The following is a 72,089-nucleotide window of genomic DNA, read 5'->3' as shown; positions in this document are numbered from 1 at the left end:
TGTTGTGGTTTGTGAGTGACCTTCTCTCTGTGCTGTAGGTCTCTGTCAGGTTCCAGGAAGAACAGGAGGAACAGTTGAGCATCTAACCTGGGCCCAGGGGAAACTGGAATCTGTGTTAGAATGTATGCAAAGAGGAAAGTTCCAAATTTCAGACCTGAATGAATGATGTGCTCTCCAGTTAATTATTCACTTCCATTTGAATAGCTCCTCCCACTCAGTGAAGGGTTATGTTAGCTGTGGTCCTGCAGTACCCTAACACAGAAGGGTTATGACCTTAGCTGTGGTCCTGCAGTACCCTAACACAGAAGGGTTATGTTAGCTGTGGTCCTGCAGTACCCTGACACAGAAGGGTTATGAGCTTAGCTGTGGTCCTGCAGTACCCTAACACAGAAGGGTTATGAGCTTAGCTGTGGTCCTGCAGTACCCTAACACAGAAGGGTTATGACCTTAGCTGTGGTCCTGCAGTACCCTAACACAGAAGGGTTATGTTAGCTGTGGTCCTGCAGTACCCTAACACAGAAGGGTTATGAGCTTAGCTGTGGTCCTGCAGTACCCTAACACAGAAGGGTTATGAGCTTAGCTGTGGTCCTGCAGTACCCTAACACAGAAGGGTTATGACCTTAGCTGTGGTCCTGCAGTACCCTAACACAGAAGGGTTATGTTAGCTGTGGTCCTGCAGTACCCTAACACAGAAGGGTTATGACCTTAGCTGTGGTCCTGCAGTGCCCTAACACAGAAGGGTTATGTTAGCTGTGGTCCTGCAGTACCCTAACACAGACGGGTTATGACCTTAGCTGTGGTCCTGCAGTACCCTAACACAGAAGGGTTATGAGCTTAGCTGTGGTCCTGCAGTACCCTAACACAGAAGGGTTATGTTAGCTGTGGTCCTGCAGTACCCTAACACAGAAGGGTTATGACCTCACTTTTCTGCTGTTCCCAAGACCAGTTCCCTGTGTTCTTTATCAGGTCTGGGAGCCCAAAAAACACAAACAAGGCCTACTCTAAATGCAGGAAATAGTAATTACATTTTCTGAATCTTCTTCCAAATCTCCAAGTCTTTTTCTTCTCTCTGTTTCTGCCTATATATCCCAAGGCCTTTTTTTAGCTACAGGGAATTGATTGCATGCGTCATCTGTCAAATCTGGAAAATACTCTCTATCTACCCCAGGGCCTGACACACCCCTCATATAATATTCTGAAAGACATCCTAATGATACAAACATTTTTATATGAATCTAATAAACAAATGTTAATGCACCACAGATGACATTTCAGAATGCACTGCAGAGGGAGACAGACTCCATCCTGCAACCTTAGTCAGAGTATCTGAAAGCCCCTCTCCCGCACATGGCTGAAATGGCATTTTCCACACGCTCGAATGCATGCGTTTGTGTGTGATTGTTTGTGTGTTTGTACGCTCCGATCTTTGGTAGTGACTGCCGGGTGATGTGTGTCTGTCTGTCTGTAGGTGTCTCACTATGGAGATGGCTGATGTCTGTCTGTCTGTCTGTCTGTCTGTAGGTGCCTCACTATGGAGATGGCTTAAGTCTGTCTGTCTGTCTGTCTGTAGACGCTTGACTATGGAGATGGCTGATGCCTGTCTGTCTGTCTGTCTGTAGACGCTTGACTATGGAGATGGCTGATGTCTGTCTATCTGTCTGTAGACGCTTGACTATGGAGATGGCTGATGTGATGTGTGTCTGTCTGTCTGTCTGTCTGCCTGTAGACACTTGACTATGGAGATGGCTGATGTCTGTCTGTCTGTCTGTCTGTAGATGCTTGACTATGGAGATGGCTGATGTGTGTCTGTCTGTTTGTCCGTCTGTCTGTAGGTGCCTCACTATGGAGATGGCTGATGTCTGTCTGTCTGTCTGTAGGTGCTTCACTATGGAGATGGCTGATGTGGGTTTGTCTGTCTGTCTGTAGACGCTTGACTATGGTGATGGCTGATGTCTGTCTGTCTGTCTGTCTGTAGGTGCATCACTATGGAGATGGTTGATGTGTGTCTGTCTTTCTGCCTGTAGACGCTTGACTATGGAGATGGCTGATGTGTGTCTGTCTGTCTGTAGGTGCCTCACTATGGAGATGGCTGATGTCTGTCTGTCTGTCTGTCTGTCTGTAGGTGCCTCACTATGGAGATGGCTTAAGTCTGTCTGTCTGTCTGTCTGTAGACGCTTGACTATGGAGATGGCTGATGCCTGTCTGTCTGTCTGTCTGTAGACGCTTGACTATGGAGATGGCTGATGTCTGTCTATCTGTCTGTAGACGCTTGACTATGGAGATGGCTGATGTGATGTGTGTTTGTCTGTCTGTCTGCCTGTAGACACTTGACTATGGAGATGGTTGATGTCTGTCTGTCTGTCTGTCTGTAGATGCTTGACTATGGAGATGGCTGATGTGTGTCTGTCTGTTTGTCCGTCTGTCTGTAGGTGCCATACTATGGAGATGGCTGATGTCTGTCTGTCTGTCTGTAGGTGCTTCACTATGGAGATGGCTGATGTGGGTTTGTCTGTCTGTCTGTAGACGCTTGACTATGGTGATAGCTGATGTCTGTCTGTCTGTCTGTCTGTAGGTGCATCACTATGGAGATGGTTGATGTGTGTCTGTCTTTCTGCCTGTAGACGCTTGACTATGGAGATGGCTGATGTGTGTCTGTCTGTCTGTAGGTGCCTCACTATGGAGATGGCTGATGAGTGTCTGTCTGTCTGTCTGTCTGTAGACGCTTGACTATGGAGATGGCTGATTTGTGTGTGTCTGTCTGTCTGTCTGTAGGTGCCTCACTATGGAGATGGCTGAAGTCTGTCTGTCTGTCTGTAGACGCTTGACTATGGAGATGGCTGATGTGTGTCTCTCTGTCTGTCTGTAGGTGCCTCACTATGGAGATGGCTGAAGTTTGTCTGTCTGTCTGTAGACGCTTGACTATGGAGATGGCTGATGTGTGTCTGTCTGTCTGTAGATGCTTGATTATGGAGATAGCGGATGTCTGTCTGTCTGTCTGTCTGGCGCCTCATAATGCCTTGTGTCTGTAGGTCCCCCATAGTCGTGCCCTGCAGAGGGTCCCCCACAGTCGTGCCCAGCAGGGGGTCCCCCACAGTTTTTCCCTGCAGGGGGTCCCCCACAGTTTTGCCTTGCAGGGGGTCCCATCGCAGATGAAGCTCCTGCAGCTTCCACAGTGCATGTGCTGGCAGACCCTCCCCTCCCTGCAGCTGGTCCTGCACAGCAGCAGTCACTATGCACCTGGTCAGAAAAGCCTGTCTCCATGACAACTGTTTCCATGGAATTATGACTGTTATATTCGTGTTGTCCAGGCAGAGATTTCACTGGTCTTTTCTTAACTGCTTCAGGAAGAGTGCCGTACTACTCAGTACTAGGGCCTTGTGAGGCCTCTTGGTCATAATTCATATGATGGTGGTTATCTACGAGGGGAATTGACTTGTGCAGTCAGTGCAATGTGAATACTGTGTGAACACATCTACATGTCGGTGCACAAAACAGTCCTGGTTTATGTATTTCCAAACAGGATCTGAAAAACCATATGACCTGTTGTTGACTGTAACTGAAACCCTCAGATCTACTCTTAAATCAAATGCGGAAGCTCCAGCTTTCATTGTTCATTGTTTAAGAGAAATGAGCCGTTATTGTTCCGGGATGCTGGGGCTTTTCGGTACACTGGGTCCATTGTGCATGTGTAAGTGTGATGTCATCCTAATCACAGCACTTTTTCCCCTTTATAACAAACCGGTCTCTGAACACAGACTGCATGTTCACCAGCCACCCTTCAGCAGCTCAGACTCTAACTGCAGCCTCAGCACGCCACTGTCCCAGCCCAGCCCAGCCCCAGCTCCTGCTCCTGCCGCTGTCCCAGTCCAGTAACAGCCCCTGTCCCAGCCCAGCCCCAGCCCCAGCCCCAGCCCCAGCCCCAGCCCCAGTCCCAGTCCCAGTCCAGTCCCAGTCCCAGTCCAGCCCCAGCCCCAGCCCCAGCCCCAGTCCCAGTCCCAGTCCAGTCCCAGTCCCAGTCTAGCCACAGCCCCAGCCCCAGCCCCAGCCCCAGTCCCAGTCTCAGTCCCAGTCCCAGTCCAGCCCCAGTCCCAGTCCCAGTCTCAGTCCCAGTCCCAGTCCCAGTCCAGTCCCAGTCCCAGCCACAGCCCCAGCCCCAGCCCCTGTCCCAGCCCCAGCCACAGCCCCAGCCCCTGTCACAGCCCCGGCCCCAGTCCCAGCCGCAGTCCCAGTCCCAGCCCAGTCCCAGTCCCAGCCCCAGTCCCAACTTAACAGCCTTTACACAGCCTTTAGTACTTAACACAGAGCTCCATATAGGCTGTGTACTTAACACAGAGCTCCATAAAGGTGGTGTACCTAACACAGAGCTCCATAAAGGCTGTGTACTTAACACAGAGCTCCATAAAGGTGGTGTACCTAACACAGAGCTCCATAAAGGCTGTGTACCTAACACAGAGCTCCACTAAGGCTGTGTGCCTAACACAGAGCTCCATAAAGGCTGTGTACTTAACACAGAGCTCCATAAAGGCTGTGTACCTAACACAGAGCTCCATAAATGCTGTGTACCTAACACAGAGCTCCATAAAGCACACAGCATTTATGGAGCTGTGTGTTAAGTACACAGCCTTTATGGAGCTCTGTGTTATATTCACAGCCTTTATGGAGCTCTGTCTTAAGTACACAGCCTTTCAGGAGATCCATGTTAAGGGTGTTTCTGATCCATTGCTGCTTTAGGAATGTTTTCTTGCTGTGATACTCCTTTCACTCCTCCTAGCTATGCCTGTGCATTTGGAAGTTGAGGAAGGGTCATAGTTAAATTATTTAGTGGAAGAGTGAGTGGGCTGCTGGGACCAAACATAAGGATGAAGTTTTCCTCCAGTTTGGTCTTCAGAGGAAAGGCAGCCATCATAATGATAATGAAGCAGACCCCTTCTGGAGAACCTGAGTTCTTACATACAGATCGTGGGGACATCACTCAGACTCATTATACCTGCTCCTAATGGCACACAGCACATGCCTATGGGATATTTATATGTAGTTTGAATATATATTTATAAGTATGAAATCTCCTCAAAAAACATTTCTGTATTGTTAGGACAAACATCGAGCCTCGCATGTAACGTCCGGCATTTTAAATACTGTAGAACTGAAGACTGGCTGATCCTATACTGCAAGCATGTAAATGTGTCTTGCGTACTTCAGCTTCTGTGGCAGTTCCTAAATTTAATTTAATCTTTCCTGAACCCCTGGCTCTCAGCTAATTATTTTCGCTCACAGATTTTCCTTCCACAGTCATCTCAATTGACAGCAAGCTTTATTTGAGCTAACAGGCCTTTCATTACTGGGGCAGTGTGGGCCTGCTATTAGCCCATACCCTCACCAGAACAACGCTGACTGCAGGCACGAGGGGACTTTTCTAGGCTGCCTTCAGTGTCAGAGACAAGTTAGAAATTAGGATTTTTTTCACTGATAATTTGGAGGTTATATGTGCCATTTACTTGACATATGATGAATAGGCAGCATTTTGTCTCATTTCTGAACTCACATTAATTTAATAATATTCTTTTTGGATTCTACTTGGTGTGGGCCTGGCATGTCAAAAGAAGTGCTTTCGCTTTGTTTCACAGACAGACAGACTCCTGGGAATGAATTTAAAATCATTTGACAGCTTCCAAGAGAAACTCAGAACATTCAATTTAAATAAATCTGAATCTAATACATTTCTGTGAAATCTCCTGCAAACCGCCCACCCCCCCCCTAAAAAAAATAGTGCACAATTTGAGGGTTGTAATTTTTCTTGCATTCATTGGTTAATTACTATTGATGTGTGATTACTTTTCATTGGAATTGTATTTATCATTAGGTCTCTAACATTTGATTGTACTTTTCAAAAAAGCACCCATCACTGCAGGAAAGAGTACCTTTAAATTTTATTTTAATCACATCTGTAAAGGACAGCATTCTGCTCAATAAGCATCACACATATGCTGGAAGAGCTGACAGCTATAAGGTGCTGGAAAGAGGTGTTTCACGTTCTGAACAATCTGAGCTTGCTAGGCTGGCTCTGCATTATGGGATCGCCTGTCAGAACGCGCACTAATGTTGACATGTCTGTGAAACGATGTCCTTGCGCTGTCTAAGTGAGCAGGCACATATAAGAGGCACCTCATGGAGAGAGATACATGTCCCTCTCATCCACTCCAGCTGTTCTATTTTAGCCGCTGGATGAAGCACTTTACAGCATTCTTCCTGTGTCTGTGTGTGCAGTGTTTTCCAAAGGGGTATGAAACGTGTCCCAGTTCTGTGGTGTCAGCTCAATTTGGGCAGCACAGCACTGCCAAGAAGACAGTATGGACTGCAACTAGTTCAAATGTACTTCCCCACTCCCTCACACACACACACACACACATGCACACACACACGCGCGCACACACACACACACACAAGCAAACACACGCACACACACATACGCACACAGGCACAAGCAAACACATGCACACACACACACACAAGCAAACACACGCACACGCACACAGGCACACACACACACACACACACGCACGTGCACACACACGCACACAGCAGAGGCAGCCTTGCAAATTAGGCTTTATGGTGATTACAAATTGCAGATACTGACATTGATTCTGTTGTCACTAGGATGCAGAAGCAATTTTAAGGGCATTTACATTTAAGAACAGGGTCAACTTCAAATGTAACCAATAAAACAGATAATATTCTATTCATTTTTATGTCACAATCGCCACTAGATTTTATTTAAAAAGCCAGGATGAATGCTTATCTGAGATTGTATATGAGAGGAGGGTACAGTAAGATACTCTGGATAAATCAGATTACAGTAAGATACTCTGCATAAGGCAGATTACAGTAAGATACTCTGCATAAGGCAGATTACAGTAAGATACGTAAGATACTCTGGATAAGATACTCTGGATAAGGCAAGGCAGATTCAGGTTTGAAAGGCATGAGTGAGGTGTCACAATTTTTTTTCCCCTCAATCTTTAGGTGTGTCTCAAAGTGTTCCTTTAAAAGCCATCTTCTTGAAGAAGAGTCTCTCGAGTCCCCTTTAGACAAGATGGCGCCAGTCACGTTTTCCACCCTGACAGTGAGAGCCGTGACTTCTTTATCAGCTTCTCTGTCAGCCTTGCACCCTCTTTGTCAAACCCCCCCATCCAGCCATCCTGTTCTCCCCTGCCAACCCCCGTGCCACCTGTCAAACCTGCATGCCCGTGCTGTATATATGACTGTGCCCTTCAACCATGTGCCCTGCATCCATGTGCCCTCCAACCATGTGCCCTGCATCCATGTGCTCTCCATCCATGTGCCCTCCATCCATGTGCCCTGCACAGTGTTTGTGGTTGTATCGGTGTTTTTCCCTTTCTGTGGTTTGCATTGCTTGCTTGTCATTGGTTGACATGAAAGGTGGGCAAGGCTCTGTTTAAGCATGTGCTCCTTATGCAGGTGAATTTGAGACTTATCCTCACCTGACTTCAGGGTTTTCCTTTTTGTTTTTTAATCATCCTGTGATTTCTTTTTTCAGATTATTATTATTATTATTATTATCAATAGTACTGGAGTTCAAACTGCCACCGTTAGCCCTTTCATTCGGTCCTGTCTCCACTCGTCTGTGTATGATACAGGATATCCATTTAATGGCTTTTCTTCACAGTTCTATCTCCTTGTTTTACCGTAGGCATGCTGGGAAATGTGTTTGGTATCAGCCATCCTTTGGTCGTTGTCATGAATGTCTGTTCTCTTCAGAATAACACATTAAGGTTTTTACTTGTTTTAATTCACCAAGCACAGAGTCGTGTGCTCATATTTAGTACACACACTGTCTGAAAATGCTGTTCAAAAGTCACATATAACTTATAATCATTTGCCTCATTTACCTTATCGTCATTAATAATGCAAACCTGACTCTGTGCTGTCACACAGAGGTATACATTACCACTCTGTAAGGAGCGCTGAGCATTGCCAGCCCCCCCACCTCCACCCCCCCGTCTTACATAATCAACATACAATCCTTCCTATCAGCCAATCACAAGCGTTTTGGACTCTGTGTTTTTAATTCCATCATGAGTTAATTAGATTTAATTTGGATTTGGATTTTAATATTATTACATAAAGCTGGCATCTGGGAGAATATCTGGGTGCTGTGTAGCATGCAGGTATCTGGCTCCCTAAAAGCAGACATTTTAATTATAAATGGGTATTGTTTCCCGTCTGCCTAGTAGCAGTTTATATTAAAAGAAGTTTCACAGCCGATGCTAAAGATCTGTGCTCCAGATATGAGGTGCCATCTGCTGGCTGAAGATATTCCACTGAAACAGGGAGGCGCAACATCAAAACAACAGAAAGCTGTAAAGAGGCACTTGAGAATCAGTCATGCTTCTCTCTCATTCTAAACCACTGAGCTCGGAGGGTTTTCGATATGAACAGACTGTCACAATACTGCAGCGAAGCAGGTTGACTTTAAAAATGCCAAGATTAGATTTCATTGTGTGTAGCCCATCCAAAGGGTTCCATTATTCATTTCACTTAGAGTCATAGGGCATTCTGGAGGTCTAGCTAAAGATCAGGTGAGGAATTAGATTTTTGTTTGTTTCACTAAGAAAACTCTTTGTCCTGATTTTCTCTTTTTCTTCACTGTTATACTGTAGCAAGGTATCCGTGTACACACACACACACCCAATATACTCCTTTAGGCTTTTAAAACAGAGCATTAGAATAGACACTATATGCCTGAATAGACTGAAACAGTCACTCAATCACTATGCCTTAATCCTATAGGTATGCATTTATATCTGTATTGTGTATGTGTAATCACATGTATTTGTGAAACATGGCTTTGCATTTAGAGGATTGAGGTGTATTGTCTGCAGAGATAAGGCACTGCCAGTTCCCTGTAAGGGAATGCATTGTGCTCAGGGTCAGAGAACAAGGGCAGGCCTTTTTTGGTATGCGGTGCCACCACATGTTCACACTAGGACATGCTAAAAACAGATGTGTTGATCATGAAAGAACACATGCGTGTCATTTATTCTGTGGGCTGTCAGTGCTATGCAGGGGGTTGGAACCAGGCGTAAAAGGTTCCCACAATGCATTGTGCTGCAATGATGTCATTGCCTGCAGCAGAGTGGGAAACAGTCGTTTGTATACGCATTTTCCCCTCCCCATATTGTGTTCCTGTTACCACCAGGAAAGGGTTTTGTGTCTTTTTCTCTTGCATTTTGTGACTCTAATGATGCACTTATGTTAGCCCACTTTTCCCTTTTCTTCATACCTAACCTACTAAAGGAGGGAAAGTGTCTTCATTGGTGAGTGCATGCTAAGCAAAAGGGATGGAAAAGGTTCACCAAGAAATGGGTCACTGTCACTTCTCTGCAGTCTGCAGGACAAAAAAAATCCACAAACAGAAATACGATGAATTGTTAGATTTTTTTTCCCACTTGATTTATTTTCATATTTGTGAACCTTTTTGAATTTCTTCCTTTCATGTCCATGATGTTCTCTCATCTTTTTCTCTTTCATTATTTAGTTTTTGCTAGAGTTCTTGTCTTCTTCTCATATTAGTTTTGCTCTTGGTTATAATCTTTGCTTTACTTTCACATTTTCAGTCAAGTCAATTTCATTCATTCTTATTCTAATTTTTACTCTTCTCGTTTAGTATTTTTGAGTTTGCATGCCCAAACATTGCACGTGCTCCACCAAAGGGGACTGTCTGTGAGCCTAAATCTAGGGACTATTTTTCATTTGGATATTTTTTATCTAAGAAAAAGTTATTTTTCACCACACCAACTTTCAGGGGGACTCTTCTGAGGAAATGTTTTGTTTGTTTGTTTCTTGGCCTTTCTCTACAGAATGAACCAACCACAGTGTGTCTGTAGCCACGGGCTTCACTGTCTCTCCACCCGAAAGATGCAGAGGCAGTCGGGGTACCTGTCCCCACAGCTGCAGCGGGAGATGGGGGTGTAAGGTCCCCCTCAGTGTGCCCCGGTAAAGGTAGGGGTCAGCGGGGAACATCGGAAAGGAAGTCCCATTCCCCTGCCCACAGCAGCGACTCACCCCCCTCGAGCCAGAGAGAGATGCAGCCGGTCCTCCTCCCAAAAGCTGCAGCCGGTCCTCCTCCTGAGAGCTGCAGCTGCTCCACCTCCCAAGAACGGCAGAGCCGGACCAAGTCCCCACGTTTCCCCACAGAACAGCCCACGGTGTGTTCCTGTGGCCCTGCCCTTCTGTCTTAATTAACCTCATTAACCCTTTAAGGGGTAAGGTCACCAGTATATGATTTCAATGTTCTTAACTGAATGCTGATGCAACAATCACTTCTGGCAATTGAATGCACTGGAGTTCCAGAACACTGGCTTATGACTAATTTTCGCAGATAGGATTGGCCAGTATAGTAGCAAAACTTTTGCTTACTGTTTCTTAAATGGACCAACCAATTTTGTTATAAATGCCCTGGTAATATGTAAAGTCTTAGTGCCTTCGACTCTGATCAATTGTATTTGTGCTCTGGTAAATTTTAAACCCTTTGGTTGTTCAAAGAATAGGTTGGCTTTGTGACAGCCCTATGTAGCACCTGTACTTACACAATGACCTTGATTCAGTTCACATGTATCCTAACTTTGACTCAACATTAATTTGCGTTTATGTCACACAATGAGAATTTATTTGTCTGGGCCTGTCTGTGGAACAGGATGCTCCTGAACAGGGTGATCTTGAGACCAATCACAGGCCCTGTGCCCTACTCCAGGCTGCCTGCTTCAGCCCTCACATTTCCCCTTTGGTAAGAAGCACAGATCATATTGGACTTTACTAACATGTGGAAAATGTGGCACCTCCTCACAACTGCTGTTAAATGAGTGAGAACCATGTACCAGCTACGCAGGAGCTTCTTAGGTAACTAGTCAAATTACGTAAAGAGTCCTGGGTGAATATGGGCTTGTGGTTTGGTGCTACCAGGGGGGTAGGGCTGTGGGGTTGTGGTTTGGTGCTATCATGGGGGTAGGGCTGGGGTTATTCTGATAACTGGTTTAATCTTCTGAACCATACAATTTTTACACATTGTTGACGTTCTAACAAAACTCCAGTCTTGAAGCACTGATGTGTTGGCTGTTTTTGTGTTTTAAACCTTTATTCTGGACTAATTTTCTGGACAGTACACACTAATACTTGTTGTCTCCAACAGTGAAATAATTTCACAGAGGATGCGTGCGCAGTCTGTGTCTGTAGCTCACTGTTTTCAGGCATGTCAGAGCAGATGAATTACAGGGCTGGTGAAAGCATCAGGAGCACAGGCTGCTATGGAATCATGGGATATATTTGGCCTTGTTGAGCACGCCCATGTGAAGGCTTTGCTCTGCAATGAAATGCACTGACAGCACTACCGTTATTGTAGCATATTTATGACTTTACCTTCACATTCATTTGGCCCTGATGTTGATGAGGGCTGGAGGTTCAGGAGAAGCGCTGATGCTTGTGTGTGTGTGTGTGTGTGTGTGTGTAAGTGTGTGTAAGTGTGTGTGGTCTGCAGAGCAACAGCCACATTCCCCACTCTGACACTGACTGCAGGGCCCACCATCGTTCAAGAAGCTACTCCCCATCCACAAACAGAGGAGTGACTCCCCATCCACAAACAGAGGAGTGATTCTCCCATACACAAATGGGGGAGTGACTCTCCTATCCACAAACAGAGGAGTGACTCCCCCATCCACAAACAGAGGAGTGATTCTCCCATCCACAAACAGAGGAGTGACTCTCCCATCCACAAACAGAGGAGTGATTCTCCCATCCACAAACAGAGGAGTGATTCTCCCATCCACAAACGGAGGAGTGACTCCCCATCCACAAACAGAGGAGTGACTCTCCCATCCACAAATGGGGGAGTGACTCTCCTATCCACAAACAGAGGAGTGACTCCCCATCCACAAACAGAGGAGTGACTCCCCATCCACAAACAGAGGAGTGACTCCCCATCCACAAACAGAGGAGTGATTCTCCCATACACAAATGGGGGAGTGACTCTCCTATCCACAAACAGAGGAGTGACTCCCCCATCCACAAACAGAGGAGTGATTCTCCCATCCACAAACGGAGGAGTGACTCCCCCATCCACAAACAGAGGAGTGATTCTCCCATCCACAAACAGAGGAGTGACTCTCCCATACACAAATGGGGGAGTGACTCTTCTATCCACAAACAGAGGAGTGACTCCCCATCCACAAACGGAGGAGTGACTCCCCATCCACAAACAGAGGAGTGACTCCCCATCCACAAACAGAGGAGTGACTCTCCCATACACAAATGGGGGAGTGACTCTCCTATCCACAAACGGAGGAGTGACTCACCTAGCGTTATGGAGGCGAGGAGGATGACTAGGTGAGCTGCAGATGCCCAATGTGGAGACAGTCAGCTTCCTTGTTCCTTTTTCTGACCGCCAGATGAGGGACTGCAAATGAACTGGGTGGCTATGTTTACACACTCAGGTGGAAATATTACCCTTTAAGCTCTGAAACAGTGAAGTATATATTTTCGAAACAGTGTCATCTACTGAAGAGATCTTGGGATTCTCTTTGCAGTGCTGTAATATTTTTAAAATGTACCCATTATCCCATTGTAATTAAATCTTATTTTGTGAAAACTATTCAGCATACATTTCTTGCTGAATTTACATATCCTGACTGTTGGGCATAGGTGTTGTGATATTCTTGTTTGGCAGTTCATCCTCATATTTTTTCACATGACACATTGTAATTTTTCACTTATTTCCTCCCCACTGTTGTATCAAGGTTCCTCCCCATGAAGAAAGAGGAATGCTCCAGAACTGTTACTATGGTAACAGGTGCCATGCAGCAGGACTTGTTTTCCCACCCCCGATCTGACCGCATCTCCTGTGCACAGACGCCCTCGCGTTAAGTCCTTATTTAAAATTCACTGAAGCTTCTTATTTATCGTGCCAATAACAGTCCCCTAAGGCTAAATATTGTGTTGATTTTTACAAGTGCTATCAAGAGTATATCCCTTCTGCAGAATTCTGCAGTGCGTCCATCTTATGTGGCTGTGCCTTAATTCGTTTCTGTCAGGGAATTTTCCTGGTAGATTTCATATTCATATGCATTTATACTGTACCCATAAGCAAGTGCAGAATAAGTAAAAGCCTTGTCCTCACACTCAGGACAAGGACTGAGAAAGGGAAGCCCTGTCTGTTCATTGTCTCACATTGCTCAACACATGGGAAAAAGGATGCACCCCTATCAGCACAACAGCGTATCCCAGGGATCATGCACTTCTGATCATGATTATTTGCATCAGCGTGTGTGTAGCTGATCACTGTCACTGAAAGGAGAGGTCCCACATCAAACCGTTGATGAACGGTCATAGAAATGGAAAAGTATGTTGGCAGGCAGGCTGGTTCCACACAGGAGTCTTTCCCTTGATCTGTGACCATCAGTACTTGTACGCTGGGATAGCTTGAGTTGAGATGGAAGCTAGAATATGGCAGTTCTCCCCCTTCCCTCTGCTGACCCTCCACCTCCTCCTGTTCCTGAGCCCTGACTTTATTCTCCTCTGCCTCCTCGTCCTCCTCCTGTTCCTGAGCCCTGACTTTATTCTTATCCTCTGCCCTCCTTCTCCTCCTGTTCCTGAGCCCAGACCTTATTCTCCTCTTCTGGCCTCCTCCTCCTCCTCCTCCTGTTCCTGAGTCCAGACTTTATTCTCCTCCCCTCTGTCCTGCTGCCACACCTGAGCTGGAAATGAAGCAGGACTAAGTGCTCATAGAAATCCTACCTTGAAAGGGGAAAGAAACAGCAGCAGATCAGCGTAAGGCTTCCTTAGTCTTTAAGACCAAGAAAATGGTTCTAAAGCAAAAGTATTCATCCTTCTTATTGTATTGTCATAAGGGGGAGATCAACAAAAGAATAAAACACAAAAAAACTGAAATGGCTTCACGTGACATTGACAGCTATTTTTTAAGGAGGGGTGCTGTGTCCGATGTGGTTTATGAAAGGTTTACTCTGACTGTAAGTTATCCACTGTACATACCTTTATTTGTGTTAAAGCTGTCGTGGTCAACACCAGGCCCGGTGGCAGGATGAAGTGACTGAGGGGGCAGTTAAAAATGGCAAAGGGGCAAATCTTTTTGTATAGTAAAACAGTGGGTTATCGTCCTGCTACGAGCTTAAACCGGTTTGATTTTATGCGAACCGACTGAACCGCTATTTGTCATTATGAGACATTCTGGCAAATGAAAAAGTAGCCTACATCAGCAACCTGTGCCGACGGCGCTAAATCCAACTTGTATTGCATTAGTAATATGACAACGTGATTAACATAATATTATGTTTGTTTATAAACGGAGCCACTAGTGTCTGAGTGCAAAAAAAAGAAGCCATTTACTCATACAATCGCATTTCAGCTGGAAAATAACCCATTAAACCAGTTACATTGCTGAGTTGTCTTAGAATCTTTATGGCCAAAGAATGTAGCAAGGCTGGCTGCGTTGGCATAGCAATGTACTGTCCAAATAAGTTATCTGGTTTCACAATGCTGACACAGTATTTTAGGAAAGTTTTTATCCATGTTTGATGTTCAGATTGATATCTTTTCAGATTGAGCTATTTACAGATTAAATTCAATTGCAAACTGATGATGATGAGGATAATAATAATAATAATAATAATAATAATAACAATTGAAGTACCAGGATTCTGTCATAGGATGTGCAGTGCTTTATGGCCTGCGGCTGATGTAGATGCAGAGATGCTTAAAAGTAGGATACTTTCTTGTTCAGTTTAATACTTGCAGTTGTGGGTCACTGGTTCACTCAGCCTGTGTCCTCGTACTGTCTTTGTCTCTTTAGCGGGGTCCCTGCTGACTCTATGGGTCTGTCTACCTGTGCACAGATACTGTATGTCTCTGAGTTTCTAAGTGTACTGATTTGAGCACTGGTGACACAATCAGGGAACCTCAGTCTTCTTTGTCAGTTATTATCTTTGTTTGTAACCTACCAATTGGTACATTAAAATGTAACCTTGTTCTGTAGTATGTTAGTTATACTCAAAAATACGTTTAACATGTTTTTACATTTTGGGCTATAGTTGTAGTAGTGTACTACTTATACAGTACAATAAAATGTAAACCAATGGAATTTTATCTTTTAGTCTCATTAAGTGAGTAGTACTTTACTCACACCTGTGTCTGCCATCAATATGAATTTATACAGTATGGCACTAGAATGTTCTTTCCTAGTGAAAGTACTGTGCTCACAGTATTATTAGAATGAGTCGAGTCGTCCCTGGCTGTAGAGCATGGGGCTTTGCTCATATCATAAAGTCAATTTCCAGACAAATAGCAGTTGGGAAACACCCTATGGGTGTTTTACACACAAATAAAACAGATTGCTTTGCAGCACATGAATGTAAAGGGCTGGGAAGATATTCCTTGCATAGAGTAACGGTTCTCTTCTTCTGTTCAACTCATTTACAGAGTTGCTGACTTGTTACGAGAGAAGCAATAAGGTCTGGCATGTACTGCACAATAAAGGGTTAAATGTAGCCTCACTAAGTTGCTAGGTCATATAACACAGCTGCCGCTCCTTCACAAACTGCCATGATTTCTAGTGCACAGCTGTAAACACCCATGGATTCCTCACACATGGAGGAGATGGTGTGGCTCTTATCAGGCCTGCGGAATGCCACACCATGCCAAGACAGAGTAATAATATGCCCTGGCTCGGTCTGCAGCTCTGCCTGCCTTGTTAAAACATTGCACTAAAAAGACATTCCAGACAGCTGAAACCTGGCACACGCAAGTTCATGTTTCAAGGATTCCTTCGTTGTCCAGTTGCTGCCTAAAATACCTGTTAAATCCTTTGTGCATCACATTAATTTTAGTGCTGTTTCTATGTCGTGTCCATGTTGGACTGCAGGCATTGCCATGACTGGTGTATCTGATTTAACCTTGACTTACTGTCATGCACTCTGTCTTCGCACGTCCCGCTGATGTCCTGGCGGTGTTCTGGTCTTACTGCTTTCCTGGGACGGGCCTGCTCTTTCTGTGCTGGATCGCCTATCATCACATCTTTACATTCAGCTAAGCTAGCAAGGGGTTTCTCCTTTAGGCTGTGCGTGTATTAGTGTCGTATTACTTGAAAACTCTAAAGTTGCGTGAGGTAGTTATACTGTGGAGAGTATTTGTGTGCTGCAATGGACATAAGACAGATAAAACCCATACATTATGGGCTATTCTGAGGAAAAACAACTGGAGGACACTGGTGAGTGTGTGTGTGTATGCGTGTGTAGGTGTGTGTCTGTATGCGTGTGTGTGTATGTGTATGCATGTGTGTGTGCGTGTGCGTGTGTGTGTGTGTGTAGGTGTGTGTGTATGGGTGTGTGTGTGTGTATGTGTGTAGGTGTGTGTGTATGGGTGTGTGTGTGTGTGTGGGTGTGTGTGTCTGTGTGTCTGTGTGTCTGTGTGTGTGTGTGTGTGTGTTTTTCCTGGGATTTAAATTTTGGATCTAATTGGCTCACATCTACAGTAGATTGTGTCAACTCTTCACAACCTGCAACACATTAATTAATTACATTTAAAGAGAAGATCATTTCATTTCTGGAGAGCATACAAGTTTTCCTTATTCTTTTTATATCATAATGCCTTCGCCGAATAAGCACAATGTTTATCATGGAAACTGAGTGGTCGATTACTCAGATGCCAATTGGATGCACAGAGAAAGAGGGATTTGTGCATACCTCTGACTAAGTTAAGTACCAAGGGCTCTGAGTTCATGCAAACATTTCATATCTCCTACTAGTAGTGTACTTTACAACACACCTGTCCTTTAAATAAAGTTACACTGCTGGCCATAAGTCCTGGTCCAGGACAGCCACAGGCTGTTCAGCAGATCTCCTTAAATTCCTGTATGGTCCCAAAAAGAAATTGCGTAATGAACTATTTTAATAAGTAACATTTTTTTTTGTAATTAAAAATTATGCATTTTTGTCCACTTTTTGGACATAAAACTATAATCTTATGTATATTGGAGTTTCATCACACGTTTCATTTAAAATATCTGAAAGCACATTTTATTCACATATATTTCGTTATGGTGATCAACATGATTTCCAATCTGCATTAATCAAAAAATGACATTAAAAAAAAACAATACTATTTTTTTTCGATATGAGACTACAATCTTTTGCTTTTTGATGTTTTTCAAAAAATATTTTATCATAAGTTTTGCCACAAACAATTTTATTCATTTATTTCACCATGGTTGTTAAATTACTGTCCAAATTTTACTGTCCATTTTAATGAATAAATGACTTTTTAAAAATGTATGCATTTTCCCACTTCTTGGAAGTAAGGATTTATGTAAAAAAAAAATTGATGTTTTTCAGTGAAACATTTTGTTCATCATATATTTTGTAAAACACAATTAATTTCACTGTAGTTGTTTACACATTTTCCTATTCATCTGAATAAAAAAAGACATTTAAAAACATTTGTAATTTTTCATTTTTTGTACATAAGACTATAGTCTTATGCATTTGGATGTGTTTCCACAAAAATACAAGTTTCATCAAAAATCATGCTCAATCATAGATTATGAGAAACACATGTCTATTCATTTACTCCACCATGGCTGTTAAGTAAACATTATTTCTTGTGCATCTGAATCAAAATCAATTATTTTTTGCATATTCTCACTTTTTGGATGAAGGGAGGAACATTTTCTTTATTATAAAACTACAAGCATGTACTGCAGCATCTACTTATCTTCCAGCAAGGGCCCCAAGCAGAGGGCATGTAAGAGAGAAGGAAAGAAGAAAAAAAGGAAACAAGGATGGAAAAAAGGAAACAAAGATGGAAATAGCAAACAAAAAAAGGAAACAGGAAAACAAAGAATTAAACATAAAGGTAAACAAGGAAGGAAACAAAAACACAAGAAAGGAAACGGGGAAAAATGAAGGAAACAAAGAAAACAAGAAGAAACCAAGCAAGGAAGGAAACAAGGAAGCAAAGAAAAAAACAAAAAAGGAAACAAAGAAACAAGTAATGAAACAAGAAAATGTTTCAATCATGCTCAATAATAATTAGTAAAAAAACACATCCCAATTAATATGTTGTGCATCTGAATAAAAATTTCATTTATTATTTCAATTTTTTCACTTTTTTTGGATGAAGGGAGGACCATTTTCTATATTATAAATAACCAATAATTTATTTTGTTACATTTTACTATATACTTGTACCATACATTACATACTATGTACCATGTACCAATCAAATGTAGAATTATGTATGTTATTAGTAAAGCCCATTTGCTAATAAAAAGTAGGGACCACTCCAGCTTTCAATTTGGGCTTGTCCATCTGTTGTTTGTACGTGTCAGGATTTATTTCAGCAGAAAGAGTCTATTTATTATATGGATATACCTTGTTGTAACTGATTATTACAAGGGGAGAATTTTCTTTTTTGGTGTCATCAAATTTCTTCAAACACATTTCAAATCATTTATTTTACCATGGATTTTAATGTACGGATAAAGTTACCATGATTTACACTATATATGAATCACAAAATATTTTATTTATTTATTATTATTATTATTATTATTATTATTATTACTATTATCATTATTATTATTTATTTTTATTTTTATTTTTTTACATTTTTTGCAGTTTTTTCACTGTTTGGACACAAAGTTAAAAACATTTTTTACTGCTATCACAAAAAAAAAAAAACCTCAAATGGTTCAAATCTGATTACCTTGGTCATTTTTGGGTCCTGGTTACAGCCTTGAATACAGATTAATGGAAGCTACTGCAACCCTGGTCCTGGACAGCCACATCATTTATGTTGGTTTTTCATTGTTACTGTGCAGTTAATTAATCAAGTAAAGGAGTTAACACACTTCACCTGGAGTTAACACACTTCACCTGGTTCTGTGGGTTTGAAGTGGGTGGTGATTTCAAGATAAAAATAAAAACCATCAGAGCTTGTTGCTCTCCAGGACCAGGACTGCAGACATGTGGCAAAATATAACAAAATGGTGAGGGTGAATAGGGCAGCTTTTCTTAATGCAAACTCCTTGCCGAAAGAAAACAAAATGGCTTCTCATACTCCTTCTGAGCAGAAACAGACCATCTGAACTCTCCAGGCTTGCAGTTCTTCCCCTCATGGATGGTAATTAAATAAGCCTCTCTTCAACAGACCAGAAGGGTCTGAAAGTTTTTTTTTTTTGTTTTTTTTTAAGATACAGAAATTGATTCAAACAGATCTCCATTTTGAATGCATGCACTGAGGGACCCAGAGACAGGGAGAAGAAAGCTACTTAGACCTGGGTCAAATACATACCTGAAATACATTAACTCTTTAGATGATTATAAAATATCTTATATTTCCCCCCAACAACTTCTCCTTTGCAAATGTGTTTTTACCAGGTAAAAACCCAGAATGGCTCCAGGAGGCGAGGTCAAAAGCGGGAGGCAGCGGGGCGGGAGCATGCTCAGTGGCAGCTCCTACTGTAGCTGCGGCTGTGCTGAGTCGGGCAGCCTGCGCTGCACTGAAACAGCAGCGACAGGCCCCCGGATTCCTCACTGAGCCTGTAATGACAAGGAAGAGATTACCATTGTCTGGCAGCTGTGGCAGGGTGGGATTTTCACTCAGATTCCATTTCGGCGGCATACTCTCTGTGAATAGACGCCCCTGGCCCCTCTAAAAATACCTCCCGTGGGGGCGTGAGGGGGGTGTGGTGGTGTTTATAAATCCCAGAGGTCCGAGCAGCAGGCACTACCTTCTCTCTCTCTCTCTCTCCGCTGTGTGAGGCAGAAGCCATGGGCGAGCGACGTGTCCCCTTCTCCTTCCTGCGCCACCCCAGCTGGGACCCCTTCCGCGACTGGCACCACGGCAGCCGGCTCGTCGACCAGTCCTTCGGCATGCCCGCCCTGATGGAAGACTGGTACCCGCATCCGAGCGGGCACTGGCCCGGGTACCTCTCCTCCGGCCCCATGGGCAGCCTTCCGATGCCAGCCTATGCTCGGGCCATGTCCCGGGGCATATCCGAGATCAAGAACTCCCAGAACACGTGGAAGGTCACCCTGGACGTCAACCACTTTTCCCCCGAGGAGCTGGTGGTGAAGACCAGGGATGGAGTCGTGGAGATCTCTGGTGAGTTTGGGTCTGCGGTGTTAGTGTTATTACATTACATTACATTACAGGCATTTGGCAGACGCTCTTATCCAGAGCGACGTACAACAAAGTGTATAACCATAACCAGGAACAAGTATGACGAAAACCCTAGAGAGAAGTACCAGTCCAAGTGCAGGGAACAACCGCATAGTTCAACTTGGACCCTGAAGGTTAAACTGATTAACACTAACACAAACGAGAGCAGCAACAATGGTCTATGGAAAAATACAAGCAGTAGTTAAGACAGGTGCATTAACTAAGTCACCTTAGTTATAATAGGGCTTGCAGACAGAGGAGCTGGTGGTGAAGACCAGGAATGGAGTCGTGGAGATCTCTGGTGAGTTTAGGTCTGCGGTGTTAGTGTTATAATAGGGCTTGCAGACATGTCTCAGTGGCCTTCTTCACCGCATCACTTGGTGCTCCAGTGCTAAAGGACCAGGAGGTGTGCTATGACCTGATCACTGGCTGTCTGATGCTTTAAACCAGGGATGTCCAACTCCAGGCCTTGAAGAGCCGCAGTGTCTGCAGGTCTTTGTGGTTTCCTTATAAATAACTGCCAGTTCAGGCCTTGAGAACAAGGTGTGCCGCTTCTTTATCCAGTCAGTGCCTTAAAGAATCTCTGGTGCTGAAACGCTCTGAAAGTCAGCGAACGCTGTGGCCCCCCAGGACTAGAGTAATTCACCCTTCTGTCAAACCTTTCCTGTTAACTGTCCAATGCATTCAGAGCTGCATGACTTCTAAGCTTGTTCATCAAATAAATATTGTTAATATCCCATATTCCTTTAGAGTATATATTCTTGTTATTGAATTATTATTATACAGGTTTGCATTTTATGCTTTTATACACAGTAATGCACCTGACTGAGTTTGTAGCTTTGTGTAGACTTTTTCTTCCACACATCATGCCAAAACAGGCAGTTCCAAAGCTTGGTTCATACAACCTGACCATAAAAGACTGGTGATTAGTTCAGCAAAACAGAGGAGCTGTCTGGTGTTCTCCTCCAGCAGCCAGAGATCTCATATGAGCCAGCAGGGAGAATGTTCAGACACGGCATTCCATTATCACAGGGTCATTGGAATGCCACCTTTAGTTACAGACACAGAAAAGTAAATAAAGGGTGCCTGACATTGCGTGCATATCCCTGACCTCAGTAGCAGAACTTACCTGTCAATGTCTATTGTATCTGTAGGGACTCATGAGGAAAGGAGAGATGAACATGGTTATGTGTCCAGATGCTTCACCAGGAAATACACGTGAGTATCTTCCTCTCTTACATATTCTCTGTTCTCAGGAACATATCCAAGCTCTCACCACCACCATACTTTTCCTCTGCATGTATTCCTGCAGCATTCCATACACAATTAATGAAGGACAGTCAAGCTGAATACTGTTTCATGCTTTGTGGGATGAAGACTGAATTCGCTGCACGGATTCTGAAACTACACTTTATACTCAGCCTTTAGCACAGAGCAAAGCAACAGCTCGTGTTGGATTTGCGCAGGAATGTTGTTGAAGTCCCGCTGTAAGCGTCTCTGGAGTTAAGGCCAGGATGCGTTTGATTAACGGTGCTGTGTTGATTATGTGGGGCTGGCTCTGGGGAAAGGACTGCAGAGTCAGGCGTGGGTAATGCGTGTGCTGTGATCTCTCCCTGCTGCAGACTGCCCCCTGGTGCTGACAGTGAGAAGGTCGTCTGCTCCCTCTCTCCTGAGGGCCTGCTCATACTGGAGGCCCCCCTGCCCAAGGCAGACAACCCGGGAGGCGATGTCAGCATCCCTGTGTTCAAGTCCAAGAAGTGAAGCTTCCCAGGCGGGGCCCTGTCATTGGAGGAGGGGCCCTGTCATTGGAGGGGGGGCTCTGTCATTGGAGGGGGGTACCAGCTCACAAGTGCAAGCCATCACAAGTCAATGCAGCTGCTCCAGCTATGTTTTATTGTGTGTAGAGATACGTCGATTGTACCATCAAGGCATCTTTCCTTCTTAAAGACCTCAGTATTAAGACCTGTGTGAATACATCTGGAAGTATACTCTTATATACTCATATTCTTGAGAAAAGCAAACTGAAAGCTCTCCAGCATCCTGCCTCTTCTCAGTTTCTCTTATCCGGTTGCTTAGCAGAGGAGCAGTTTGAGGAGTCTCTTTAATGTCAGTTTGTTTGGTGAGGTTTTATTTGATTGACACAGTTAAATCAGCTTTTTGGTAAATCAAAGCAAAGCCATGCTACTGTTTTGTAATCATTTTTGCTACTTTTTCATATTGTGAAATGTATTACTTTTGGTTATGCATTTTAATATCTGGTCTGTGGTTGCATTTGTGGAGCTGTATCTGTTACAGGTGGGAAGTAATAAAATCAGATTTTTGACAAACAATGATACATTTTCTTGAAGTTTTTTTGAAATTTTAAGGTTATTAGGAACTTATATTTCAGCAAAGCATATCAATAAAAAAAACAATAATTGAGGATTGTGTGATAATCTGACTTGAAAACATACAGATTTGGGTGTTCATTTTGGTGACTGCGAAGCTCACCAGACTGTAGGCAAAGTTAAAATAACGTGGAGATACAGTATACATTTTTCTTCTATGAGAAGAAATGTTTTTGATTGGTTACAGAAAGCACATTGTTTCTCCACCCACTACAGTTCCTAAAGCCTCATTCTCCCTTGCCAGTTACAGCATGTCTATAAAGCCAACCAGCAATCCATTACTGACATTAACAGTCTGATATATTCTCAAGTCATTCACTCCCAATCAGGTGGGAACACAAAACTAAGTGGGGAAAGGCAGCCTGAAGAAAAGCCTAACTGAGCTCAATAGCTTATTGTTGAATAAATAATACATGTAAAAAAAAACAGGGGACAGTAAATAATTGATGGCATGCCAGCCATCCATGAAGGCTGGCCGTATGTGTACTCCCTGCTGTACACATATTTCATAGGCATTACCATATTAAGATTAAGAGACCGAAGCTCCAGGTCACATCTGCAGTGTCTTTAGCAGTGTACCCATCTAAAGACACAATTATGTGAATTTATGGTACAGTTACAAATCAATAAAATCATTTCTGTCTCAACTGACCTATGATGAAGAGTTTCATAACATGGTTACCTGCTGAAGTATTTATATCTGGAGAAATACTGGTGCTTTATCTATTTTAACCTTCAGCTATTTTAAAGAGGAAAGCTTTCCAAGTGAGACACCCCTTCTAATCCCTGTTACAAAGCCCGTCAGTGAAATTCATCTCACATGGGCAAAGTTATATTATATGTAGGAAAAGAAAAAAGACATCCAGGTTATTTCGGTTATCATATTTTCATTAATAAAGGGACCCCTGGATTGAATGAGCCCTACTGAGCACTAGTTTGAATCTGGGGCTTAGAAAAACTGCGGGGTCTTGGAAAAACACAGGCAAATATTGGTAAGCATTGGTAAGCATTGGTTAGCATTGCTATGCTTTGGTAAGCATTGGTTAGCATTGGTCAGCATTGTTAGCATTGGTAAGCATTGGTAAACATTGCTTAGCATTGGTATGCATTGGTAAGCATTTGTTAGCATTGGTTAGCATTGGTAAGCATTGGAAAACATTGGTATGCATTGGTATGCATTGGTAAGGATTGCCTCTGAAAGAGAACATGGGATTCTGATTTCAGCTTGGTCAGCAGGAGAGCGGCAGAAGGCACCAGTGTACTGAGCATTTCCCCATATATGTTTCTTTTTAATGGCTCTCCACTTGGCTGACGCACAGTATCTCTGAAACTGTCCCAGGAGCCTCGGCTACTCATTACTTACTGTCACATCCCACCTGTCCCATGATCTTAATTTAGCTGATGCATAAGCATATATATTGCACATGTAAAGAGAAACCAGCAGTACAAGGACCCGAAAGATTTTCCATCAAAGCCTGACTTGTGATCCATCCATATGGCTCAGATAGATGGTGTTCCCATGACACCAGACTACATTTGTGCATGTGGCGTCCCTGAGGTACGAAAGCAGACATGGGGAATGCCTGAGCCTTGGGGTCAGTGCAGTGCAGTGCTGAGGGAAGCTTACCCGTGGTTCCTCCAGTCAGATCAGACCGTGTACAGTGTAGAAATGTGTGAAATACAAGCCCTGCTTAAGGGCTTATATTTAACAATCAGAAATGAGAAATGAGCGGTAGGTAGTCTTAGCATCCCAGGGAGGATGGGTTTCAGTCACTGAGACATCCTGCACCTCACTGCACACTAGCAAGACCCCTGTGGTCTCCCTGTGCCTCACTGTGCACTAGGAAGACCCGTGTAGTCTCCCTGTGCCTCACTGTGCACTAGGAAGACCCCTGTAGTCTTCCTGTGCCTCACTGTGCACTAGCAAGACCCCTGTGGTCTCCCTGTGCCACACTGTGCACTAGCGAGACCCGTGTAGTCTTCCTGTGCCTCACTGTGCACTAGCAAAACCCCTGTGGTCTCCCTGTGCCTCACTGTGCACTAGCAAGACCCCTGTAGTCTTCTTGTGCCTCACTGTGCACTAGCAAGACCCCTGTGGTCTCCCTGTGCCTCACTGTGCACTAGCAAGACCTGTGTAGTCTTCCTGTGCCTCACTGTGCACTAGCAAAACCCCTGTAGTCTTCCTGTGCCTCACTGTGCACTAGCAAGACCCATGTAGTCTCCCTGTGCCTCACTGTGCACTAGCAAGACCCCTGTAGTCTCCCTGTGCCTCACTGTGCACTAGCAAGACCCGTGTAGTCTCCCTGTGCCTCACTGTGCACTAGCAAGACCCGTGTAGTCTCCCTGTGCCTCACTGTGCACTAGTAAGAGCCGTGTAGCCTTCCTGTGCCTCACTGTGCAGTTCTACAGCACAAAGACCATGTGGCTCAGCCACTTTGATAGTGGACTGAAAAACACTGTGAACTGTTCAGTGGCAAATCAAACAGAGTGCTCTGTTAGTGTTCAGTCATTACTGGGCATTTTACTGTGAAATAGGGGATGCTCATGCTTTGGAGGGCACACATGATTGTATTTCTAGAGGGTCCTGTATTATCCAAAGGGGTCAGTTAACAATTGCAAATGGGCATTCCAAATAGAAAGAACATTTTAAAATGGTAATAAAACAATAAAAACACAATTAAATAATGTGTTCCACTACCCTGTTTTAGGCGTGTTGCATATGGAAGCTAGTCCTCATGGCTTTTGTACCCTGAAGAGACGGACAGTAAAGCATGGATTAGGTCCCGGCAGATCAACTGTTCTCCTGTTGCCGTCTATCATGCTTCTCATCAATCTTTGGGGGTTACACCACAAAGACCTCAGTAACAGGACTGCAAAGCCTCACCCTCCCAGAGTTCCCTGTATAGAAAGCCTCCGTTTGCCCCTCACCATCTCTTTCACAAGGTCACGCAGCACTTCGCCCCGGCCTGGGCAGACCCTAAAATGGAAGCGTGGTTAATGCAGCGTTTTTGTTCCTCGCAGGTGAGGTCCTCTCTGAATCACCTCTTTCTGCTGCCGCGCTGTTCTGATCATGCTCCTTAACCTGCGATCGAGGTGAGCACAGGATAGAAGCTGCCTACTGTGCCTGTTGTACCCTGAATACATGTCCCCGTTCATCTTTGAGCTCAGAATACCCCCCTGTTTCAGCATCAGTACACGAGGCTCACCAGAGGGATGGAACATTCTAAAAACAGCTGAGCTAGCAGAGAGGGCAGGGGGCTGGCTGTGTGGCTATGTGCTGAATGTATATCTATATGCATCACTCTATACTCCCACCCCAGCGGACTGGCACACGATACGGCATGTGCAGCAACCGCACTCATTGTCACACCTACATCATCAGCTCTATTTAACAGATGCTAAGGCTGGAACATACCCAGGGCTGTAGGAGAAATCCAGCAGGAGGACTCTAAAAAAGCCATCTCCGCTTCGCCGCCCTGAGAGGTCTAATTCCCTGAGTCCCTTCACATGCTCACGGTGCACATTCCTCGTGCCAGTCTGAGTCCAGGGGCCAAGCAGTCTTCTACATGCCAGCCTGAGTCCAGGGGCCAAACAATCCTGCACATGCCAGCCTGAGTCCAGGGGCCGAACAGACCTCCACATGCCAGTCTGTGTCCAGGGGCCGAACAGTCCTCCACATGCCAGCCTGTGTCCAGGGGCCAAACAGTCCTCCACATGCCTGCTGGTGGCCTTCCTCTCTGCACCCTGGAGGACAAAGCACATGGCAGCTGTTCCAGCACATGTGAACATGGAACAGTATGTTTCCAAAGGCTGTATGTATGAACACCTTAATCACTTAGCCATCATTCAAAATTATAAACATAAATAGTCATTTTAATATTTTGCAAGTAATTCTTTCCTTAAGCATCAGTTTAAAATAAGTGAACATAAAATAAGACTGAAAATAAAATTAAACATAATTTTTTTTAAACAACGCCACTGTACAAGCTGCTCATGAGACTTGCTGTGTTTTTTTTTTTCTTTAGACCACAAGCTCGTGAATGCACCCATGCAGTCCATTTCAAAGCACGCAGACCGTAAGAAACTTCTGTAAGCATCTAAAACATCCTCCATCACAAATAAAAATATTATGGGCCAATCCAAAACATTCACTAAAAGTAATGTCAAGAAGTGAACCATCCTTTTAAAACTCTTGATAGCACTGTTACAGTTAACTTTTCCCTGCAAGTAATGTGAATTTATATTATGTAACTGAAATAAACCGTTTCATCTTTTCTTATGAACTCTTTTTTCTCACAGACACTGCATTTTTCCTGTCTGTGTTTATTCACAAATGGGCTGCAGTTGACCATGGTCCCTCACAACTGAAGTCGAGAAAAAAAACCTTTTAGACCCTGATGAGCAGAGAGGTTGTTCATAAAAAGATTCCAGTAGTGTATAGCCTTGTGCTGCCATCTGAAATTCTCACAAACTGCAAGGCACCGTATCATTGTACATGTAAATATGAATATGTAACAGTCTATATATATATATATATATGTAAAGCTCTTGCAGTGTTGAGGCTTAAAGAGCACACTGTACAAATACCAGTATGTTTGCTTTAAAACTGCATAAGATGATTTATTTATTTATTTATTTATTGATTGGGCTTGACGGTAAAAAAAAAAAAAAAAAAAAAAAAAACACTTTTCATTACAATTTCATAGAATTAAAAAAATGCATATAACTAATGCTACACCTTTCTTGGGCTTAAACCAGATAACCCAAATTCCATATAGTGTCCATGTGAAAAATGATTGATTAATTCACTAAGAAAAATCATTGGTATATCTGTACAAGAGCGGAACGTAAATTCTCTTGAAATAAGACTAAATCTGTTATAATCAAAATTGCAAAGGCAGTTGTACTTCTTTCCATCATTGAGTTATCCAACTGTTTTACACTCCACAGTCTGTGGCCTCTGCTGCCATCTAGCGTCATACAAAACTTCCTGCACCTGAGAGGACAAAGAAGATGTGCCAAACTCCAGTCCTGGAGGGCCGCAGCGTCCGCAGGTTTAACTCCAGTCCTGGAGGGCCGCAGCGTCCGCAGGTTTAACTCCAGTCCTGGAGGGCCGCAGAGTCTGCAGGTTTAACTTCAGTCCTGGAGGGCCGCAGCGTCTGCAGGTTTAACTCCAGTCCTGGAGGGCCGCAGAGTCTGCAGGTTTAACTTCAGTCCTGGAGGGCCGCAGGGTCTGCAGGTTTAACTCCAGTCCTGGAGGGCCGCAGAGTCTGCAGGTTTAACTCCAGTCCTGGAGGGCCGGAGCGTCTGCAGGTTTAACTCCAGTCCTGGAGGGCCGCAGAGTCTGCAGGTTTAACTCCAGTCCTGGAGGGCCACTGTGTCTGCGGGTTTAACTACAGTCCTGGAGGGCTGCAGTGTCTGCAAGTTATACTCTGGATTTTAGCCACCTTTCCTTCAAAGGCGGTCAGAAAATCATCTGCGGAAAAGTAAGAGGGAGATGGGGGTGGAGGAGGAGAAATGAGGAGGGAAGAGAAGGTGAATAATATTTTGTGTGGGTCAGAGACACATGCACTGATCTTTGACTGGAAAAATTAGGCTTTAGCTGATGTGAGGGCAGATGTGAAAGTTGCCAGCAGGGTATGATATGCGGTCAGGTCATCAGAGGATCTGGATTTCCTCCACTTCCTCTCTGCAGCCCGCAGTGATGTTCTGCTGGAGCGTAGTGACTCAGTCAGCCATGGGCAGGGGGGTGAAGAGCGTGCTGGTTTGCAGACAAGAGGACAAAGTGAGTCGAGGGACTGGGAGAGGAATGTGTGCTCTATAGGGCAGTGTGCTCTACAGAGACACAACAGCACTGTGCTCTACAGGGCAGTGTGCTCTACAGGGACACAACAGCAGTGTGCTCTACAGGGCAGTGTGCTCTACAGAGACACAGCAGCAGTGTGCTCTACAGGGCAGTGTGCTCTACAGGGACACAGCAGCAGTGTGCTCTACAGGGACACAGCAGCACTGTGCTCTACAGGGACACAGCAGCAGTGTGCTCTACAGGGACACAGCAGCAGTGTGCTCTACAGGGCAGTGTGCTCTACAGGGACACAACAGCAGTGTGCTCTACAGGGCAGTGTGCTCTACAGGGACACAGCAGCAGTGTGCTCTACAGGGACACAGCAGCAGTGTGCTCTACAGGGACACAGCAGCAGTGTGCTCTACAGGGCAGTGTGCTCTACAGGGACACAGCAGCAGTGTGCTCTACAGGGCAGTGTGCTCTACAGGGACACAACAGCAGTGTGCTCTACAGGGCAGTGTGCTCTACAGGGACACAGCAGCAGTGTGCTCTACAGGGCAGTGTGCTCTACAGGGACACAGCAGCAGTGTGCTCTACAGGGCAGTGTGCTCTACAGGGACACAACAGCAGTGTGCTCTACAGGGCAGTGTGCTCTACAGGGACACAGCAGCAGTGTGCTCTACAGAAACACAGCAGCAGTGTGCTCTACAGAAACACAGCAGCAGTGTGCTCTACAGGGACACAGCAGCAGTGTGCTCTACAGGGACACAGCAGCAGTGTGCTCTACAGGGCAGTGTGCTCTACAGAAACACAGCAGCAGTGTGCTCTACAGGGACACAGCAGCAGTGTGCTCTATAGGGCAGTGTGCTCTACAGAGACACAACAGCACTGTGCTCTACAGGGCAGTGTGCTCTACAGGGACACAGCAGCACTGTGCTCTACAGAGACACAACAGCACTGTGCTCTACAGGGCAGTGTGCTCTACAGGGACACAACAGCAGTGTGCTCTACAGGGCAGTGTGCTCTACAGGGACACAGCAGCACTGTGCTCTACAGAAACACAGCAGCAGTGTGCTCTACAGGGACACAGCAGCAGTGTGCTCTACAGAAACACAGCAGCAGTGTGCTCTACAGAAACACAGCAGCAGTGTGCTCTACAGGGACACAGCAGCAGTGTGCTCTACAGGGCAGTGTGCTCTACAGGGACACAGCAGCAGTGTGCTCTACAGAAACACAGCAGCAGTGTGCTCTACAGGGCAGTGTGCTCTACAGGGACACAACAGCAGTGTGCTCTACAGGGCAGTGTGCTCTACAGGGACACAGCATCAGTGTGCTCTACAGGGACACAGCAGCAGTGTGCTCTACAGGGCAGTGTGCTCTACAGGGACACAGCAGCAGTGTGCTCTACAGAAACACAGCAGCAGTGTGCTCTACAGAAACACAGCAGCAGTGTGCTCTACAGGGACACAGCAGCAGTGTGCTCTACAGGGCAGTGTGCTCTACAGGGACACAGCAGCAGTGTGCTCTACAGGGACACAGCAGCAGTGTGCTCTACAGGGCAGTGTGCTCTACAGGGACACAGCAGCAGTGTGCTCTACAGGGCAGTGTGCTCTACAGGGACACAGCAGCAGTGTGCTCTACAGGGCAGTGTGGTCTACAGGGACACAGCAGCAGTGTGCTCTACAGGGACACAGCAGCAGTGTGCTCTACAGGGCAGTGTGCTCTACAGGGACACAGCAGCAGTGTGCTCTACAGGGCAGTGTGCTCTACAGGGACACAGCAGCAGTGTGCTCTACAGGGCAGTGTGCTCTACAGGGACACAGCAGCAGTGTGCTCTACAGAAACACAGCAGCAGTGTGCTCTACAGGGCAGTGTGCTCTACAGGGACACAGCAGCAGTGTGCTCTACAGGGCAGTGTGCTCTACAGGGACACAGCAGCAGTGTGCTCTACAGGGACACAGCAACAGTGTGCTCTACAGGGACACAGCAGCAGTGTGCTCTACAGGGCAGTGTGCTCAACAGAGACACAGCAGCAGTGTGCTCTACAGGGCAGTGTGCTCTACAGAGACACAGCAGCAGTGTGCTCTACAGGGACACAGCAGCAGTGTGCTCTACAGGGACACAGCAGCAGTGTGCTCTACAGGGCAGTGTGCTCTACAGGGACACAGCAGCAGTGTGCTCTACAGGGACACAGCAGCAGTGTGCTCTACAGGGACACAGCAGCAGTGTGCTCTACAGGGACACAGCAGCAGTGTGCTCTACAGGGACACAGCAGCAGTGTGCTCTACAGGGCAGTGTGCTCTACAGGGACACAGCAGCAGTGTGCTCTACAGGGCAGTGTGCTCTACAGGGACACAGCAGCAGTGTGCTCTACAGGGCAGTGTGCTCTACAGGGACACAGCAGCAGTGTGCTCTACAGGGCAGTGTGCTCTACAGGGACACAGCAGCAGTGTGCTCTACAGGGACACAGCAGCAGTGTGCTCTACAGGGCCGTGCACTCTACAGGTACACACACTCCTTGCTGTGGTGCAGCCTGGGGCGGGGGGGGGGGGGGGGGGGGGGGGGGGTGAGCACAGAGAAAGTGTGTTGCCTCATCCTCAGGGAAATAAATAATGCAATTCACTGAGAGAGAAAGTGAGAGGATCTCATTATCTGAAGAGCAGCTGGTTGCAGGCTGCTGGGAAATGGAGCTGTCCTGCAGAATTCTGAGATCAAATCCATATACCCGGGATGCAATCAATGCTACAGCCACTGCCGCTGCAAGGATGCAGGTACATGCTACATTATCATGTTCTCAGAACATTGGGCTTCATTCACCAATATCTTCCTAAGTTTTTTCTTAAATTTGATCTTGAGAAAGGTCCTAAGAAAAGTCTACATCAGATTCATGACGTGTTCTTAAACGCAGAATTGTTCACAACTGTGTTCTTATAATGTTCGTAAACTGAAAGCGTGTGCCAGTTGTTCCCAATTAGCATAGGTAAACGCCAATCCCCATAAAAGGGCATGAGACTGCAGGGCCTTGTACACACACAGAAATTGAAAATAAAAGTTGAGAGAGAAGTCAGGAATGCCAAATGAAAATCTAAAGACGGTGGAGCACCGGACTCCTAACGTAAGAAAAACTTCAGTAGTTCTGAAGTGGAGGTACTGCTGCAGAAAGTGAACAGCAAACGACCTGTCATATTTAGTAGCGTCAGTAGTGGATGTAAAATAACACAAAAAAAGATGCATGGGATGCTATTACTCGTTCAGTGACCGCTGTATCCGGAGAAGGAAAAAAAATGGTTTGATGTCAAATCTGAGGCAAGAAAAGCGCTTCTCGTCACATTAATACCGCTAATTACATCAACTGGCAGCAAACTGCACAAAAGATTTATTGCCAGTCATTTTGGTGTCACCCCCCTCTGATGGTGTCACCCGGTGCGGTCCGCACGCCCCTAGTGAAGCCTCTGAATAAGTGTTCTCTTCTTCAACATGTCCATGTGTTTAAAAAGTGTTACCTAAGTGCTTAGTTTGTATTCAAAATTTAAACATTTGCTTTTGCAGTACAGACCAAACATTGCATAATTGAAACACCCAAATATAATATAATATAATATAATATAATATAATATAATATAATATGTTCACTACAATGGTTTGATTTTTATCATTTATTTACAGATGAACTCCCGCTGAGGCAACCACCCTCTGAGGCAGAACCTGGCACCTTAATTCTAATGCACCTTAAAATAATGAAAATAATAATTAAAAAATATTAGAAATTATAAAAATATTATTGTAATTTAAATCCTATAATATTATACAACTGTGAAGAAAACGCAATAACCAATTATTTTGCACAAACAGGTCAGCACTCAAATGTGCGTAAGTGTGCTCTTGAGTGTGCATAGATTCTGTTCTTATCTAAGAACAAATCCCAAATAAGAAAACATTGGCGAATGTCAGAATCTTTGTGAAAACTGCTTAAGTGAGTTTTAAGAACGGTTGGTGAATGAGGCCCATTGGTCTTAAAAGGAACCTCCACACAGAAAAATATTCATGGGAGATCGATAAGAAAAAAGAATGATAAAGCTCTCCACTTTTCTTACAATTTCTATACTACTTATTTATTTTTGTTAATTACATTTTAGTTTTTTGTCAGCACAGGCTGAGACCTACATCATGGGACTGTACACATCAGGACTTCTACCTCCCTGGCTGGCTCTCTGTAAATGATTTTAAGCCTGATATAGGTGGGCTCACAGGGTGATGGCTCACAGGGTGGTGGTCTTACAGGGTGGTGGTCTCACAGGGTGGTGGTCTCACAGGGTGATGGGCTCACAGGGTGGTGGTGGTCTCACAGGGTGGTAGTGGTCTTATAGGGTGGTGGTCTCACAGGGTGGTGGTCTGACAGAGTGGTGGTCTCACAGGGTGGTGGTGGTCTCACAAGGTGGTGGGTTCACAGGGTGGTGGTCTCACGGGGTGATGGGCTCACAGGGTAGTGGTCTTTTTCTCATTTTGTTATTTTAGTTTGTTTTGTTGTGGTTCCCATCAGTTTGGTGCAGACCTCCTATTTCAGGGAGGCCCAGACCTCCTGTTGCAGGGAGGCCCAGACCTCCTAGCGCAGGGAGGCCCAGACCTCCCTTTTATGTTTATTTGATTTATTTGCTCACCAGCTTATTTTCTCTTCTTTGTTCTTTTTAAAATAAAAATTTTATTTTAAAAGTCTAACATTCCAACTTTGGCAAGTCATGTAAAAGCCTTATCATATGCACAGCACCAATAAGCCCTTATGCTGGTTATTAGTGTTGAGTAACCGATATAAGACATGCAGGATAGTCCTCTAAACAGGGCATTGAGTTGTGTAAACTTATATATCCCACCCAGAAATAACCATGTCTGTAGTTTTATTTTTTCACAGAATGTTATTCACTCTACCTTATCATCAAGGCAAACCACACACAAATTCAAAATAACTTTAAGGATCTGCATGGTACATTTGTTTTGATAATGAAATACATGGATTTGTGTTTAGAACAAAAGTAATCTCTTCAACAAAAACAGTTCTGAGAAGATGACATATAAGACTGTGTTAACGCAATAATGCATAATAATTCAATAAGCTATTTATGTCTCCCATAGAACAATATAGACATATTAGTACAGACATCGTTTGGAGTGTTGGGGAACTGACCATGATACAGCATTAGTGGCTGTAGTATAAATGGCTTCAGCAGGAAAATGATTTATTTGAAATTTTACTTTGACCAATATAAGGACCATTACCCAGAATACTGATATCCATTATTACAGGCATACGCCAGTGTGTCTGTAAACATAGTTTGGCACAATAAGAACAGTATTGTGTGCAATGAAGTTTATTTTGGCACCTGATTGATTTAAACGTGCAGGTCGGGGGTGCAATTCAGGGGCAAATGAACAAGTGAAAATAAATGAAAACTATACTAAGCAGTCAGATCAGAATTTTTTTGAGAATGATAAAGTTTTTAGGATGATTACGGTGAAATATTCTGACATTGTTTGTACCAAAAGCAGTTTTTTGTTTGTACTTATTGTTTGGTGGTTTGTTTGTTTGGAAGTAAATGGACATCACAGACTCAAATGGTGTCAAATGGTATCAGTGTAAACCCCTTAAGAGTAGCTTAATCTGCACAAGCAGTGGGAAAGCCAAAGCAAGTATGGGCAGTCAGTTGGAATGCTGAGGGGGGACCATTCCAATGTCCTTACGTGGAATACCGAGGTAGAAACCACAAAAGGTTCTAATTGTGCATTTCCTTCAAGTCATTCATTCAACTTGCATTTGTTCCATGAAACAGCTGGAGGAAGGAAACATGTAAGTAAGGAAAATTGTCTTAGATGGCAAAACACAAAATTAAAGTTGATCTATTGATTCATGTAGTCCAATGCTTGGCTAAAGACAGTTAAAAAGTGCTTGTCTGCTATTTAGAAATTAAAGAATGACCTTGAATTAATTTTCATAGGTACTATTTTTTCCCCCTCCAATATTTATTCTATTTTATTTGTTTTTCTTATACAGACTCTTGAGCAGACGATTATTCAGATTATGTAGGGATTCATAAACTCTCTTGTGTATTCTGGACCTTGGTTTTTGTTATTCTTCTGAAAATTTAAAGAACAATGAACACCCAACAAATGTGAAACATACTGCTAGCTCATTAGGCCGTGCCTTATCTGTAAAGAAAATTGTGAAGTCATCAGCCCTTGTATCAATTCTCAAAATTGCAACTGCCACAAACGCATCAAACGACTGCCATTGAAAACTGTTTGCAACAGCGCTTTAATGCGCTATTTCTTGCCCAATTTTTTTGTATCTGGTTGTCCCAGAAGCGCACTGGAGAGGGGGTTGGCTGAGGCAATATGTGATACTTATTATAGCCCTAGCAACAGGAACGGGATTGGTTACTTTGCTACTTTCACAAACCAGCTATTGGCTGAAAACGGAGACAGCAAAGCATAGAAATTCATTTCCTGAAAGAGGCATTCGGGAAGCTGTGGCTGAAGTCGGCTCGTCATCGGCATCTCGTGCAACCAGCCGCCAGCCTTCAATAGAGCGCGAGAGTTCCCTGGCTTCACGTGAAATAGAGAATAAGCATGACTACTTATCAGCTGTCTTTTCCGAACAAACTCCTCCGTGAGGGATGGAGCATTTCATGTAAATGTTGTCAAATGAATGGTAGTCTGATGACAAAGAGCAGGTAGGCAGGACAGTGTGGCTTGAACATAAGACAGTGGAATAAATTCTAAATTAATTGGCTAAAATGAGTGAAAATTATTGATTGGAGATCAGAGCCTAAACCTGAGAATTATTTGCGTTTTATTGCTCCTGTTGTTCGTTTGACAAACTAAAATATTTTTTATTTCTGCGGAAAAGCAGAATGGATGTAGCTAATATTAAGAAGTGAGGCCATTGTCCAAAAGAATTACAGCTTTTTACATGGCTGGAAGGTAATTTATATTAGTGTTAGCGTGAAATGATTTTGCATGCAATGTTATTATTTGAATGATCATAGCGATGTATTAATAAATATATTTATAAAAGTAACAGAGTCCTTTTGTAAATTCAGAGTAATTTGTAATCGTTTATGGTTATTGATTAGTGACGTTATGCAGCATTACAGTTGGATTGCAATAGCAATGCTGTCACATGAGGGAATTTAGCCTCATTATTACTCTTAGCTGAGCATTAACATTAGTTTATTGCTTTATCCTGTGTAAAAGGCACACTACTCCATATTTAGAAACCATAAGGCAACCAAACAGCTGGTTTACTACGCCTCATTGCCCAGGAGTAGCCCATTGTTCAGCGATCATTGATAGGAGGCGGATAGCTGCTGCGGTTGCGGCTCTGTGCTCTGCATTGCAGTACCGTGCCGACGAAAGCAGGGAATCTGCCGTCACAGCACAGGTCCCCTCTCCTGGAAGTGCAGCAGGTGTATGTACCTGAATATAGCACACAGATACACAGTATTTATACCCGTTCACAGTATAAGATGTGCTTATCCCTAATTTTTTATTAATTTTTTCTGTGCAAGTCTCAAGGGAAGTATATAATTGGTGATTGTTTATTTGGCATTAGATTACACCCTGGCAATGTGTTGTACTTACCCATGCTGTTCTCATGACTGTAACCGGCCTTCAGCCAAAACATCAAACATTTTGCCTATGGAATATAAAGATTACAATGATTCCATTCCATATAATTAAGATTTTTAAGCCTGTTAGATGTCAGCCAACCTGTGGCATATTAACTTCCAGAACGTGTGGGGTGGAAACATCTTTTTTTTCCAGGTACCTTGTTGTGGCAAGTGAGTGCCACCCCTCCTGCCCGCCAACAGACTCACTTGAGACAAGGTTTTTGGTTTTAGCACTGCGTGCTCTTTTATTTCACCACCGGCTTCGCCTGGCTACAACGTACCACAGATCTTTTTCGTTTTCGGTAATTCGGTGCAGTTCCGTCTTCTCTCCGGCGTTTTTCGCTCTCGAAGACTCCCGGTCTCCGCTTTTAAAAACCCCAGGCTCACTGTTGAAAACAATCAGAGGCAATCAGTGCAATTAAACAATTGACAATTATCGGCGCTGATTACCTCCACCTGACAGTTGTGACGAAGGATCCGAGAGCCGCTCCTCTCACTCAATCTCTCTGCAGCCGACGCTCAAACCACGCCCACCCCACCACACTTGTATTCCAGGGAAACATGTGGAAGTCAGTGTATTTCCTGTACTGTAATAGTTCTTACAATAAGAGGTAATATCACGGCAGGTATCAGATCAGTCAGTCGGTCCTGCCGTGGACATGTGCTGATTCCAGGCTTTCTTGTGTGAAATCAGATCAAGTACAGATTACATGCTGTTTTGGAGCAGATAGATTATTTTTTATTTGCCAAGCTATGTTGGAAATGGAAAAATGCACAATCATATTATGTTCTTGGTCAAACCTTTTTATGAAGTGCCTGTATGTTTGAAATACATCTGTGAAACATTCAATCATCTATCAACAGTAGAGGTTCAGCTATTAATAATAATAAAGGCATGTAAACAGGACAGTGGTAGCCACAGCTTAAAAAACTGAAAAAGATGTGGTTATGATGTTTATGCCGACTCACAGTGTCTAGGAGGGAACAGAGTTCAGCAGCTCCACCCTGTTGTGTAGCCTGGCAATCACCCTTTGCTAAGATATCCTCTCCACCGGGAATGTGCTTAAATACAGGACGTAAACTGAGCTGAAGGTCACATTTATGTGCCACGTTCATCCTATTTCACAATCGATTTGACAGTTTAATCTGAAACTGTGCTCAGAGGAGCTCTGTACTTGTGTAGCCCGTTACTCTCATGAGAGATCATTAATCCTGTTGGTAATTTTCCCCCAGTAAACAAAGCAAAACAAAAGGAGCACAGGAACCATGGGAAAGCAGTGTTTTCTGTCTGTGTGTGGCCTGCTTTTCTGTGCGTAAAACCGAAAGTTTTTTTTATATTACAAAAATGCCACATCTTACCACTTCTTCGACAGCTGAGGAGAAAGTGAAGCAACTCGTTTTAAATGTACATTAAGGCAAATCCAAACTTTAGCAATGTACATAAAATGTCACCCAAGCCTTACTGTATCTGAAAAGGTCAACAATCCTCAAATCCAAACCAGTTGTTCCCAAGTCCCCAATGTAATGCATAAGAGTTGCTGTGTATGTAAAAGCAATACATCCAGGTAGATGTAGCATTACAATGTTTGAGTCCAGAGGAAAGAGTCTTGGCCGCCGTGTGATCACAATGAGAAAAATGACCAAAAAGGTGACCATTTATGCAAAGAAACCAGTATCTTTAATGAGTGACACAATGCAACCAACTTTCCTAGAAACATACACATGCTTTTACAACAGTACTCTGTTTCCCTCCTGATGTCTCCCCCTCTCAATGGGGCTTTTTAAACATTTTTCTTTTCAGTTTTTTATGGTGAAGTTTATGTCCTAGCCCTTCCGCTAGACAGTGCTTATCACAGACAAAGACAACATGGTTCCTTCCACTTTTAAAATCTCATCACCTTGGTAACTCCAATGATCTTGCTTTCCTGATCTCCCACTTCTATGAGATGATGCAGTTGAGCATGCATACAGTACTGTGAAATGCCATATGATCAGCTAAGAGCATCTGGTCACCTTCTGATTTTCTATTGACTTATCTAAGGACTAAACAATGTGGTAAAATGAGAGAATACAAAGAAAAATGTACCGTACAACATATTATATATCAAAATGTCCACGTAAACCACCTAACTTAAAACACACATTGTACAGTTAAAGAAATCTCATAAAAAACACGTTTTCAACGTACAAAAATGCCAAGTTACTAAAAAGTATTGATATCAAAATGACGCCAAGTTACGATACTACAAACAATATAGGCTATCTTGCCTCACCGAAATGACATAAGATGTATCTCAAAGCAATGCTACCCAATATTTCCTCAGTTCTTTCAAGTCACTTGGCCCTGTGTATAAGCATGAACATGAACTACATGAACAGGCCAAATATATGTGTGGATGACTCTCTCACAGTCAAGATTGATTGAATAGGTGTGTGTATGTCCAATTTGTATTGGTATGTAGGCCTATGTATTTCGCTGCCCAGGCTTTCTGTTGCGTGAATGATAGTATGTTTCTTGGTACAAGTGTGTTCGTGAATGTGAATGTAAGATGCTGCCAGGGAAATGTCCCCATGCGGATAAAGAAGTTCTCTATGTATGTATGTACAATATGTGTTTCACATGCAGTATTTATTGTACGTAGCAAATATACAATAACTTGCACATGTACTCAAATTCAGTTCAGAAGCAAGTATAAACATGTTTTCTGGCGAAATGTGCTTCCTGTCGTTGCTCAGCAGCAGTTCTGTACATTAATAAATTTATACATTAATTTCAATGTACAATGTTCAATGTGTTCCATGAGGCAATTCGAAATATTTATCTCTTTGATCTGACAGAAAGTTTGCATGACATTGTGAAATGGTAAGATTAGAAAACACAGGGCCAAGTGACTTGAAAGAACTGAGGAAATATTGGGTAGCATTGCTTTGAGATACATCTTATGTCATTTCGGTGAGGCAAGATAGCCTATATTGTTTGTAGTATCGTAACTTGGCGTCATTTTGATATCAATACTTTTTAGTAACTTGGCATTTTTGTACGTTGAAAACGTGTTTTTTATGAGATATCAGTTCTTTTTGCAAAGCGTTTTATTATGAGAGTGAGAAATGCGACCCTGCAAGAAACGGTTGTGGATTATGGCTATCGTTGTGTGAATCTGTACAGTCTGATGAGCGTGTACCGTTCAGCAGTTTCGGTTTGCTATATATGTAAAACAGTAGCTGTGAGAAAGGATGCAGTGACGTAAGCGTAAACGCATCAGAAACGCAGATGGAATATGGTATGTACTCACGGATTTGACGTCCATCCAACGAGCCTTGACTGACAAAGTAATCAACACGCCCATAGAATTATAACTCCCTAGGTCGCAACTTGTGTAGCCTTCTGTCCTGCTCCGTTGTCTGTTATTTCGTGGAGATGCACTATTAGTGTTTGTAAGGTTTATCCTTCTGTCCTGCTCCATTGTCTGTTATTTCGTGGAGATGCACTTTTAGTGTTCGTAAGGTTTATAAGGCATTTTGATAGGCTAATCTGCAGGTAGGAATCCTCTTCGCCGTTTTGCTAAACTAGAACCGGAAAACATGATAGTGGAGAATAGGAGCAGACGCATATGTCCCAGCAGGCTTTGCATATGAGAGAATAACAACAGTGTGAGAGAAATTAAAATGAAATTACGAAATTCCGTAGTTGAAACAATATGTTTTTAGCAGAATGGGCATGTAGGTGAAGGTTGACATGATCACGGAGTATAGTGCGAAGTAAATGGAGTGACCATGAGCGAGCTTATATTCCTTATCAAATGGTATATATAACAGTCGGTATTGAACGTTAGTTGTTGAAGTGGAGGGTTAAATAACATTGCACACATCATTTGCCTGTAATGTAATGTAATCTATTGCACGAATGTGTTTTTCTCATGTTCAGTGGTAGTAGTTATACTTATGAGTGAATCATGATTTTAAATGTAATGTTTTAATGCGGAGTTGCAGAACGTACATACGTAGTAATTGTGTGTAGCCTATGTGGCTAGATAGAGAACAGGGCGAGGTAACATGAATGTAGAAACGTGGCGTTTGCTGATATTAAGGTTTTGTACGGTAGCCAAGTGAAGAAATATAGTTAGTAGAAATGGCACAGTGGTGATCCGGTGTAACTTTTAAATAAAAGGAATACATTTGCGTCATGAAATGCATATGGGTGGCCGTGAGTGAGTGAGGTTTACCAGTCTGTGACTTCGTTAGCTAATGCCATAGCTATGCAATGCGTGAAATATCATTAGCGAACCTGCCGGTGGTTTTAAAGAAGAACACAAGCCAGTAAGCACAGAAGAGCTTCCGTTGAATCCATATGGCTTAGCAATATTGTAGCCGGTCAATAACTGAACGTACAGACGGTAAGTCATAATGCATATATCTTAGCAATATTGTAGCCGGTTAATAACTGAACGGTGAACGGAGGGTAGATATGGTGCAAAAGCAATAATTAAGAGGTAGTAGACAATTATTAGTGAGGGTCGAAGCAAGTTAAAGAAACGGGTTCCAAGCTGGGCTTGAACATACGACCCTGTGTTCCCAAACCTGTAACCTTACCCACTAGGCCACAGACGGATTAGCTGTTCAACCTGCGGAGTTGCGGAATGTACATAAGTAGTAATTGTTTGTAGCGTATGTGGGTAGATAGAGAACAGGGCGAGGTAACAGGAATGTAGAAATAGAAACGTGGCGTTTGCTGATTTGAAAGTTTTGTACGGTAGCCAAGTGAAGAAATATAGTTAATAGAAATGGCACAGTGGTGAACTGGTGTAACTTTTTAATGAAAGGAATACATTTGCCGTGACTTCGTTAGCTAATGCCATAACTATGCAATGCGTGAAATATCATTAGCAAACCTGCCCGTGGTTTTAAAGATCACAGGCCAGTAAGCACAGAAGAGGTCTCGTTGAATCCATGTGGCTTAGCAATATTGTAGCCGGTTAATAACTGAACGGTGAACGGCGGGTAAATATGGTGCAAAAGCAATAATTGATAAGTAGGCTAGTAGACAATTATTAGTGAGGGTTGAAGCAGGATAAAGAAACGTGTTCCAAGCTGGGCTTGAACCTACGACCCCATGTTCCCAAGACTGTAACCTTACCCACTAGGCCACAGGCGGACTAGCTGTTTGAACGGGAAATGTTTCAGAATAAAAATGTATGGGTATTTTGCGTGTGTATGCGCGTTTTTGATTGGGTCGTGTAGGGCAGATTTGGCTGGTGTCAGTGAAATGTCCAATGGGGAGACATGTTGTTAGTGGGATAGGCGGCAGGAAAAATAAGAATGAGAAGAAGAAGAAGAAGAAGAAGAAGAAGAAGAAGAAGAAGAAGAAGAAGAAGGAGAAAACGCAAAATCCCCTTAGTTTGGGGCTTTATTGTGTGGACATGTGAAGTTGTTTATGAATTCTGTCTGTTGAAATGGGGTCAGAATGTACAGAATTTAATGTTTTTAAGGGCTGAGTGTCTGTGGCTGTTGTGGTTATTTCTGTGGGGAACCCTGAAAAGTGCCAAACTCTCGGTGCTGTATAGGTATGGGGGCATGCCCCCGCCAAGGCGTAACTTGGCGGGATGGCATACCTGCCATCCCAATGAAGGGTGTGGCTTTCATGGGGCAAGAGCCTGATTGTGTTTAGTGGCCCAGTACACATGAATGCACCTAGGAAAGGATGCTGTCACCTGTAACTCAAACGCCACTCCTCTCCCTCTCCTGGCCAAAATGGCCACATGGTCATACAGTCTACAATCACCCCTCTGCCACGGCCATACAGTCTACAATGACCACTCTGCCAAGGTCATACAGTCTACAATCACCACTCTGCCAAGGTCATACAGTCTACAATAACCTCTCTGCCACGGTCATACAATCTACAATCACCCCTCTGCCATGGTCATACAGTCTACCATGACCCCTCTGCCACAGTCAACAATGACCACTCTGCCACGGTCATACAGTCTACCATGACCCCTCTGCCACAATCTAGAATGACCACCCTGCCACGGTCTACAATGTCCCCTCTGCCACGGTCAAACAGTCTACAATGACCCCTCTGCCACAGTCATACAGTCTACAATGACCCCTCTGCCATGGTCATACAGTCTACAATGACCCCTCTGCCACAGTTATACAGTCTACAATCACCCCTGTGCCACGGTCATACAGTCTACAATGACCCCTCGGCCACAGTCATACAGTCTACAATGACTCTTCTGCCACAGTCTACAATAACCCTGTGCCACGGTCATACAGTCTACAATGACCTTCTGTCACGGTCATACAGTCTACCATGACCCCTCTGCCATGGTCATACATTCTACAAAGACCCCTCTGCCACAGTCTACAATGACCACTCGGCCACGATCATACAGCCTACAATGACACCTCTGCCACGGTCATACCGTCTACCATGACCTCTCTGCCATGGTCATGCTGTCTACAGACATCTCTGCCACGGTCATACAGTCTACCATGACTCCTCTGCCACGGTCATACAGTCTACCATGACCCCTCTGCCACAGTCTACAATGACCACCCTGCCACGGTCATACAGTCTAACATGACCCCTCTGCCACAGTCTACAATGACCCCTCTACCACGGTCATACAGTCTACAATCACCCCTCTGCCATGGTCATACAGTCTACATTGACCCCTCTGCCACGGTCATACAGCCTACAATGACCCCTCTGCCACGGCCATACAGTCCACAATGACCACTCTGCCAAGGTCATACAGTCTACATTGACCCCTCTACCATGGTCATACAGTCTACAATGACCTTCTGCCACGGTCATACAGTCTACAATCACCCCTCTGCCATGGTCATACAGTCCACAATGACCACTCTGCCAAGGTCATACAGTCTACATTGACCCCTCTGCCACAGTCATACAGTCTACCATGACCCCTCTGCCACGGTCTACAATAACCCCTCTGCCACGGTCATACAGTCTACAATGACCCCTCTGCCACGGTCATACAGTCTACAATGACCCCTCTGCCACGGTCATACAGTCTACAATGACCCCTCTGCCACAGTCATACAGTCTACCATGACCCCTCTGCCACGGTCATACAGTCTACAGTGACCCCTCTGCCATGGTCATACAGTCTACAATGACCCCTCTGCCATGGTCATACAGTCTAGAATGACCCCTCTGCCACGGCCATACAGTCCACAATGACCACTCTGCCAAGGTCATACAGCCTACAATGAGCCCTCTGCCATGGTCATCAAATCGCTGCGTCTGCTCATTCAACCGCAGGCAAAGTAAGGTGCACAGAATCACTTAGACAGAGCGGAACCTTCCAGCGAATATCATGTTGCATTTTGGTGGGGGATAATTACTCAACTCTAATTACTCTGCTTCTTTAAGTAAACTCAAAGCGGATATGAAAAGCATTATCTCAGCATCTCTATAGTAACACCGTATGACACTACGCTCCTTAGAGCTGTCACGTGTGCCATCACCACAACACCTCAGATAGGGGGACCCTGAATTCACCTAGACCTCCCAAACAAATGAGAACTCCTCACCAGAAAGGGGGCACAAAATTTGTAGTCTCATTTATTATTAAACGTCTCTGCCAGAAACAAAAAAAATGACATCCTAAAGACTTTTCCCAGCTCTACCATTATTCTGCTTTTAACCTAAATTTCAGAAGGGAGACCTTGTGAAATTGATGTCACTGATAGTGATATAGAGATGGTTCAAGGCACTCTGTACACATTTTCCCCAATCTGCAAGACTACTGCTTCAGTGTCCGACTTGAGGTTAGTTGAGGACATTTTGTCCAACACCCCCCCCCCCCCTTCCAATTTGTCCAACACTAATATTTCTTAAAATGCTCCATTACCTGCATGAGACCTGCAAGCTGTACTGTTGCCATAGATACTGAGGGATTACCATTCCTATCTGACATGCAGGTCTTTTCTGTGTGTTTCACCAAAGGAAGGTACAGCACTGTCACATGTGAAAGAGAAAAAACTATTTAGTTTATAACTGGGTTTGTTCAGCATTTACAGTATTTTACTCAACATTAAGGTTCATAAAATTACTTAAGTTTTTATAGTAAATTTTTTTGAGGAGTAGTCCTATTTCTCGTTTTCCTCCCTTTCATTACACTGTCAGATTATACTGTCCATTACACATATATGATAATAACAACAACAACAACTAAAAAAAACTTGAAACTGGCTGAGTTGACATTTTGTTCCTTCTCACAAGAATCAATGTAATGCCCATATTTGATGGCTTAATTTTTTTTCTTAATTTCTCACTGGAATTTGCACTTGCAGAAAGATAGGAAATGGATTCCCAATTCTCAGTGTACTGCTTTGTTTGTGTCTACTTTATAGCACATTCTCTTAGCACACTGAACAGCATTTTGTCTTCTCTTCTGAGTTCACTCTTAAAGACCTACAATAAAGCACCCCTTGTCCTCTATCCTGTGGCTGGGCCTTCTCCATTCCAGCTCCACGTCTCATTCCCCCACAGCTCGCACTGTAAAAGTCCTCAAAATTCAAAAACACAAGCGGACTTAGGCAGGACTAAGGCCCCATGTGTCTGCTTGTGCATGACAACAAAAGCCGTTGTCTAGTGGGGAAAAGCAGAATGAAGCCAGAATGGAAATGGCCAGCTGTGGTATTCCAGCCTGGTTATCTGTTGCATTTAGTCGATTTATCTAACAGTGTCATACTGTGCTCAACAGCTGTGGGGGAATTAAATGGCAGAACTTTTCCTATATAAATTAAGGAGGACAGGAAAACACACTGTGGTGACACTGCAAAAATGTATTTTCCTTAATATGTGCATCCCAATTCAGTTTTGTTTTTTTTGTCACTTATTATTTCTTTGCAAGGAAACAGTATTCTATAGTGTCAATGCTAGTCACTTTTAAATTGATTTAAAAGCACAATGCAGCCATTCACAAAAATCAGATTCAAACCAGTTTACAATGCAACAGTGCATTACAATTACTGCAGTGTCCACAAATGCCACACATGGAGAGGAGGGTTAACATCAGTTTCAGAGAAAAGTGTATTCACCAGAGAATTCCCATTCTTCTGCATACACTTTCCCACACAAATAAGAGCGAGCCTTTTACTCTGGAGCCAGAGAATAAAAACCTGAGACATGGCAACAAAATAAAATGTCATAAATGACAAAATAAAACATTAATAAATAGTCAAACTTGAACATGTCTGCAAAAAAAAGTATTGTGTGTACTAGGTCTTATGGACACTGTGTCCGAGCCACAAGCCATCACAGAAGATAAACAAATTAATTTAAAAAACAACAACCGTCAGCCACACAGAGGAATAAAATTGTGTAAAACAAACATATTTTCTCACACATCACATTTATCATTGCAAAACAAAAGTGTACCACAAGATGACAATGCAGTGCAAGAACAGCCGGAAAATGGTGCAGTTAGAGCGTAGTCATATTTCGTTTTTTTATTATAATTATTATTTTGTTATTATTATTTTTCTCTTGTGCAACTGCTACATAATCACTCACATTCAAGATATTTATCACTCATGAGACAGCTAGAAAAACCGAAATTATTAAAACATACCATCAGAAATAAATTATGGTCCGTGTGCAAACACTGATTCTGAAAGTTTTACCACTGTTCACCCTCACTGCAGAACATGGCTGAAGAAGCACAGACAGAGAGGTCATTCTAACGACATAAGAACATATTGTTTTACAATGTCAGAATTATAATTTCACCATGACAAACACCAGACAGTAAGATTAAGCTAACACTGGTGTTTTCTTCTTTTTTTTTTCTTCCTTGTTTGCGTTAACAAATCAGATACAAGAATTGCGTGTCACTATAGCAACATCCATAACAGATCAATTAATTGTTAACGATCACTGTTTTGGTATAGCATATAAGCAAATGGAAAAAACAACAAAAAATAATAAATTAAAAGTAATCTGATTTATGCCTAGTCATTTTCTTGTTCATAGGAATACATAACACCTACATTATAAGTTAATAAAGTCAAGCTACTGTATATAAATACATCACCAGCATGCACAATATTGAATTATCAAGAATATTGAAGATGTAATCGTCTTACACTGAAGAAACAGTATAATAGATAGCAAGTGCATTTATCTGAAAAAGAGTAGACCAAACTTCAAAGCCACTTGAAGATCATCATTCACTTAGGACTGTTAGTCTCTGCTTTCAATTGTACCTTAGTCAGCAAAAGACTGGTTCCAGTAGACTCTGTAGTGTTTAAGGGGTAGACTGATTTTAATATAGGTTGGACACCCAGAAGGCTAATCTACACATTTTAAATTTCAGGAATATAGTAATAGAGAGGAATCCAGTATAGGGGGAAACAGGATCACCCTTGTTATCACCTTCTGTCATTTACCATTCCTTTACAAACTGGGTTTATATCTCAAATGGATTTATATTTTCTTGTATTTAACGTGCATCTATATATCTAAATCTTTATCACAGGGTTAATTTTGATGTGTAAATTTATGCAAATATTCCTTAGAAGTACTTCATAAATGGCAAAAACATGGCATATTCACCGTGCATACTGGAACCACTGCAATCCCGATTTTGCGAGGCTACCACGCTCAAGCTTTTTAAATGCGTCTTCCACCCCTAAAGTTAAATAAGCAGCTCGTCTTTGTACTACAAGAACAGTCTGTATGCCAGCGTGAGGCTGTTGTTCCAACCCAACAGCCACTTCTGACTGACTGACTTTTTCCTCTAAGTGGTTTTGGCAAATATCGAAGAGGCCACGAGGAAGGAGATTTTTGTTTAACTACATATTTTCCAGCTAAGGTTTGACCTCCCCTCTCAACTCCTCTTTTTCATTTGTTTATTTTACTCTTTAAACTCGTGGAAAAATAAAGAACTGCTGCGGTAGTAGCATCGGCAAAAGTGGCTGCCAAAGTCCACCGGCCCCGGGTAGCGCTGCGGGCGGCTCGTCCCTAATTGTTGGCCTCGCCTCCCTCGTCGTCCTGCTGGTCGCTTGTCCACAGTGTGAGGTTGTCCCGCAGCAGCTGCATGATGAGCGTGGAGTCCTTGTAGGAGTCCTCGTTGAGGGTGTCCAGCTCGGCGATGGCGTCGTCGAAGGCGGTCTTGGCCAGGTGGCAGGCCTGCTCGGGCGCGTTCTGGATCTCGTAGTAGAAGACGGAGTAGTTGAGCGCCAGGCCCAGGCGGATGGGGTGGGTGGGCTGCATGTGCTCCTTGCTGATCTCGTGGGCCTCGCTGTAGGCCTTCTCGGAGGACTCCACCACCGCGGCCCTCTTCTCGCCCGTGGCCACCTCCGCCAGGTAGCGGTAGTAGTCGCCCTTCATCTTCAGGTAGAAGACCTTGCTCTCGTGCTGCGTCTCGCTGCAGTTCTTGATCAGGAAGTTGTCCAGCAGGTTGAGCACGTCCTGGCAGACGGCCTCCAGCTCCTTCTCGATCTTCTCGCGGTACGCCCGCACCATCTCGATCTTCTTCTCGTTGCCGTCGGCCGAGGTCTTCTGCTCGATGCTGGAGATGACCCGCCAGGAGGAGCGCCGCGCCCCCACCACGTTCTTGTAGGCCACGGACAGCAGGTTCCTCTCCTCATTAGACAGGGCCTCATTCAGCTCAGTCACCTGGAGACGACACAGACCGGGGAGTCAGCGTCAGACCAATGTCCCCAAAACTTTCCCAAGACCCACTTAAGGACTGAATATATTTCCCCTGACCCGCTGCTAATTAAACTGTAGCTGAGGCCCAAGGGTATGTTTGACTACAAAAATACATTTTACAAAGTATTTACAAACAGTTTTTAACAGGATTTACAGTGACCCCTGGCCTAAACCCCCATAAGAGTGTGACAGTTACACATTTGCCAGCTCTTAAATGACATCATCGGTTTAAAAATATGGTAGTTCTGGCGTTATGCAGTAAATATGTGATCTTACTAACAAAATTTAACAACTGTTACACCTTACACAAAGGTCTACGACAAGCATACACACAGGACTTCTTACATGGGACCAGATCACAGCAATATAATTTTAAATCGGTACTGCAGTACAATAGTGTCAATCTGCAGTGAGGCGGAGCAATTAAGAATATGAACAGGCATTCCACATCTAGAAGGAAAAAGGGGGGAACGTTCTACAAAGAGATTTGAGAAACTGGAGATAATTCTCAGATCATTCTTATTGCATGCCAAAAACACTGCACTCGTACAAAAATGAATCATTCTTGTTCAGGAGAATATTACAATCAGTTTCCTACAGAACACCATCAAGGGTATTTCAAACCTCCAATTACTTTACAAACCTTGTACACGTCACAACTGCCAAACACACACACGTACACGCATGTACACACTCGTAAAAAATACACTTGTGACCAATCAGGTCCAAAGAGCATTTCTTAAAACCAAGAGTCAGCACAGTTCAGGTTTGGTCCATTACTAAGTCTTTTTTTAAAGCCTACAGCTCTAGCACCTTAATTGTATTGATACAGCCTAGAACCAAATAATAGCTATACGCACATCCCATCTTGGGTGCTGGGCTCAAAATCAGACCCAACAAAGAAAAAACAGGACTCTGCTCCAGCTATATCTCTGATTTTATACGTTCTCTTCGTTGCACTAAAACAGCCCATCTATTACTTGTAATGGCATAGTCAATTCATTTTTAATGTGAAGGTAACTTTTAAACAGTTCTTATGAAAGTGCATGCAGCCGATGGTGCCGTTAGGCCAGGAGACCAGGGGGAGGGGACCAGGCGTGCATGCGTGGCTGAAACAGTGAGAAGAAGGCAGGCGGTTGGGCAGTTTGCCTTGTCGCCCACAGGAGAACCATCTGTGCGGCAGCAGAGATCATTATCAGAGCAGCAGGTGAAGGTGCCATCGTGTGTGTGCAGAGCAGATCAAAGTGAGCTGGATTCTGACAGCAAGGGAACAGGTGACTTATCACTGCAACACCGCATGGGCTGTGGATGAGGCAGCAGCCAGGAGCCCACAACAGCAGCAGCAGCACCAACACCAACACCAGCAGCACCAACACCAACACCAACAACAGCAACAGCAGCTGCACCAACACCAACACCAGCAGCACCAACACCAACACCAGCAGCACCAACACCAATAGCAGCAGCACCAACACCAACAGCAGCAACAGCAGCAGCAACACCAACACCAACACCAGCAGCACCAACACCAACACCAGCAGCAGCAACACCAACACCAACACCAGCAGCACCAACACCAACACCAGCAGCAGCAACACCAACACCAGCAACACCAACACCAACACCAGCAGCACCAACACCAGCAGCAGCAACAGCAGCAGCAACACCAACACCAGCAGCACCAACACCAACAGCAGCAGCAACACAAACACCAGCAACACCAGCAGCAGCAACACCAACACCAACACCAGCAGCAACACCAGCAGCAGCAATACCAACAACAGCAACATCACCAACAACACCAGCAGCAGCAACACCAACAAAAGCAACAGCACCAACAACACCAGCAGCAGCAACACCAGCAGCAACAGCAGCAGCAGCAGCAGCAGCAGCAACAACAGCAGCAGGAACACCAACACCAGCAGCAGCAACAACAACAACACCAGCAACAGCAACAAGCAGCAGCAGTAGCAGCAACAGAAACAGCAGCTACAGTAGCAATAGCACGAGCAGTAGCAGGAGCACCAACAATAGTAGGAGCAGCAGCAGTAGCAGGAGCAACAGCAGTAGCAGAAACAGCAGCTACAGTAGCAATAGCAGGAGCAGTAGTAGCAGCAGCAACAGCAGTAGCAGGAGCAGTAGCAGCAGCTACAGTAGAAATAGCACGAGCAGTAGCAGCAACAATAGTAGGAGCAGCAGCAGTAGCAGGAGCAGCAGCAGTAGCAGAAACAGCAGCTACAGTAGCAATAGCAGCAGCAGCAGCAGTAGCAGAAACAGCAGCTACAGTAGCAATAGCAGCAGCAGTAGCACTAGCAGCAGCAGTAGCAGTAGCAGGAGCAGCAGCAGCAACAGCAGCAGCAGCAGTAGCAGTAGCAGGAGCAGGAGCAGCAGCAGCAGTAGCAGCAGCAGCAGCAGCAGCAGCAGTAGCAGCAGCAGCAGCAGTAGCAGTAGCAGCAGCAGCAGCAGTAGCAGCAGCAGCAGCAGTAGCAGTAGCAGCAGCAGCAGCAGCAGCAGCAGCAGCAGCAGCAGCAGTAGCAGCAGCAGCAGCAGTAGCAGTAGCAGGAGCAGGAGCAGCAGCAGCAGTAGCAGCAGCAGCAGCAGCAGCAGCAGTAGCAGCAGCAGCAGCAGTAGCAGTAGCAGCAGCAGCAGCAGTAGCAGCAGCAGCAGCAGTAGCATTTGATCAGTCGAACATCAGAAAAACATTAGTGCTGCAGCAGCCAAAGAAATGCGTGATAGATGTGTTAGCTCATGCTGAGAGGACAATTTGTCTATTTTGAATGATTACTTCAGATTTAGTAGGTTTTTAAATAGTATTTTTGGAAATGGCAAGGGCTGGAAATTGCTATTTAATATATGTTTATAATACATACATACAGTGAGCGTCACAATGTTTGGGAAAAGACATATTTTTAATTGATTTGGTTGTGTAGTCAACAATTTTAGATTTGTAATCAAATAATTCACGTGGTTGAAGTGCACATTCCCAGCTTTTATTCATTGGTATTTTGAGGCCGAGAAATAAGAAATACCAGTCAGAAACGTAGATCAAACCTTAGGTAAGGAGGTCAAACCTGTTTTGACGATCTTTCAGAAAACATATTTTGACAGTTCATTTTTCACGCATAACATCCTAAATGCTACAGCATAATCAAATAAAACATATAAATCACTAACATGCCAGAATATATTGATTGTTTGCTTCATTATGACGTTAAAAATTAGCCACTTCCCTCTGCATGTAATCACTACTGTTGGAGGGAAACGCATCATCGGTTGTGTGACTTTTAAGGTGGGGTTATCTTTTTTCATCAATAACATGAACCAATATTTAATGGCATTCAAACAGTAAAACCAGTACACTGTAGGTATGTACTCGTATTGTGGGTTGCGACGTTTAATGAAAAGTGTACCCTCTTAATGCATTACGGACCAAAATGCCTCCGTTTCGAACAGCGGCCCCGGGACTTCACAACTCCACTGCAGCCAGGGACTCAAATCAACCAGTCCCCTTATTCACTGTAATTAAAAAACACCCATTCGTGAAACTGAAAGGCTTTATACCACACTGCAAACAAGATCTTGGCAACGAAAAACATGTTAAAATGTTGTTCAACCAGGTCCTCCCCATGACTTAGCCACTGTGGCACACTATTCTACCTGCAGGGGATTCGGAATCCAGAAGGTGCCACATGTCTCCTTTTCACCGTAATTACTAGCGATGGCAAGTTCGATTTTTTCCCCCCTGACTCATTCCCTTGAGTCAGCAACCCCCACTTCCTCCCAGCGCTTAGAAACCCCCCCTACCAGCAAATAAAGATCTCAAAATGGTGTGATTCTTCTTCAGATTCTTCTCCTTACCATTCACGAACCGTTCATTCAGACATGTCTCGTTCATTCAGTGGAATGGAGATAGCTGTCCTTTGGAATAGTTCCCACTCTAAACACAACTACATAATGTACCTGAACAGATTATTCTTGAGCCCTTGAATGAGTTCTGATTATTGGTCATTTTGTTCAGTAGCCTAGGGTAATTCCCATTCGTTCGCTCATAAAACACAAGTTTAGGCAGTCAGCAGCTAATGGGTTTACTTTTGGTTTTACAATGTTATGTCCTGCAACATTGCTTCATTTACTGCAAATGCATTTGCACAACGCGATAAATTATCATGTGTAAAAACATGTTTGTTGGAAGCTGAGTGCAGATGTAGGCGGAGCTGCTTGGTCAATTGAATGAGTAAGATGCACTACTCAACTGAGAAAACAAATCATTACTCCCGAGTCAATAAAAATAGTTGTTCAATTCGAATGAATCATTTGCCAACTGCACACCACTAGTAATTACAAAAAACACCCATTCGTAAAACTACAATGCTTTATACCACACTGTAGACAAGATGACGGCAAATATATAAATGTAAAAATATTGTTGTTAAATCTAGGTTTAGCTGTCTAGCCATGTCAGTAAACATTTCACAGGGCCTCTTTCCCAGCATAACTTGGGACAAATCGGATTTGAATAATCTGGATGATATCAAGACAGGGGTTGGCTACAATTTGAATAACATTTCATTTCAGCAATACAAAATCCCTTCTGGGGTTATTTTGAATAAGATAGCGAGCGTCGCCTTTTTTTGGTGCCATTTCGAAATGGCGGTAAAATTTAAGTCCCTCAGGATGCTGGCAGCTGTAACTTTTTTTAGGCCACCGAAATATACGAATGAATATATGAATAAACAATAACCAATTAACATCTAAGACATTTCACAGTGAGTTTTTCTTGTGATGAAATGTGTAATAATGCCTTCAGTGTGGTTAGATCTTTTATAATGGCCCCACTGATTTTGGTGAAGCATCAAGTGCAGGCACAAATGCTCATAAAGAGTCAAATTAGCAAAATAATTTCTAAAGTAAAAAAGTTACATCGCTGAACTGTCAGTGCTCTTTTGAATCGATTTAACAGCTCTAATCTATCTAGCTCAATCTAGTCTGATGTTGTATATTTTCTTGTTAAATTACCTAAAATGCCAATTTTGTTTTATGTTTGTGTGAGGAACACCCATTGGGATTACACTGCAGGCAGAACACTGGGCCCCCCCTACCTTACGCTAATACACGTGCACATCACTCTACATATAATTGTATTCATTTATTTCATCAACGCTGAAGCCCTGCACAGACTATGTGGTGCTCAGGCAATGAATTCTGCACAATTTGGACTGTGGACTGAGGCCTATTTTTCAGACATAACAAAAACTCAAAACACACATGCGCAGGCACACACACACATACACATCCACGCACACACACACACTCTGTCAGATGCATCTGGATAAGGGTCGATGAGTCACAAAAAGCCCTGAATAAAACAGTTAAAATGATGAATAAAAGTTAATGATGGCACAGCCACAAGTGCAATGATGTTCATTAATTACTCTGGGAGTGCAATAATCATAAAAGTGCTAAAATAACAAGTGTAATAATACAAAAACAAACCAATAAATAAGCAAAAGAGCACATGCAAATCCATGGCCCATATATAGGCCATATATAACCACAGCCGTACTCTCTAAGCTCTGCCCCATAGGACTATTCCAATACATTGCACAATCAAATAAGAGCACTCCAACACACATACAATCATGAAGACTGAAGAGGAAGAATTGCTCCAGTCCTGTCCTTTGCTTCATGGTCATGGACTGCGTCAGCCCTGTTCCTCCCCTGCCCATGCCTTGATCACCCAGCCACCCTGAACTGCACTATACTGAACTATACCATTTGGTCTTCTACTATTCCTGTTAGTTTTCACCTCAGATGTAACCTATTCAGCCCATTTTATTTGCTGTCTTTTACTCTACACCAGGCCAGCCATTGTAGGATGGGCTCCCCCTCTATAGCCAGGTTCCTCTCGAGATCTCTTCCCATCGGGGAGTTTTTTCTTGCCACCGTCTGAAGGTTTTCTCCCCGCTGGGAGTTTTTACCTTATGTACCTGCTATTTGGGGGTTCAGGCCTGGTGTTTGCTGTTTGCTCTTGTTGCTCTGTCTGTTGCCTTGCTACACTGTAAAGTGTCTTTGTGACAGTTCTCTGTAAAAAGCGGCATAGCAATACAACTGAAATAAAACTGAAAAAAGTGGAGTGCTGCCACAGAATATTTTAAATAGATAAACTCCAGGTAGAGCAAACCAAGGTGCTCTTGAGGGCAGGGTACTTACAGAGTCGCTGGAGGAATAAAGATGTAAAGAATTTAACTTACTAGAAACCACGATGAAAACTCTGCGAGGTTGAAAACGGTCTGTTTTTTTTAACCTAATATCAGCAGATATGCCACTATAATAAAGGCTTTTGAAGTATTTTATTCTACGCATGTGCCTGAAGTTTCTAGTAAGTTTCCTCCTGCGACAAGCCCGATCATGAGGACCCACACGATCACATTTTGATATCATAGGACTGATCCAGGCAAGCCAGTGATACATTTCCGTCTGTTAACACAAAACATTTTAAGGTAAACAAGCACTACTGGAATGCTTTGGAGCAAATTTGCATGCGCTAAGCTTGCAGACATTATCAACGCTGCCCAAAAGGCTGTTTGTGTTCTTCAAAGAAGAAGGAAACAGGACACTTTCTAATAGTTTATTTTACCTCCTTGCATCCATTCCTCGCGTCCTTTCCTCGCTTCATTAGCTCCACCCAAGGAAGGACACAAGCAAAATGATGCAAAGAAAGGATGCGAGGATGGAGGAATCAGGGAAAAGTGCATTAGGCAAATGCAACTTCCTTGTTCAGTCAAGCATCACTTTGAAGCCACATCAATTACAGGCATGGCAGATGGGGAGAGGTGGATCCACGGGTCGATCATTTATGTGTTACATGTTCCGAGAAAAGACTTCCACAAAGGATGCATATGTTTCCCTGCTCAAGCATCCTTCGGTACGCCACTAGCTCCTTGCTCCTTCAAGCAGCATTAAAAGGGTTGTAATGTACTGTAAAAAGATGGCGAACCTCGATTGATTTCCATGTCAGACGAGGACTGAGGAGACAAGGACGGATAAAATGAGCCCATAGAAGACAGACAACAAATACTGTGCTGTGTGATAAAGAAATAAAATTTAACACAGCAACATTTAAACAGAAAGACACAATCACAACACACATATACTGAATCAACACACATATCTATCTTGCATAAGTGTCAATCAATACAGATATTATTTTAAATTGGAATAATCCATGTAAAGGCTTTAGAGGTTACTCTGTGAAATGAGAATTTTTATTTTCTCTATATACCAGCATAGATCCAAAAGAAAGGGGAACAGGAGAACTGGAGGAACGGTATGAGCGTATAACCCCGAAGGTTCACCATGTGCGTTCATGCCCTACTGTACAGTATAATCATATTAATAACGTTCTCTTTTGTGCTGGCGGGGTGGTGAAATGTCTAAATCGTACAGCGTTTTTTCCCTCCTGTCGGGGGAGCGAGCGTGCTATCCCTCGTTTCCATGACGAACCCACCACTCATTTAGCACAGCAGCCCAGCTCAGTAATTGCATGTGAGTGCGCTGGAGACAGTGGGGGGGGGGGAGCGAGGGAGCGAGGGAGGTTAGAGAAGCAGGTGAAGGGGAGGGAGGGAGGGAGGGAGGAAGTGCACTGGAGACAGTGGGGGAGGGAGGGAGGGAGGGAGGGAGTGCGCTGGAGACAGTGGGGGAGGGAGGGAGGGAGGTTAGAGAAACGGGTGAAGGGGAGGGAGGGAGGGAGGGAGGGAGGGAGTGTGCTGGAGACAGTGGGGGAGGGAGGGAGGGAGGGAGGGAGTGCGCTGGAGACAGTGGGGATGGGAGGGAGGGAGGTTAGAGAAACGGGTGAAGGGGAGGGAGGGAGGGAGGGAGGGAGGGAGTGTGCTGGAGACAGTGGGGGAGGGAGGGAGGGAGGGAGGGAGTGCGCTGGAGACAGTGGGGATGGGAGGGAGGGAGGTTAGAGAAACGGATGAACAGGAGGGAGGGAGGGGGGGAGGGAGGGAGGAAGTGCACTGGAGACAGTGGGGGAGGGAGGGAGGGAGGGAGGGAGTGCGCTGGAGACAGTGGGGGAGGGAGGGAGGGAGGGGGGGAGGGAGGAAGTGCACTGGAGACAGTGGGGGAGGGAGGGAGGGAGGGAGGGAGTGCGCTGGAGACAGTGGGGGAGGGAGGGAGGGAGGTTAGAGAAACGGGTGAAGGGGAGGGAGGGAGGTTATAGAAGCGGGTGATGGGGAGGGAGGGAGGGAGGTTATAGAAGCGGGTGAAGGGGATGGAGGGAGGGAGGGAGGTTATAGAAGCGGGTGATGGGGAGGGAGGGAGGGAGGTTATAGAAGCGGGTGACGGGGAGGGAGGGAGGGAGGTTATAGAAGCGGGTGAAGTGGAGGGAGGGAGGGAGGGAGGTTAAAGAATCGGGTGAAGGGGACGGAGGGAGGGAGGTTAGAGAATTGGGTGAAGGGGAGGGAGGGAGGTTATAGAAGCGGGTGAAGGGGACGGAGGGAGGGAGGGAGGTTAGAGAATTGGGTGAAGGGGAGGGAGGGAGGTTATAGAAGCGGGTGACGGGGAGGGAGGGAGGTTATAGAAGCGGTTGAAGGGGAGGGAGGGAGGGAGGTTAAAGAAGCGGGTGAAGGGGAGGGAGGGAGGGAGGTTAGAGAAACCAATGAAAGGGAAGGAGGGAGGTTATAGAAGCGGGTGAAGGGGAGGGAGGGAGGGAGGGGAGGGGGGGATATTCTCAGGAGCTCTCTGGGCCAGCTGTACTGTAAGCAAAGCTGAGCGGTGCATGGGCAGCTCACGTGTCACATGACATTTCCCCCCAGCACAAACTGACCTTTTCACCTGCTTGACTCCGAGCCCCGTCCGTTTCATCTCAGCATGTTCTCCGAGTCTCTGACAGAGAACTTCACTGTTTCAACAGCAAGCGAGGGCCAAAGAGCAACTCCGGCCAATACACACCAGCGAACCAGTTCAGGGTCTGAAACCTGCTTTCTCTCTTCTAATAGCCTAACTGAATTACTGTAGGGTCACCTAAAAACTTATAGTACACGTTCCATGTCATGACTGCGTTGCGCTACCACACTACTTCTGCACAAAACTGCCAAACAGACATTTCACTGCATCTTAACTTCAAAATAATCTTTGGGGAGCGACAGTGAGATTGAGTGTATCAGCATTATTGCTTGCAATATTTGCTGGCTACCAGAGCAATATAGATGTGCAAGCAGAATTCTACACAATTCTGTACAAAGTGAAATATTATTTTGTCCTGTCGGCTATATTTGTATGCAAAAAGGAGGATTTCTGCCCAAAGCAATACATTCATACTATTAGATATAAGTTGTATTGCATAATTACCTAAAAAAAACTGTATAAAGCATCACTTTCTTAAATGATAAGTCAGCTTGTGCATTTAAAATATTTTCATGATCAAAGTAAAGTATTTTCACAACAGAAAAAATCATTGTTTCACTTAATGTTTAAATTGTTCAAATATCTTCAAATCTGTGACTATATGAAAGAGATCCCCTTCATCATATATTGTAAAGAATCTGAAAATGTGATACATTTCAGACAATGATACAATTGCTTGGTGTATAATTATCATGATAATAAAAGTGTTAAGAATTAAACTTGCGAATGATAGTTTAACAGCTTTGGAAATCACCAAGTAAGTATTGAATTTAATTACATGAATAAAAATAAACATTTTCGCCTTCATGCATAAATTATTTAATTAAGCCAAGAAACGGTAAGCCTGTTTATTTTTACTGTCATATAGTTTTCAGAAAACTATAAATCAATTGATTAAATCATTACGGGCTGAAATGTCAGGATGTTCATTTCTTGCATGCAAATCTGTAAACATGAGGGAATAAGTCAATCTAACCTGTTTTCCCTTCCCCTATAGCAAGCCAACAGCAAGTCCTTTGTTGCCTCACAAATGAACACATACTGTTTTCAATACAAGCTTTTTCATATATATTTTTTCCAAAAACTGCAGTTATTACTTGCTGAAAATGAGACTGGAAAACTGAGAGTCTGTCACTTAAAAAGACAGCAGGTAGGAACAGAGCTTATGGAACACGCATTGCAGTGAAACCAATGAGAGAGACTTAGGGCTGGAGGGACATACATGTTATTCCTTTATATTGTGTCTATTTCGTGTTATATTTTTTTATTTTATATTTTCCTGTTTTAACTGTTTATTATTATTTCCTTGATGTGAAGCACTTTGGGCTGCTACTGCTGTATGAAAGGTGCTATATAAATAAAGTTTATTATTATTATTATTAGTATTATTATTATTATTATTATTATTATTATTATTATTATTATTATTATGTGAGAACTGTGGGGTAGAGAAACAGACCCTGCTACAGCGTATCCGTTAGAAAGATTTCAGCATTAATATTAAGACAGTCAATGGCCATTCTCACATGATAAGGGGCTGCTGGTCTGTTTCAGGAGGTCTGAAGCAAAAAAATAAATAAAAATTTTCGATTGAATAAGCAATTTGGTGAGAAAACAGTTAGTGTCTCTGATAAACATCTGCCCCCACCTCCAAAAGCTCATGCCACGATTCAATATCATATTTTATTATGTATACAAATATGTACACCACTGGTGTAGTCTGCATCACCCCACTTACACTACTGCCCATGTCAGTGCTCCTCCATCTCCACATATAGCTGATGGCATGGCCAACTTGTCAATGCAATATATAATGGTATCACACACAACTCGTGGCGCTATCCTTAATATCGACCGCACATCCAGTCACAGGCTACCTCTAACCCATTGTTTATTTACACAAAGTATACAGAGGGCATATATTTGACTGGAGGAGACCCCCTGTGCTCAGTGTCTTTCTGTTTACTGTAGTTATCTCAGCTCAGACTGCTTACTGATACTGTGGAGGACGAACATCACCAGTAACATCACCAGTAAATCAAGGTTTGAACACAAGGGTTCCCAATCTCGGTCCTCAGGACCCCCTGTTATCTCTTTCTGTGTAATTGCCTGTAATATACAGCAGCACAATAAGCACATGCGAACTTATTGAACTTAAACTAACACAGGAATTTTATCCTTGCATAGCTATTTCTCACGTAATGTGGCTTAAAAGGGTTAATAATCCATCTAACTATGAAAATCACCTAATTAAGAAAAAATAACAGCTTGTTAAAATTCTGGAATCGCAATTGCGGCTGGAATGAAAACCAGCGAACACAGTGGGCCCCCAAAACCAAGCTGGGGAACGACTGCTTTAACAGGAATAACCACCTTACAGCAACCCCACCATTCTGATCTTCTCATTAACACCCCCACCGAGCGCCATGTTTCACTGAGTAAAACCCTCCAGCATCCCAGGACTGAGCAGGGAACTCATCAAGGAACCTGGTCTCACAAACATCTTCAGACAGATTCTGAGTTTGATATTTATTTTTTATTTTTTAAGTATATGCCCGTTGTAGTAATGTTCTGCAGAAAAGTGTGAGGAACAGTTTCCTGCATCGTGAGGCTTGAACAGGAAAGAGCGACGTTTTCAATAATGGCTGTCAAATCGGCATGAATGCCTGTGTCTTACAGTAGCACTGGAGCGGGAGGTGAGTGGGAACATTAGCATACACGTAGGAGTAACAAAAGAACCCTGCTGCTGAAATTTTATTAATGCCCTGAAAGTCCGCTGATTACATCATAAATTAGCTGCTCTGAAAATCAGTTGAAAATGTGCACATAATCTGAGCAGAGGAAATAAGAGCGTCGCAAAGATGTGCACTGAGCAGGTAATCGTGAACTGGCAGAGCACAGCTAGAATGCAGAGGCATGATTCCTCCTGCACAAGCTGACGGGGATTCCTGCCTTCCCTCTCAAGAAAAATGCTGCACCAAAATGGCCTGTGCTGCCTGAGCACACAGCTCCTGCAGGTATGGATGGCCTGTGCTACCTGAGCACACAGCTCCTGCAGGTATGGATGGCCTGTGCTACCTGAGCACACAGATCCTGCAGGTATGGATGGCCTGTGCTACCTGAGCACACAGCTCCTGCAGGTATGGATGGCCTGTGCTGCCTGAGCACACAGCTCCTGCAGGTGTGGATGGCCTGTGCTACCTGAGCACACAGCTCCTGCAGGTATGGATGGCCTGTGCTACCTGAGCACACAGCTCCTGCAGGTATGGATGGCCTGTGCTACCTGAGCACACAGCTCCTGCAGGTATGGATGGCCTGTGCTGTCTGAGCACACAGCTCATGCAGGTGCAGATAGCCTGTGCTGCCTGAGCACACAGCTCCTGCAGGTATGGATGGCCTGTGCTGTCTGAGCACACAACTCCTGCAGGTATGGATGGCCTGTGCTATCTGAGCACACAGCTCCTGCAGGTGTGGATGGCCTGTGCTGCCTGAGCACACAGCTCCTGCAGGTATGGATGGCCTGTGCTACCTGAGCACACAGCTCCTGCAGGTATGGATGGCCTGTGCTACCTGAGCACACAGCTCCTGCAGGTATGGATGGCCTGTGCTACCTGAGCACACAGCTCCTGCAGGTGCAGATGGCCTGTGCTACCTGAGCACACAGCTCCTGCAGGTATGGATGGCCTGTGCTACCTGAGCTCACAGCTTCTGCAGGTATGGATGGCCTGTGCTACCTGAGCACACAGCTTCTGCAGGTATGGATGGCCTGTGCTACCTGAGCACACAGCTCCTGCAGGTATGGATGGCCTGTGCTGTCTGAGCACACAGCTCCTGCAGGTATGGATGGCCTGTGCTACCTGAGCACACAGCTCCTGCAGGTATGGATGGCCTGTGCTACCTGAGCACACAGCTCCTGCAGGTATGGATGGCCTGTGCTACCTGAGCACACAGCTCCTGCAGGTATGGATGGCCTGTGCTATCTGAGCACACAGCTCCTGCAGGTATGGATGGCCTGTGCTACCTGAGCACACAGCTCCTGCAGGTATGGATGGCTCACTAAAACACTTCAGATAAGGATAAGGTTCTCACGGCCTTGCTCTCTCCTGGCTTAGCTTTTCATAAACGAAACACGTGAAAAATCAAAGAGCGCAAACAAATTCACAAGCCAGCGTTGGTGACTCACACTACAAGCGTGTCGAAATTCAGAGCAGACAAACAGACGAGTCTTCAGCGCAGAACAAACGCAGAGGAAATGTGGCCGCTGCTCGAAACGCGCTCATTAAGCAGGTCCGCACAAAAAGGAAATGGATTGTATTTCAACGATTGATTCGGATTTATTCACTTTTAAGAAATGGTGTCATATGAGGACAGACTTGCCTTGGCATTAATAAGAGGATGGGCTTCTCAGCCTCTTACGTTGTTTTTACGAGCCATTTACTGGGAAGGAACATGAGCAGGTTCAGTAGTTCTTAAAGGTCTGGGGCCTGTAACCATGACAATATTTCCTCACTTTAAGCTGCCTGACCATATCATCTTCTGCATTATCAAAAATAAACTATTAAATACATTAAATATGTAAAATTCATTTGGAATAGAAAAATGAAATAGCTCCAGAAACTAAGGCTTTGGCTTTTGTTATTGCGATCTGACACTGATATCATGGATGGATGCATCCAGGATTACTGATTCTGTAATTAAGTTTCCACTAAATGGTTGAAAGGGAAATGCTCAATTTCTAAAGTCCTGGCTGTGATAGAGCAGCAAATCATATGTAGTACACCAGCTGAGATTGGGTGCAGTTACTACCACTGCATACAGCAATGCAGAGATGAAATCAAATGAACAGCAAGCATTGTACATGAGGCATTAGCATGAAAACAAATGGGTATTGTGCCAGCAGACACAAGATAGCTGTTTATACAACCTCCAGAAAAGGATATTCGACTATATCCCCTCATGAACAAATGTAGTAGCAGTACTCGTAGTAGCAGTATTCATATTAGTAGTAGCAGCAACATCAGTATTGGTAGTAGTAGTAGTAGTAGTAGTAGCAGCAGCATCAGTAGTGGTAGTAGTAGTAATGATTGTAGTAGCAGAAGTAGTAGTAGCAGCAGCAATAGTACCAGTTAAATTAGCACAAGATATTTACTATGTACAGAATGGTACTATGCCCTCACAGGGTCTTCACAAGCTCTCACGCTCCCTTACACAGATCTGTTGGCGCTACTGGAGGGCCATCAGATCTGCAGCAGGCAGGGGTTTCCCGTGGCTCACTGGGCGAGGCCGGGGACACGCCCCTCTGCTGCACTGAGGCCCAGGGGCCACTGCACTGCCCAGGCACACACTTCTAACAGGAAATACACACAACATGGCCACCGTGACAAGCAGCCTGACATTAGCACCTTTTTCTCCGTACCCACAAGGAACTTTGGTTACAGGTTTTACACCAATTAATCAAAGAATGAAATCCCAATATGAACCGCAATGAATGTCAAATATCTGTTTAATGTGGTAGCATATCTGCACATCTGAATTAATTATGTATAAACCTTGAGCATATGATTTACCAGCACATTTGCAATGACTGGTGAGGAGGTACTGTTTCTCTGTATTGCACAAAGGATCTCGACTGACTATGTATTTATTATTAAGATTTACATTATCAAGTCCTGTGCATTTGACATTCCAAATGAAAGTGTAAAGATATATATATATCAAAAATGAATAATAATAAGCACTCTTGTCTGGTGACCCGCTAGAAAACCAACGATGAAGCAGGATGTCTGCAACATAATGCAGCCCGCGCAGCCCGAGTCTGCTTACTATTACGCATTAATAACACAAGGCCGTAGAAGACCCATCTCAGGCGGAGCGATGTAACGTCTTCGGGGTATTATCGTGCAATATGACACGTATTTCTATGAGTAAAATAATTGCTTGTACAGAATCAACAACCAAATTTCATCAAAAGTGTTGAAAAAGAATACGTTAACTGTAAGAAGACCATATAAACCAGGATAGCCTACGCCAAAGTCATCTTCCGCAGTTTCACCACGTTCAACAATGCTAGTATTAACCTGTGTCTAAAGTCGTCTGCCCCTGAAATACTGGTCCTGCCTAAATACCCACAAATACAGTAATATTGTGGAGAGGAAGGAAGCCGAGGAATATCCAATCTGAATACCGACTGTCACTGCAATATGACAACTAGGGAACATTCTGGAAGGAATACTGCTGCCTCCAACGTTTGTTTTGTGTAAAGAGCTCTTATATTTCCAACGTGTAGACGGAAATATCGAATGAAGGTTATTATTGATGGCAACGCGTCAAACAGTTTTATCGGAGAAAAATGAGCCATTGCTATACATCAGCAATGCATAGCACAAATCTGAGATTTAAATCGGCGCAGTAAACCCCCAACACGATGTACAAGCCTTGTTTAGCATGACAAGCTAATAAAGAATCCCCGGGGATGTTATCAGAACGCAATCTCACAATGAGAGAAGCTCCATTCAAATGACCGATTCAGACTTCCAACATCTCTAAATCCAGCTCAGTTCTCCTTATGCCAAATTAGAGCTCAAAAACTTAAATGTAGGCTACATCATCTTTATATTCACGCGAGAATATTTCAGTAACTTGCTCTGTTTCATTTTTGCTCTATTTTATTCTTTGTAAAAATGCTGAGTTATTGTATAAGCCATAGCAGAAGGCACCGCCCCAAGATCAAACAGTGCCATCAGTAAATTTTGGCTTTAGTTGTATTTTATAGCCGTCCATATACTATTCAGTGTTAACGTAGGCTATGCCAGTGCACAGTACAAATAATGATTTTGTAGTATTATGCATCTACGACCATATAGCAGCATACAGTGATTGAGAGAGAGAGAAGGTGGGGGCGAGAGACAGCTAGATACTAGGACATGTTGTACAGACGTGCTCCCGGCATATCAAATTTTTACATTTTATAACGTTTTGGTTCGTAATCTGTACAAGTAAGGTACGATTCCACGTAACCCCGTTGTATTCGCAATACACCGAGTTACCTGAAAATGTCCTTTTTCAAATTGTTTCAGTCAGGACCGCAAACATGTTAACATGCAATAAACATAGGCTAATAGAATAGGCTACATGGTATCCGCAATAGTGAGTCTTGGGGGGACATAAAGAGAACTTTGAAATCTAAGGAGCCATATAATAATAGTAGCCGCCGCTCTTTGCTCATATGCTATTTTAAAATAGAGAAATGTGATTTTGAAGGATAAACTCACCGATTTCATTGCTGCAGCCATATCATCATATCTTTCTGCCTGTTCTGCCAGCCTGGCTTTCTGTACCAGTTGCTCGCGATCTACCATTTTAATTGTCGTTGGTTTTGAGCCTTTATCTGTCTTTTTAAATGAAATGTCAAAATGTTGGCTGCTCGCAAAACGCTGAAACGCTACACGATCTTCTTGCCGCAGCTGCTCTCTGCTGTCTGCGCGTGCCGACGGGACACCCCTACCCCCTCCTCGCACTTTCTCTAGGCTGCGTCATCACTCTAAAAAGGCGGGTGCCTGGGTCATATGTGACCATCCTTATTCGGTAGTCCGGGTTTCCTGAGAAGCTGTAGTACAGCGAATCAGACTCACGGGTTTGAGTCAGACTCAGACAGGAGTTTTGTCAGACATGGCAAACTCCATGGACTACATGCTAATTCAGCTGACAGTTTGATGTAGTTTATCCCTATTCCCTTCTATTATCTTCACCCGGGAATCTGCCATTTTAAACGGCCTACATTACTTGTGTAATTGTATTGTATTAATTTCATATCAGCGTTCTTCATGATCTCTCTAAAAAAATAAAAAATCCCCGTAAACCATCTCTGTTTGAAAACAAATCTACTCTGCAATGGTAAACATACACAATGGTGAGTGGTAATGCATAATTTACAAATGCTTGTGAAGGCCATAACCTATACCAAAAATAAATATATTGGCATATATTTCCATATATCCATAATATATGTGTACTATATGTCAGTATATGTTTATTCCTGTTCAAATATATTTGAACAGGAATTAACATATACTGACATATAGTACACATATATTATGGATATATGGAAATATATGCCAATATATTTATTATATTCATATTATAGATTATATTCAGAATATACAAAACATATATTTGAATATTTGAATATATGCTTAAAATATGTCACAGTATATTTTGGTTAGAGATATATGGACAAGAATATATGCATAAATATATGTCACAGTGCATTTTGGTTAAGAAATATATGGACAAAAAAAAATAAAGGTATACAATTAGCCTACACTCCTAGCTATGAAATGTACACTAAAATGAATGTATGTGGCATGTTTAGGCCAAGTACTTGAATAGCTATTGTATATTTGATTCTGTGGGTCAAGGAAACCCCAAACATCCTTGTGTAAGTTAGGTCCTCTGCAAATGAGGAATAGTTAAGTTTCACTAATTTATCACAATGGCAGACAATTAAGAATAAATTCTAATCATAGGTTTAACTATCCACCTGTGTACAGTTATAATCATATCTAATTAAAATTTTCTCATATGGGGTTCCTGGGACAAAATCGCAAACCTTGACATTAAATATTTTTTATGATTGATATACAACATTGTTTAAAAATAAATTCTATGTAGATTGTCTTCACAGTCATTATAATAGTCAGAAAACATATGTGGGGGGCAAACCCAGGACAAACAGAGCTCGGAGTGCTAGCCATCAAACAAGAGCTATGGAAAAGTCCAACCTGCGGTATTATTTTATTTATTTATTTTACCTTCATTTTACCAGGAAGTCCCATTGAGATCAAAAATCTCTTTTACAAGAGAGACCTGGCCAAGGTAGCAGCCGTACAAAATCACAACATATTAAAACACAACATATACAACATGATAAACAAACATCCACAATAATACAGAAGAACAGCTCTTCAAACACAGTGGCCTCTCAAAAAAAAACAACAACATGCCTCAGTCACTACATTCTTTATGATGCATTTAAATTCATCAAAGGATATAAATGTGTCTAATTTCAGATCTTTTTGCAGATTATTCCATGCCCAATGTGTATAGTAGGAAAATGCAGTTTTACCCAGATCTGTCAAAGCCCAGGGAACATTAAAAGCAACCACTTGGAGGTGCGTAGCTGGTAACTACCAGAGCTGAGATAGAGAAGGGTACAGAGTTAAGCTGGAAGTTTACCCAGTATCGCTTTATAGATAAAAATATACCAGTGCTGTTGTCTGTGAGTGGTCAATGATGTCCAACCCACCAAATCATAAAGAATGCAATGGTGAGTAAGGGACTTTGCATTTGTAATGAAGCGTAGAGATGCATGGTACACTGAATCAAGGTTCCGTAAAATGGAGTAGGCTGCATGCATATACAATATGTCACCGTAATAAATCACAGACAGAAAAGTAGCTTCCACAAGTTTTTTCTTGGCATTGAAAGTAAAAGAAGATTTATTTCTAAAATAAAAGCCAATCTTCACTTTGAGCTTCCTAACTAGATTAGCAATATGTACATTAAATAAAAGCTTGTCGTCTATTCATATACCCAAGTACTTGTACGAGGGCACCCTTTCAATGGATTTACCATCGGATGTGAAAATGCTAAGATCATCAAGTAACTGAGAAGACCATGAACTTTGTTTTCTGAGCGTTTAAAACCAATTTTAAGTTCAGCAGAGCCGTTAGTAATGGCTGAAATGTGGTCTGAAGCTCTTGTCGCCTGTACTAGGAAGGGGCCATGTGTATAAATTACAGTGTCATCAGCATAGAAGTGTATTTTTGCTTGAATGCCCTTACCCAAGTCATTTATAAAAATAGAGAACAAAATAGGTCCCAAAATGGAACCCTGGGGGACACCTTCAGTTACCTCAAGAAAATCTAATTTGTGCCCCTCTGCATGGACACACCGAGTTCGATCTTCAAAATAATTTCTGAACCATTTAACAGCCTTAGGACCAAAACCAGCATCGCTAAGTTTGTTCAGCAATTTGTGATCCACTGAATCAAACGCCTTAGATAGATCCACAAATAAGGCCGTGCAATGCTGTTATTTGTCACAACCATAGCAGCAGTAATGGTACTGTGTCCAGTTCTAAAACCAGATTGAAAATCACTTAAGATGTTATTATCAAGTTAATTATATATATTTTATTTTTCTCTTTTGTTCCTAGACCACCCGTGTCTCTTTTGCTACAGTCAAAGGCATTAGCCCCCCAACCCCCTAACCCACCGGTTTTCCGTGAGCCACACTTTGTCATGCCCCTGTGTTTCGGTTGTCATATGGTTTTCCTTGTGTTCCGGTTATTTCTGTTCCGTGTGCTTTTTTCCTCACCATGTCTTTGCTTTTCCCCACAAGGTGGGCGTGATCTTCCCCATGCACTCCCTAATCACTTCCAGCCCTCAGCAATTTTCACACTCGTTCAGGTCGCATTCCTCACACCCTCCCTGATTAATTCCAATCAGCACCAGACTATAAAGCCACACTTTTTGTTTCTGTCTTTGCCAGATCGTTGATTTGTTGCCCAGCGTCACACCTTGCAATCACGTTTAAAACCTAGCCTAGCACTATTTTCTATACCCCGTTTTCTCTGCACCTTCCTCGGTTTCCTCACCTCGCACTGTTTCCTTAGCCACAGATTGTTTGTTCATGCACCTTGTTCAGTGTTCCCCTGTCTGTCGTGCCTACGTGTTGTCTGCGTTGCGTCTTGTTCCGTGTTCCCCTGTTCTCCCCAGTTACCTCCCCAGCTCCAACCTCCCGATCCAGCCCGTCCTTCGCCGGCATCCCAGTATCCAGCCTAGCTCCGCCACCGACACCGGAGGTATTCCGTTCAGCGCCACGCCAAGCCGGATCCCGGATCTCCCCTCAAAACCTCACAGCCCCTGCTCCAAGCCTGCCTGGGTTCCTACCACAGCCTGCTCAGCGCCACACCAAGCCGGATCCCGGACCTCCGCACCTACCCTCACGGTTCCTGTCCCAAGTCTGCCCTGGTTCCTACCGACCTCTGTCTGTACTCAAATAAACCCCTTTTTGTATTCCATCTACTGCTGTCTCTGAGTCCTGCATTTGGGTCCAGTCCAAGCCCGGCTCATAACACACTTACCTCCACCAGAGCGCTATCATGGTGATCCTGGGACCTGCCGAGCCTTCCTCACCCAGTGCTCCTGGGTGTTTGAGTTACAGCCCTCCATGTTCCCAACCGATCGCTCCCGCATTGCCTACCTCATCACCCTGTTGTCTGGTAAGGCCCTAGCCTGGGCACCGGTGGTGTGGGTGCAACAGTCAGACATCTGTTCCAATTACAACCTGTTCGTGGCCGAAATGAAAAGTTTTTGACCATTCCATCTCTGGGAGGGAGGCGTCTAAGGGATTGTTCAATCTACGCCAGGGTCAGTGTAGCATGGCTGATTATTCCATTGAGTTCCACACCCTAGCAGTGGAGAGCGGCTGGAATTCCGAATCCCTGTTTGGTGCTTTCCAACATGGCCTGACCGACACCATTAAAGACGAGCTGGTATCCAGGGAGCTGCCCGACAGTCTCGACGACCTCATTGCCCTTGCCATTCGAATTGACAGCCGCCTCCGTGAGCGCAGGAGAGAGAGAGGCTCTGGGTCCAGGTACAGCGCCACGCCGTGTCACGTTCAGCTGCCCCCGCCACTGTCGGTCAGGCTAACTCCTTCCAACGGGAACCGAGGGGGTTGGAACTCTCGTCAGAGGAGGAGCCCATGCAGTTGGGCAGGACTAGGCTGTCCCCTGCAGAACGCCAGCAAAGATTTAACCAAGAGGTGCTGTCTCTATTGTGGCCAGGCCGGCCATTTCATTTCTTCATGCCTGGTAAAAGAGTCGGCTCACCAGTAAAAGAGGGAATACTGTTGAGCCGATCCAAGATCTTATCCCTCCGCCCTCGTTCCTTCTTCTCCGCCATTCTCACCTGGAAAACCCGGACCTACCCCCTGCATGCTTTTGTGGATTCGGGAGCCGATGAAAGTTTCATTGATTCAGCCCTGGTGCGTTGGCTGGCTATTTCCACCATGCCCATGAAGTCCCCGCTTGAGGTCAGTGCCCTGGATGGGAGGGTCATCGGGTCTGTCACTCACCTCACGGTTCCACTAAACCTCTGTGTCTCTGGTAACCATCATGAGTACATCCAGTTCTACCTGTTGGATTCCCCATTCGCTGCTGTCATTCTGGGTCGGCCCTGGTTAGAGAAGCACAACCCGCAGATCAACTGGACCACCGGCACAGTCACGAGTTGGAGTTCATTCTGCCATCGGCATTGCCTCAGATCAGCCGTCACCACCCCCCCATCTGTCCCCCCTGCTCCTTCATGCCCTGGTGAGTTCCCAGACCTATCTTCTGTTCCCTCTGTTTATCTAGACGTCAAGGAGGTGTTCAGTAAGCAGCGCGCCACGTTACTGCCCCCTCACCGTGCCTATGACTGCGCCATTGACCTCCTCCTGGGTACCATGCCTCCTCATGGTCGTCTGTATTCCCACACTGCTCCAGAGAACGCAGCCATGGACAAGTACATCAATGATTCTCTGGCAGCTGGCCTTATCCGTCCTTCTTCTTTCCCTGCTGGGGCTGGTTTTTTCTTTGTGGAGAAGAAAGACAAGTCCCTCAGACCCTGCATCGATTACCGGGGTCTCAACGACATCACTATCAAGAACCGGTATCCCCTTCCCCTCATCTCCTCTGCATTCGAACTTCTCCAGGGAGCCACCATCTTTACCAAGCTCGACCTGCGCAATGCTTACCACCTAGTACGCATCCGACAAGGAGATGAGTGGAAGACTGCTTTCAACACCCCCAGTGGCCACTACGAGTACCGGGTCATGCCGTTTGGTCTCACCAACGCACCAGCAGTGTTTCAGGCCCTTGTCAACGATGTTCTCCGTGATATGCTCAACCGGTTTGTGTTTGTCTGCTTGGACGACATTCTGATCTTTTCCAAGTCCCAGCAAGAGCATGTGCAGCACGTTAAGCAAGTTCTCCACCGGCTGCTGGAGAACCAGCTGTTTGTGAAGGCAGAGAAATGTGAGTTCCATGTTTCCACCGTTTCATTCCTGGGATTTGTAGTGTCTGACGGTCATGTGCACATGACCCAGCCAAAGTCAAAGCAGTGGTGGATTGACCCATCCCATCTTCTCTGAAACAGTTACAGCGTTTTCTGAGATTCGCCAATTTTTACCGATGCTTCATCCGCAACTACAGCTCCATAGCGACCCCGCTGATTGCCCTCACCTCCCGTTCTCTCTCCTTCATCTGGACCCCTGAAGCTGATAAGGCCTTTCTCGAGCTTAAACGTCGGTTCACCTCTGCCCCCATTCTGGTTCACCCTGACCCATCTCTCTCCTTCATAGTGGAAGTTGACGCATCAGATGTGGGAGTAGGGGCCATCTTGTCTCAGCGCTCACCCAAAGACCAGAAAATCCATCCATGCTCCTTCTTCTCTCGTCGCCTGTCTCCAATGGAGAGGAACTACAGCTCTACCCTGCTAATGTGTGTGGCTCTACACTGTGTGCGGTTTTACCCTGCTAATGTGTGCAGCTCTACACTGTGTGTGGCTCTACCCTGCTAATGTGTGTGGCTCTACACTGTGTGTGGCTCTACCCTGCTAATGTGTGTGGCTCTACCCTGTTAATGTGTGTGGCTCTACCCTGCTAATGTGTTCGGCTCTACCCTGCTAATGTGTGCGGCTCTACACTGTGTGTGGCTCTACTCTGCTAATGTGTGTGGCTCTACCCTGCTAATGTGTGTGGCTCTACACTGTGTGTGGCTCTACCCTGCTAATGTGTGTGGCTCTACCCTGCTAATGTGTGTGGCTCTACACTGTGTGTGGCTCTACCCTGCTAATGTGTGTGGCTCTACCCTGCTAATGTGTGTGGCTCTACCCTGCTAATGTGTGTGACTCTACCCTGCTAATGTGTGTGGCTCTACACTGTGTGTGGCTCTACCCTGTTAATGTGTGCGGCTCTACACTGTGTGCGGCTCTACCCTGCTAATGTGTGTGGCTCTACACTGTGTGTGGCTCTACCCTGCTAATGTGTGTGGCTCTACTCTGCTAATGTGTGTGGCTCTACACTGTGTGTGGCTCTACCCTGCTAATGTGTGTGGCTCTACCCTGCTAATGTGTGTGGCTCTACACTGTGTGTGGCTCTACCCTGCTAATGTGTGCGGCTCTACACTGTGTGTGGCTCTACCCTGCTAATGTGTGTGGCTCTACCCTGCTAATGTGTTCGGCTCTACCCTGCTAATGTGTGCGGCTCTACACTGTGTGTGGCTCTACTCTGCTAATGTGTGTGGCTCTACCCTGCTAATGTGTGTTACAACTCATCACCTCTCATCGCGCAACCACCTGTCCACTTGACCCCATCCCATCTAAAGTTCTCCAATCTATCTCCAGCGAGCTCCTTCCCTATCTGTCTTCCATTGTTAATTCCTCTCTCTCCTCTGGTCATGTTCCCTCTGTTTTTAAGACGGCTCGTGTTACCCCACTACTCAAAAAACCCACCTTAGACCCCTCCGATGTAGCAAATTATCGACCCGTATCCCTTCTACCCTTTCTGTCCAAAACCCTCGAACGAGCAGTTCTTAAACAATTAACCTCTTTTCTCCATCAGAACAACCTGCTAGACCCTCACCAGTCTGGCTTCCGATCTGGGCACTCAACAGAGACTGCACTCCTAGCTGTGACGGAGGCACTTGCCACTGCAAGAGCCTCACGCCTTTCCTCTGTCCTGATCCTTCTTGACCTGTCTGCAGCTTTTGACACGGTCAACCATAAAATACTCCTCTCCACCTTGGCTGGGATGGGAATTGCCGGGACTGCCCTGTCTTGGTTCGCTTCCTATCTTGCAGATAGGACCTACCAGGTCACCTGGAAGGGGTCTGCCTCTGCTTCTCATCCACTTGTTACGGGAGTGCCGCAGGGATCTGTACTGGGTCCTCTGCTGTTCTCCTTATACACCAGATCTCTTGGTTCAGTCATTAATTCACATGGTTTTTCCTATCATTGTTATGCAGATGACACACAACTCTTCTTTTCTTTCCCCCCCTCGGCCACACTGGTCAATGATAAGATCTCTTCCTGCCTGGCTGACATCTCCACCTGGATGGCCAGCCACCATCTGAAGCTCAACCTCAACAAAACTGAGCTGCTCTTCTTCCCGCACAAGACCTCCTTGCTTCGTGAACTCTCAATCACGGTTGATGGCACCACAGTGACTGCCTCTCACTCTGCCAAGAGCTTGGGGGTGGTCCTGGATGACCAACTGGACCTCAAGGAGCACATCAAGGCAACATCAAGGTCCTGCAGATTCCTCCTATACAACATCAGGAGGATTCGACCATACCTGACGACGCACTC

At 44.3% G+C, this 72,089-nt stretch overlaps 2 protein-coding genes and 1 long non-coding RNA gene across 3 annotated transcripts; 1 reads left to right on the top strand and 2 right to left on the bottom strand.

The window, feature by feature from the left end:
• The first annotated feature begins 19,797 nt into the window (after positions 1 to 19,797).
• LOC118209323 (heat shock protein beta-1-like) lies at positions 19,798 to 22,574 on the top strand. Its single transcript, XM_035384557.1, has 3 exons — positions 19,798 to 20,184; positions 21,396 to 21,459; positions 21,864 to 22,574. The coding sequence occupies exons 1-3, from the start codon at positions 19,851 to 19,853 to the stop codon at positions 22,000 to 22,002; spliced, it is 537 nt and encodes a 178-aa protein (XP_035240448.1). The 5' UTR covers positions 19,798 to 19,850; the 3' UTR covers positions 22,003 to 22,574.
• Positions 22,575 to 35,606: 13,032 nt separating this feature from the next.
• Positions 35,607 to 36,495, bottom strand: LOC118210058. Its single transcript, XR_004761800.1, has 3 exons — positions 36,356 to 36,495; positions 36,046 to 36,100; positions 35,607 to 35,880 (listed from the first exon to the last, which is right to left on the bottom strand). It is a non-coding gene; the product is annotated as an uncharacterized LOC118210058 (long non-coding RNA).
• Positions 36,496 to 44,934: 8,439 nt separating this feature from the next.
• Positions 44,935 to 64,202, bottom strand: LOC118210057 (14-3-3 protein gamma-1-like). The gene is made up of 2 exons (XM_035385895.1): positions 63,948 to 64,202; positions 44,935 to 47,733 (listed from the first exon to the last, which is right to left on the bottom strand). The coding sequence occupies exons 1-2, from the start codon at positions 64,032 to 64,034 to the stop codon at positions 47,077 to 47,079; spliced, it is 744 nt and encodes a 247-aa protein (XP_035241786.1). The 5' UTR covers positions 64,035 to 64,202; the 3' UTR covers positions 44,935 to 47,076.
• Positions 64,203 to 72,089: the final 7,887 nt, after the last annotated feature.

Source organism: Anguilla anguilla, chromosome 12 (genome assembly GCF_013347855.1).
Source record: "Anguilla anguilla isolate fAngAng1 chromosome 12, fAngAng1.pri, whole genome shotgun sequence".
NCBI classification, from domain to species: Eukaryota; Metazoa; Chordata; class Actinopteri; order Anguilliformes; family Anguillidae; genus Anguilla; species Anguilla anguilla.
This window is presented reverse-complemented; position numbering and strand designations above follow the sequence as displayed.

What these genes read in the sequence shown, in the direction of transcription:
- LOC118209323 (XM_035384557.1), top strand. Translation starts at nt 19,851, where the DNA reads ATGGGCGAGCGACGTGTCCCCTTCTCCTTCCTGCGCCACCCCAGCTGG. An exon ending in TGGAGTCGTGGAGATCTCTG is followed by an intron (nt 20,185 to 21,395) that starts GTGAGTTTGGGT and finishes TTGTATCTGTAG; the next exon opens with GGACTCATGAGGAAAGGAGA. An exon ending in TGCTTCACCAGGAAATACAC is followed by an intron (nt 21,460 to 21,863) that starts GTGAGTATCTTC and finishes TCCCTGCTGCAG; the next exon opens with ACTGCCCCCTGGTGCTGACA.
- LOC118210057 (XM_035385895.1), bottom strand. Translation starts at nt 64,034, where the DNA reads ATGGTAGATCGCGAGCAACTGGTACAGAAAGCCAGGCTGGCAGAACAG. An exon ending in TGGCTGCAGCAATGAAATCG is followed by an intron (nt 47,734 to 63,947) that starts GTGAGTTTATCC and finishes TGTCGTCTCCAG; the next exon opens with GTGACTGAGCTGAATGAGGC.